Genomic DNA, 61,701 nt, shown 5'->3' with positions numbered 1-61,701 from the left:
TTGTATCTATAAAAGTAAGTTAATAGTTTTCTACCTGGATTATTACACAGATAACAGGTTTAGAATGCCAGTTCGTCAATATTGTTCTGTGCTATAAATGTTACAGTAAATAATATAGTAAATATCCAAAGGATTACTTTAATATACACAAACACATTTTTTAAATACAGGTCATAAAGACAAAGACACATGTAGGATACTGTGCTTTGTGAATTTTATTGACTAGCATCTTAAATGTAACACTATCCAAACTTTTCTATTTTAACACTGAGGTTAACAGAATTGTATGAATACAGCAGATTGCAACTTTATTTTATTTAAGAAAATGCATATGTATATAATATAAAAACACAAAAAGGCACAAACATAACAGAAATATTTTTAAGAAAAATCAAAACAAAAACACAAGCATACAACAGTAAATGATAGAGGCTTTTCTGTGGGCACGAGAATTGAAACAGTAAGACCATCCCGTTTCTTTGGCGCACAGCTTTGTGACGCAGACAGGAATTCTTTTAAACAAATATGCAACCCTGTCAAAAGAGAAGCACCTTTCCTCCCTGAACGTGTTATAAAACAAGAATGCTTAGTTGTAAACACAAAGTTTCAGAATTCCACTCAGACCCACGTTCCACTATGAAGCAAAATCGCCCTCTGTACAATTCCACACCAGCAAACAGAGCTTAGGGATAAATGCAAATACTCCTGTCCATTTAAACACTTCATTAGGAATGCCTGCTTGCCCTTTGCACAGCTCTGAGAACACGTGATCATGGCTAGTGATCCAAATAAGACAGTCGACTGGCACTTAAATAATATTATTATTACATACACAGCGGTGTGTGAAAGTAGTGGTGGCACATGATTTGTTAGCAAAGCTGGGTATGTGCTCACAGCAGTATGGCAAGCTTTTCAGACATCGCTGAAGTGGCATCCTATCTATCCCATCCACTATCTATGTGTCCGGGGCAGTGACCTATGAACCTTCACAGAGGCAGATACAGAAGCATGTTAAAGAGGTGAAACACTGGTTATCTTAAGTAAGGAAGTTCAAGACTAATGCTTATCTAGGCCTGTGAAACCAGCCATTGCAATTAAAGTGAAGTCCATCCTAAAGACTAAAGACAGGCATGGAAACTAAACTGTTCCCTCCCACAACAACAGAGTGGTTCCTCGATCAGGCCTGAGACATGGGAGAAAGCACTGCCCCTTGATCTACACAGCTCCGAGCTACTAAAGAGATCTCACGAGATTACATATTAAATGGTCATTGTTATGGAACAGTGTATGCAGTATAATACACCATCGGAGAATCTTTCACATGCAGCTTCATTGCTGATCTGTAAACGCCATTAAAGTACATTAAATATAAAAAAAATAATAATAATAGTTATAATCATTTTAAAATACTCTAATACATTTATTTTTTTTATCCCTTTTTCACAACCCTGGTGATTTTGATGCAATGAACTGATTCTGGACCTTCAGTCCTGTAATCCTGTTTAAACCAGTCGAGACCTGGCTCACTCACAGCTTTGTTTCTATGACAGCACGGCCCTGTAAAAGCTGAAAAGAAAATGACTAGTATAACAGTAGTAGTAGTAGTAACAGATATTTTCCACCCCCCATTTACAGAAACACAGCCTCTGTACAATCCAAGCATGCTCGTTCTCAAAGCTAATCAAGCGCTCTGGAGCTGTGGGGGTAGCCTTGCCCTTGAACTCACCCTTCCTAGACACATGTGTGAATACTGGAATAAACACTTGAAAAAGAATGGATATTAATTTGCAGAATGCGTGGAGCTGGAAATCTGGATTCTCCCAAATAGCTTGCCTTTATAAACTGCTGAAAAGTCAGAGCCCTTCTCATGAGAACATCCACTGGTAACAGCTGCCTACACCGCTTTCAACAGAGTTGTTTTTGTGGCTGACACCTGGAGCCCAGCATGAGTCTCACGGCTTGGGAGGGAGAGAGGGTTGAAGAAGAAAAAGGGTGTTAGTGTAGCTTTGTTTGGAATCGTGGTTTTCTTCTGTCCGGTGTTCAGCTTGAGTGTGCGTATGTATGTATGTATGTATGTATGTATAATGCAGTGGCACTGGATTATTTTAAAATGGGGTGCTGAAAGCCATTTAACAAAACTGTAACCCCTGTATATGATGGAAGGCATGCAATGCCAGGGGGTGCTACCGCACCCCCAGCACCCCTAGTTCCAGCGCCCTTGTATATATACATGTATGGGGTGTGTGTGTGTGTGTGTGTGTGTGTGTGTGTGTGTGTGTGTGTGTGTATGTATGTAAGTATGTATGTATGTATGTATGTGGGTGTGTGTGTCTCTCTCAGATCAGACATGTGAAAACGCATGGGTCTTGCACAAGGGCTTGTCCTTCTTAGAATAAAAGGTCTTCCCTTCCAAGTTAATCTGGCAGATCTGGGAAAACAAAGATGAGAGAAAAAAATAATAATAATTTCATAGCACAGGATATTTAATTACAATGCAAACCTTTAATAAAAAATACCTTATGGACTGGTCATTTGCCATAGCAACATTCATTGTAATGGGGTTCAGCAAACAGCATGAGATTGTCTCTGACCTTGAGCTTGTATCTTCCTATAGACCCTACATACACAATGAAGAGAAGCAGCCTGCAGGACTCACAGCGCAGACGAAGCAGGTATCATGCCAGCTAGTGCCCAGAGCCTCCAGGAAGCGGTCTCCAGCATCGATCTTGAAGTCACAGCCACTGCATTTAGTGCCAAACATCTTGTCATAGTCTACAAGTCAAAGGATTTTATAAAAAAAGGTACCAATTAGTCCACAATAAATACAAATATTATTTTTTCTCTCTCATATATATATATATATATATATATATATATATATATATATATATACACACGGCATTTACACAACTACAGGCATTACGAAAAGGCTAACTAAAACAAAGAAGACTGTAAGGCCACTTGGGTGATAACAGTAGCTGTCTAAAATCTTTAGATACTAGCTGGCTATGAAGTTGGGTCTATCATTACATAGAGCCTGAGCTGGCAGAAGGCTGTGACTCGCCTTTCTCACAGTAGGGCTCCCCCTCCTCCATGTAGAAGGCTTTGTTCCTGATCGGGGCCTTGCAGGCAGTGCATACAAAGCACTGCATGTGCCAGGTCATCTTCAAGGCATGCATGATCTCCTGCAAACAAGCACACGTTACAGCACAGACATGCTGGCAGAGAGATGGGGCAGTTCAGTCAATTGCAATCCCATAGATTACTGCATGTATCTAGGGTTAAAAAAGGTTCCCAACACCCCTTCTGAATTTCATATTCCCTATCTATTTTCTGGGTCCATGGCAACATGAGATGGGACATCAAGACTACCTTATAAACAGTCAACATTGATAAATAGTCACCAGGTTACCACTGAGTTTTAGTCAAGTTGGGTCTGTAACCAAAGATCTCCTGGATCAGTAGTTTTATACACACACACAGGTTGATAAATTCTTAATGAGTTGGGGCGTGCACTCACTCCAGAAATTGTCTTCTTGCACTTGGCACAGTTGGGTGCGTAGCGGCTGTCGTAGCACTTGGTGCAGTAGATGGAGCCTCTTTCCTCGAAGAAGCCTCCCTCCTCCAGCACCACCTTGCACTGGCAGCACGTGAACTCCTCAGGGTGCCAGGATCTGCCCAGTGCCACCAGGTATCGGCCTCTGCACAGGCATCCAGAGAAAACACACAGCGATAGTCAGTGGAGACTGCATGACATACATCCTGTTGAGGGATCCTGATCCTAGAACTCAGTCTGGTTACAATACAATACTGAATGGACACATACATACATACATACATACATACATACATACATACATACAAACAGTGGCTCTCAAAAGTATTCACTCCCCTTGTACTTTTCCACATTTTATTGTGTTACAACATGGAATCAAAATGGATTTAATTAGGAGTTTTTGCCACTGATCAACACAAAAAATTCCATGATGTCAAAGTGAAAAATAAAATCTACAAAGTGTTCTAAATTAATTACAAACACAAAACAGAAAATAATTGATTGCATAAGTATTCACCCTCTTTGCTATGACACACCTAAATAAGCTCTGGTGCAACCAATTGTCTTTAGAAGTCACATAATTAGTTGAATGGAGTCCCCTTGTGTGCAATTAAGGTGTTTCACATGAATTAAGGTTAAATACACCTGTCTCTGGGAGGTCCCACCGTTGGTTAGTACATTTCCTAACAAAAACCACGTCATGAAGACGACGGAACATTCAAAGCAAATCCGGAATTAGGTTCTTCAAAAACACCAATCAGGGGTAGGATACAAGAACATTTCCAAGACATTGAATATCCCCCGGAGCACAGTAAAGTCCATTATTAAGAAATGGAGAAAATATGGCACAACTGTGAATCTGTCTACTACAAGCCATCCTCAGAAACTGAGTATCCGGGTGAGCAGGGCACTAGTCAGGGAGACCACCAAGAGGCCTATGGCAACTCTAAAGGAGTCTTCCATGGCTAAGCTGGGAGACACTGTGCATACAGCAACAATAGCCTGGGTTCTTCACAAAACTGGCTTTCATTGGAGAGTGGCAAAAAGAAAGCCATTGTTGAAAAAAACTTGCATCAAATCTCAGCTAGAGTTTGCAAGAAGGCATGTGGGAGACTCTGAGACCAAGTGGAAGAAGATTCTATGGTCTGATGAGACCAATATAGAGCTTTTTGGCCTCAATGCTAAGCGCTATGTTTGGTGCAAGCCTAACACTGCACATCATCCTGAGAACACCATCCCTACTGTGAAGCATGTTGGTGGCAGCATCATGCTAGGGGATGCTTCCCTGTGTCAGAGCCTGGAAAGCTTGTGAAGATAGAGGGCAAAATGGATGCAGCAAAGTACAGAGAAATCCTGGAGTAAAACCTGCTGAAGTCTGCAAGACACCTGGGACTTGAGAGAAGATTCATCTTCCAGCAGGACAATGACCCCAAACATACAACCAAAGCCACCGTGGAGTGGCTTAAAAACAAAAAAGGTCACTGTCCTAGAGTGGTCCAGTCAAAGCCCGGACCTCAATCCAACTGAGAATATGTGGAAAGAGTTGAAAATTGCTGTTCACCAAAGGTTCCCATCCAACTTGACGGAGCTTGAGCAATTTTGCAAAAATGAGCAACAATTGCAGTGTCCAGATGTGCAAAGCTGGTAGAGACTTACCCAAACAGACTCATGGCTGGAATTGCTGCCAAAGGTGCCTCTACCAAATATTGACTCAAGGGGATGAATACTTATGCAATCAATTATTTTCTGTTTTGTATCTGTAATTAATTTAGAACAATTTGTAGATTTTATTTTTCACTTTGCCATTATGGAATTTTTTGTGTTGTTTGAGAGCCACTGTACATGCATACATACACACACACGTGTACCCTGGATCTCTACAGATCTCGACAGGCTTGTCAGAGGGCCATACCTGATGATCTTGTTGCACTGCCCACACACCGGGGTCCTTCCACTGCCCTCGGGAGCCTGCTGCGCTGCCTGCATGATGGAGCTACGGTTTTGCACTGGCGTGGGCTGGGCGGGCTGGCTGTGCTGGGTCAGCACTGTGCTGGTCTTGTCAGGACGGTATCGGTCAGCGAAGCCTGGGTCCGTTATCCAAGGAGGGCGATATGAGGGGGTTGAGGAAGGAGCAGGAGCCTTGGCTGAGGGGGGAGGGAGTGAGAGGGGCATGTATATACAGTATTAGGTAGGGCCTGGAAAGGTGTCGCCACACTGATGGTTTTAAAGGGGTTTAAATTCTATTGTTTATGCCCAGTACAAGATTTTCAGATAAACAGACAATTTTTTTTTTACATTGAAATGTCCATATAAATGGCATTAGATAACGTGTGTTACAAAAAGACTATGAGCCAGTTTCACAAACTCTGATCAGCACCAATCTGGGACTGACTAGAAGATAAAAGTGTACACATTTCTTAGAGTTTTACCTTAGTATTGTTATGGAGTTATTTCAATTTATGATATTACTTTAAGTAGGGTCGACTGCGATTAGCATCTGTGACTCTGACTCAGCTGTATGGCACAGTCAATTCACATGCACAGAGGTCTTGTGTTTTGCATTCTGCTGCTTGCAATAATTATCTAACTTCAATAAGCCCGCAAGGTGTAGCGGAGTCTTGTGCAAATAGAGTAGACATATTATTGATCTCTTGTAATGCACCTCTTGCCGTGTCTCGCTGTTCATTTCTAAAAGGAGAATATATCCGGGCGGATTTGTCTGTCAGTGCCTCTTACCCAGACCGCTATGGGGTTTCTCAACAGCTGCCACAGTGGATGCCGTCTTGGCAGCAGGCTGATTCACTTCATGGCTGTGAATAAAAACCGAAAAAAGTGTATCACTTCGCATGCCACCAATGGCTTTACATTGTACTGTAAAACACCAGGCAACATGAGCGCACTAATAATTATCATGTTCCATCATCAAGTTTCCAGTCTAGTACAGAAAAATCAAAAGACCAACACAGTGGCTGATAATTAAACACTGTCGAATCACAAATGTCAGAAATCAAATGCCACTGGAAGCCTGCACTTTGTTTCAGTTCATTAAGCGTTGGTTGGTGTAGAGCTCCCTGTTCTTGACAGACTCCCTCCTCAAAGCAAACTTTTCTTGCAGCCACCTTCTTAAACTTAACTTTATTCATTGTATGTCTGTACTTGTATAAAAATGTGCCTTGAGGTGCCAAAGCACTTACCTCACATTGACACCAGCATCCACACAATAACACAACACAGCATGTCACTTAGTCTGTGTACACAGAGCTGAGAAATATTGCTTATGTTGAACAGCTGCCATTCTTAAGAATCACGTTTCAGTCCTCACGTGTACCTGTGGCTGGTTTATTGTCAAATAAAGCCACAGAACACTACACTTCTCAGAAGCACAAACGGGCTCCTACTCGTCAGGTGATATTTCCACATTACTGCAGATTTGAAAATAATGTGGTTGGTTATGTGCAATTGCTCACATTCTCCTTCTGGCACATGGAAAGTTACAGTCTGATAGAAGGCTCTGCTTGTTTTTCAGTGCCGGTTTGAAATTGATTTGTTTCTGAAATCCACAGTAAGCCTAAACACATGCAGAGCCCTGCTTCCCCCTCCTCAACAGCAAGCAAACAAACATTCCGCACCTTGCTTTGCCAGAATGTAGGTACACAGTTACCACACTGTATTCAGTGAACCGCAAATGCAGTTTTGTGTGAAAAAAAAAAAGTGAATTGCATGCGGTTGTGTGTTTGGGAAAACCCCCATTCTATATTTCCGTAAGTTTGTCATGATGTAGCATAAATACAGCATGACAGCTTCACACGAGAGGTAAACCTGAGCTTTAACCTGGCAGACGGCTGCACTGCATTACAGTTGGCGAGACGTAGTCCACAAAACCCTCTATTCATTCCGCCTATAGTAGAGCAACCAGTGACTTCTTGGCCAACAACCATGTGGATTCTCAAATAGGACCAGTTACTACCAATGGAACCCTCCCTTACCTTAGGAGTGGGACTCCCATCCAGGGCAGGGCTGAGGCACATTGCTGGGCAGAGTGGAGAAGCTGTACCTGGTCTGTGAACTAGGCTGCTTTAGTCTCCAGGATCGCTCTCCACACCCAATTCTAAATTCTCTTGCCCACTATTTTCCAGATTGCAGCTTAAAAGATAAGGAGATTGCATGCCTGGTTCAACTCTAGTTGTACCCCCTCCTCCACCGCGACACATGCCTATTGCAGCTACATTAGCCACTGAAATGAACTAAGAGCTTCATTAACTTGCTCATTAAAGTTTTTATCCCATCTCCCACCAGGCAAAGCCACACTTAAGAGGTCTCTGGACAATACTAAATTCTGTTTCTGTGTTGTAACTTGTACTAAGCCCTTGTCGAGATTTTCAAGTGGAAAGATGCAATATTAATAAGACCAAGGACCAGAGTGCCCCATGCACGCAGAGCTGAATCATCTCAAGTAGGTAGGAAAGCGTGCGTGACTGCATCTGAAGCTACACTACCTTTAGGGAATGTAAAGCAGCCAGTGAAAGAACAGCAACTCTGGGAAAAGCTTCACCATTCAAATCAAACCGATTGTGTTTTAATTAAAATTACGAAAAGACAGTTTGCAAAGCAGGATCTCAATGGTATAATCCCAGTGCCTCTGATGAAAAGCACCAAGCTTTACAAATTAAATACGGAACTGTTTTACATTAAATCAATATTAATTTTCTTGTTGATTTGGAAGTCTGCTCTGGAAGTCAGACAACCATACCCACAACAGAGTAGGCAAATAGACAAAGTGCTGGTAGCTGCTAATGCCAGTCAAATAAGGAGACCCTTTGTTTAGTGGAAGGATACTGAGGGTCCCTTGCAAGTTGATACCTGTGATAATGCAATACTAAGAACAGCTCATTAGATCCATATTCTTTGCCCTTTTAAAAGACGTGTGTCAGCGCTGTTTTGCTACGGTGTATTTGAGGACAGGATGCCGCTGCATTTGGTTTCCACAAGCACTGTGAACACACAGGAATCTCCAGGGCTTCACCTGGCCACACGTATATTGGTAAAAATAAGCAAACAAATCAATCATAGTTTACTGTACAAGGCAAGTGTGTAGTCACAGGCATCCCAGTAAGAAATAGGACTTGAAATCACTACAGCGAATACATTAAATAAACAAACAAACAAACCTGTCAACAATCCAGGAGTTTTGTGAATAGTTCATGTATTTGTAAAAGCAGAAAAGAGCATCAAAAACAAAGTTAGTCTTCCAAAAGGAGAACACAAGGATGAAAGACCAGCAATGAAACATCAAAGCTAAACGGTTTAGAATTCAGAGAGTAAAAACAGGTAATGGCATTCAAAAAGGTATCCAGAGGAAATCAGAAGAGAAAAACAAGAGACACATAAAAAGCTCTCTCTTTATTACAGCTTACTGTGCTACAGCATTCACAGATGTGGGTTACACTGGGATGCAGATCTACTTGACAAGTGTATTCATCACATTTCTTTGCTCTTGTTTAAGAGTATTTGTCATTGGGCTCAGTATTCAGGTGTCTGCTTTGCCTGGTGAGCTAGGCCAGAGTGAAACTGCAATCCGCTCCCAGTTTATACTATGTTTTATTGTATTTAATTAGTTTTGTTAACTGTGTTTTTGTTCTGTGGTTGTCGGGTTTAGATATTGAGGGAGCGGGCAGAGCGCTCATGGTGCCAGTCACGCAGCCGGGCATAACGTGGGCTCTTGATTTCAGTGAGGAACTTTTCCCTGGAAGGCGAGCACAGAAAGAAAAAGGTCAGGAGAAAGAAAAAAGGGACAGTATTAAAAAGAAACAGAAAAGGCAGAAAGAAAAAAGTGTTACAGAAATCTGCACTTCTTTATAGGCAAGTAATGAAATCTCCAACTGGGCACACAAAGTCAGTCTACCGCACTCTAGCATGCAACTGGGTGAAAGGGTTGTTCTACCATCCACACAGAGCAGTACGCACAAATGCCCAAATCAGCTCTATTACCTCCAATAGCAACAGATGAGTTTCAGTAAAAATACAAAAGTGTTTTACGATTCACTAAACTATTGTTTTCTAGATAAAAGGTTATGATTCCACACAAACATTACACAATGTTAGTTTAATTTAACAAAAGGCTTTAGCGCACCCTTAACAGCCAAATCTATCCAAGTTACATCTTAATCTAAAGCACACTTCCAAATCGGACGGGTATTAAGGGTTGACTACAAGCACACACACACATTCGGCTTACCGGGACCTTTTTAGGTTCTCATCATCAGGATCCTGCACTGAGGGCCAAGAGAGAGGAGAGATATGCGTCAGCAACCCCCACAACACACGTTTAAATCCTCCTGACTAATCTAAATCCAGACACTGCTCCACTCCACATCACAGCACAAACGCTGTATAAACCTCAGTATCACAATTTAAAAAAAAGTGTGATCTATAGACCAAGATATTCTGGTATTGTAACAGGCCATGTCTTCATTCTTTTTTCAAGGATGTATTACAGAATGTCTAAAATTCTGTCTAAAAACATCCAGTGGAGTTAAATCCATAATGTTAATGTGCATGGAGAGTACACAGCAGTCTCCCGATGGGATTAGCACCCCAAGTTTATTTCTAATTCATCACCCCAGGCAATGAGGGGATTATTCTTGGATGTATCATTTTATAATAACTGCATAACTTTCTGTTGTCTCCTTACTACAATGAATGAATTGCCATGTTATGAAACATTGTTTTATTTTTCATACTATGGTATGCTAGTAAGGGCCAGAGCCCTGAAAAAACACCCCCAATATGCCAGACACACAGCCTGGCATTGAAATTACAGCAACCAGTTCATTATAAAACACACAAGTGCTTTATGTGGCTCTCCAAGAAAGAGGGACCGTGGATACAGTCCAGAGTGTAAGTCTCGCTCAAGCCTTTCCTCCCCACCCCCTGCCTTCACCAAAACAGCCGTGACCACCAGGGTCTCCTCTGCCTGACTTACTGAACTCTGTGCCTGTGAGCTGGGCAAGCATTCGGAAGGACCTGGACTGGGTGGTGCCAGTGCGAGGCTGCCAGTCCTGTGTGTCCTCCATCAGCCTCTTTTTGCTAGAGTCGTTGGACAAATTGCATGACACCTGGTCCATCCGCAGGGAGTGCCTTCAGGTGGATGTGTGGTGGAGAGGAGGAGGGGTAGAGGTTAGTGCTTCCATCTTTCTCTCGAATCACACACACACACACACACAAACCATGCGGAGGCCACTGCACTGGACAGCCTCTGGGTAGGGTTAACTTGATGTTACCTCCATACTGCAACAATCCAGAACAGCCTATGCAACAATTAAATAAAATGTCTAAAATGAATTTAAAAAGCAAAAAAAAAAAAAAAAAATCTGCTCGCTTCCTAAATAACTTGCTGCTGAAACTAGTTTTGAATGAGCTCCCTGTGACAGTCTGGAAGTGACACTAATATTCTGTCATTTCAGCTTGCTAATGGAAATCACATGTTCTATGTGAACCTTACAAACTGTCAAGTGCTTTTAATTTTACTTGAAAAATCCTGGGGAAAAAAAAAACAATGTTAGTGAACAGGCATAAAACACTAGGAAAAGTTCAAGCCAACGCCACATACAAAACTGTATCCACATTCTGTAAAAAGCTAAATGACCACTCCCGACAAACACACACAAAGCATGCTGCAGAAAAATCCACTGTCATTTTCCTACAATGTAGATTCCAGTGTAGCAACAGCAGAGGGTGCTGTAACGCTAATATTGCCCATGCATGACTCCTAACCAATGAGCAACATCTAAACTAGATCATGTGCTCTCCAATTAGCTGCATGCAACACACAAAGGAATGCATGTCACAGTCTCCATCAAACACAATGTGGAGGGGGGAGGAGCACTAAAACACTAAAGCTCCGGTGTTCTCCATGCCAACACTTGTTTCTTGTGAGATAAAACCTGGTCCCATTGCTCAAAGGCAGCTGCTGGAAATGAGTGCTAACTTGTCTGGGTCCATTTGTCATCACTGCACTTCCTAACCAAGTGGGGTCGAGTAGTCTGGGCTTCATTTAAAGGCACAGGGTGACTATGGGTAGCCCCTCCTGTGCCAACCAGGGGTTGCCCTCAAAGGCTGGGTGGTAAAGGACCAACCCTTGCCTATACCGAACTGCAGGACTTGGTCTGGCCCCTTGATACACTGGCTTGGTTTGCAATGTATGCACTAATGACATTCTGGAGTTCTGTACAAAGTCCAGAACAAGGTCAGAGTAGCTTTTGGTTTGAGCACAGGGAATGGGTTTGAACTTGTTAAAAATCACTTTGGTGTGATAAAATGGAAAAACAAAAACACAGCAGGAGAGAAAACTAAAAGGCTAGTCAAGAGCATCTCAGCACCATGTATTGTATCAGGTAAACCTTTCACATGCTTTCAGTTTCAAACTGTTTTGAACCATTTCAGGACTACTACAGGGCTTCTAAAGTGAGATACATGCCACCAGTCCTGCATACATGACCAGGGCCCAAGTGCTTTATAAGGGTCTCTCCTCCACAGTCAGACAACTGGGAGTTGATTCACAGAGAAATCTTCAGAAGGCACTTTTAACGGATGCTTCTGTACATGGGCTTTGAAGACAGTCAGTGAAAGCTTCAGTTATTTAAGTTTTAACACGTACAGTTAAACAGATTAACCTTGCACCCAGGAGGGAGATTAGAATGGGCGCGCAACTTCAACATCTGATCTGGTTCAGCTTTGCAAACTGAAATAAAAGCGCATTTCGAGCAGACTCAGCAAAGGCGGAGATATTCAGGAGATCCGTTAAGATTGAGTTCATTTCTGATAAATGCCCATCAGGCACTCCTCCTCATTCAAATGATGCAACCACAATCCAATTTTTCATAGAAACATCAAGACTTCTGCAGCCCACAAATCGAGTATGAATCAGAACTCATGCCTAATGCATTGGGGGCAGCGCTGTGAGCTTCAATCCACAGCTGAAAAGGGTTATTCTGAGAAAGCGGGCTATTAGCAAGACTAGAGCAGTAGCAGGCTGGCCTGGCAGATGCCTTGCTCTTACTTGGACTCTGGGTAGAGCTCATCAAAGAACGTGCCTTCAGAGAGCAGGGGGTGCTGCCCCTTGGACCTACTGATGAGGGCACTGAAGAGAGAGAGAGAGAGAGAGAGAGAGAGAGAGAGAGAGAGAGAGCGCAGGACAATGAGGAGGCTGGCACTGCAGTAGGGTTCAACCTTGCAATGGTGCTAGAAAACAAATGCTATGCTGCAGTGTGTTTAAAAGGCTATAAAAATGATCCTCTGGGGACCACTGATCCTTGGGTCACCGGAGAGTCGCCCGGTCACTCTTGATAGAGTGTTCTGGATCTACTGTGCTCTAGACATCAGACTGGGGACAACATGCTGCAGGACCCTGGACGTTCTCCGCCAATCAGATCCTACGACTGAATGTTTAAGGATTCTTTGAATCCAAGTCAACCACCAGCAAGCGGACTAAAATAATGAAGCTACACGTTTCCACCCAAGCAAGGGATTGGGAATATTTTGGAATGGATACTTAATGTGCTACCAAGTGCTGTGGAAATATATTCAAAGAAACATATACAAAAATAATTAAAAAGCACAGAGCTGGGAAGCTAAACGACCACCACCTTTCCCAATTCTGCAACAAAAACAATACTGATGCTAATGAATGGTGTAAAAATCGTCAGGTTTTACTCAACCTACAAATCAAATGAGGAAGAAGAGTGTTCGAGGCTCGCACACACTCTTGTTCTGATACAGGTGTTGCGTGAACTCCACACCAATGGGACCCATGGTTCATCATTCTTTTGTTTATTGGTGCAATAAGCCAGCATTATGACTACATTGTAAGAAACACATTTTAAAACTCTATGAAAGCACTGTACAGTAACTGTAGTTCTGCGGTAAACTGAAGTTACAGTGTAGCTTCAGTGCCGTTTTTTGTGCCCATTTTCACTGTGGCGCACAGCATACATTTCTTATATGGTCCGACAAACTATTACTGATTCGGAGCTCGAGGAATGCTCGCTGCAGTGAATTTGATTGGATAGTCTGATTTTGTGACATCGCCTTTAGATAGGGTCATCTACCTCAATTTCAGCAAAGTCGTGGGTGTTGAAGGAAAAAAATATATAGAAAAAGAATAGTAGAAAGATAGACAAACAAAATCTGAGTAAATGAAAAAGAATGATTCAGTTTTCCGGTCCTGACAGCATTGCAATAAAGGCACCCCTGCAGAAAGTGATAAACTGCAAAAGAGACAAACAACAAATTAAATTTGCTATCCCTGGAGGAGAAATGTAACCATCAACAACAAGCAGGTTTAAGTAAATAAATAAATAAATAAATTGCAAAATGACAGAAAAGGTTTACTGACTTGTCAAGAGACTCCATCTGCAGGGATATGGACAGAGAGAGAGAGAGAGAGAGAAGAAAGATCAGTTAACAAAAGAGATGTATGCATTAAACACTTCAAGACAGCAGGAAGGTTGCTTTTTTGATGCAGGAAAGCAGAGCATGCTTGAAGCAATAGGACGAGACATTAGTGGCAAGCATGGCTACTTAGTCCTGAGATTTTATTGACTGGGTTAGCTTTCATTTAGATTTAATGTGGTGAAACAGTAGCATTGATCTGCATAACTCATCCCTGTCCAAACACATGGCTTTGAAAAGGATTTAAAACTCAGTTTTCCCTCTGAAGCTTCCCTCAAATGCTTTAAATATTTTGACCATTTCACGCCAATGCCTTTGAAAGGTAACAGTAAGCTTCCAACTTGCGATATATTTTCAAAAGAAGAAACAGACACAGATCATTACATAATGAGGAGACATGGATACAGCCAGCTGCACCAGTCCATGGAAGGAATCTTATCTTAACAAATATTATCTACGGTTAAAGAATTAGATTTAACGCAGCTCAGCAAGCACAGAGAGGCTTGGAGCCGCCTTGGGAGTTGAGCACACACACACACTGCACTGGTGTACTCCAGATTAGAAACTTTTTAAAACGTCCACAAGCCCACAGAAATACAGGCAAATGAAAGACAGGGAAATATGCTTTAAATTGAAGATATAAAATCTATTCTATTTCACTTTTCACCTGTCAAGAGGACGACGCTGCCCTGCCCCCAGCCCAACCCTGATCTTCACACAGTGCAATGAGGAAGGGGGATTTTCAAGTGCCCAGATGGGAGGTTCTGTATGGCAGCAGTTTCCACCTGGCCTGAGAGGCTGTGCAACCCAGGAGCCCTGCCTGTAACTGGACCGCTCTGGACATATTTAGCTCAGGATAATTCTGCTCCTGTGTCTCCTAGTAAGGCTGTGAGGTAATCCAGCACCGTTGGCTGCAGTAAAAGCAGTCCTGAGCCGTCAGCACATTTCGAGGGGTAATGAGGAGGAAAGTGTGTGGGGGGGGGAGGGGGCGACTAAAAACAGCTTCAGCACATTGGCAGCAACCTTACCTCATGTTTAACCCTTTCCTGACGGCACCGCGCGGAGGACAGGGGATTGAAGGGTCATGCCAAACTCACCCAGCTAGGGCACTGCAGCCCTGTCTAAGGAATGCCACACGAGCAGTTCTTTGTTTATGGATTTAGAGACTGTTATAACAGCGGCACTTTCACTGGCACAGAACAGCGTTTGTGTACTGTACAGACATGACACAAACCGATACACACACCAGGAGGTGGAATAAAGAAACTCTAAAGTGAAGAGGAGGTAGAGGAGACTCAAATGTGGTATTAGATTCTACACTCTAAACAGCAATCCGCTCACTCTCTGGTGGTTGGAGAGGAACAGTGGCAAAAAAAAACAAAAACAGGATGCAGGTAGCAAAATATGGGCAGCAGCAAGTAGACATCCACCCAACACCCGCTGGTTTAACCCAGGGCACTGTAATACCCTCACAGTAGTTCCCATAAATCCTCTACCCCAAAGTAAAACTTGTGCACCTGCACCATGAGACAGGCAGGTAGGGTTATATAATTTATTTATTTTATATATATATATATATATATATATATATATATATATATATATATATATATATATATATATATAGCTTTTGTTCAGTTTTTATTAATTTCATTTTTCGGTGCTTATTTTTTTAGCTATTTTCAAGTTGTATAAATCATGTTTTTTTTTCAGGGCTTTCGCTTTTTATATACTTTATGAAATTACTGTTTTCAGTTACTTTACACAATGCTTGGGTGTTTTATTTTTTTGGTTTTTTTTGTGTATGTCAAAATATGTATAGTAATAACTCGACATCTTGCACACTTAAGTTGTACCTTTCCTTCCTCTTCCACAATGAAAACCCTCAAGGTCTCAGGCACATCGCTTTTTTGCGTTTAGGCATTTTTTTTTTACATTTTGCCACAATTTGCAATTCTTTTTTAAATCCTCTGTATCTTAACTGTAAATCCTGCTAGAAATGTAGGAATTTTCTGCCACTCAGTAGTTGGGTTGGGTTTAAACTATTCAGAACAGATCAATGATGGATACAAGTCAGGATGGAGGGACAATGCCCAGCTGCACTGGGAAATGTCGGGGTTTTTTTGGGAGGGCGGGAGGGTTTGTAGTATTTTTTTAGTCATTGTTTTAAATAGGAAAGGGTGGTTAATGTGATTTGAGTAACCATTTCTACCGTTTTTCTGGTTAAATAGGAAAGGGTGGTTAATGTGATTTGAGTAACCATTTCTACCGTTTTTCTGGTGTTTATTGGCTATACACTGATTTCATTTTTATTTTTATCTGGGGGGGGGGGGGGGGGGGGGGGGGGGGGGGGTGTTTAATGTTTATCAGTTATCAGAAGCCCTAGTTATATACCAGTCCTGCACAATGGATTCACACACGGTAACCACCGATAACAAGCAACTATGTCCATTTAGAAAGCATTTATGGACATGTGGATCACACAAGTCAAACTTAGCGCTGCAAGTAAATTTACTCTTCCAAAGATAGGTGAAAATAAAGAAGCCTGCAACACCCTTAGGAGTGTTTTGCTCTGTAAATCAATGGTGATGATTTTGCACTGCCTTACAACACTTTTCCAAGGAAATTTCCTTCTCAAATGAAACATACTGTGCTAAACAAAAGCAGTCACTGAAATAAATATACCCCCGACACATCAGTCTTCACTGTTCACAGCAACTCTCCTAAGACAGCAGCTTCCAGTGAACAAAGTGCCCATCGACCTACCCATTGTGTTGCTGCAGTACACTGACAGGACCCTGGGAGCTGTGGTTCAATTTCGCCGCCGCGGGGACATAGGACACTGGTTTGGTGACCGGCCCAGATTTCGAGTTGCCAGAGCCTTCCCTGGCACCAAAGGGACGGGCCATCTTATTAAGAGACATGCTGGGAGCAAACGAATACTTGGGCTGAGGCGAGGCAGCGGCAAGCGAGTCCTGAGTGAGAAACAAACACACAACATACAGCAAAACCAACCACAGCAAATAGCATGCAGTTAGAGACAGGAAGACCAGACATTCCGGCCCAGATACACTGCATACATCCAATTTTTACATTCGAATACACTTCAATAATGAAATGTAACTAAGGTCAGGCCCACAACAAAATAAATGAATAAACACAAAATTCATTAAAAACCCCTCTCTCACTCCCCAGTCTCCCCTGCCCCTGTGTTGTGTACACACCCAGCTGCTCTATAAATACTTAACTTGAAACGCTGCCCAATCAGGGAGTGTGTCAGTCCAGGCATGCAGACACAGGAGGGTTCTAGAACACTGCATGCCAACCTTGCAGAATCTCACTGCCACAGCAAGAGCGGACCAGTGCTTTTTTTTGAAAAACATTTAGAAAAAGGTTTTCTGGCAATAGCAGCAAATCCCCACAAGATGGAGCTCCAACACATCTGGAAATTATTTTAACTGCTGTTTCTGTGGTATATGGGAGAGTTAATGTTCTGTGACTACCGTCTGGGAAGTCATTTAATGCTTTTAAAAGTTAATGACTTGATAAATCTTTTACGCTAGGCAAACTAATGACCCCCCCCCCCCCCCCAAAAAAAAAGTGTTTTGCATTCCTGAGTGCCTGCGTGTTTATGCATGTGTGGCGAGTGAATTTCCAACGGTATGCAAATCTAATTTTAGCTTTCAGAGTCATGTTGTAAATGAAAACACACATCACCACAAAGCTACACAAGCATTGATTTATACACAGAGTGGGGAATAAAACAAAAAATAACGATGCACTTCCTAGGCTTACATTCACTGCAAAGAACAGAGCCACTATCCCACTTAAGTAATAAATAAGCAGTGCCAAAACATGCAACCATCCGTAGGCACTGCACTGTGCATAAACCAAAGCATGTGCGGCAGTTGGTTACTCTAAACTGCAAGTTGAAAAGGTCCGTTGTGTGCAGTTTTATTTTATGGAAAGTGTACAATTTAATGTTTTTACAACAACCCGTACATCGTTTCCAGAAATTGACTCATTTATTTAAGAGTAAACTGCAGAGCACCAGCTGCACAGTGTAATCTGGGACAGTCAGTCAGTCAGAATGATCCAGCCATTCCCAGTATTGTTTCTGCATTACAGTAGTAGTATTTGTAGTAGTACAGTTAAAGTAGGTTGCCATTCCCAGTACTGGTACATTTCACTTGCAACCCAACAGAGTGAACAAGGCTTGAACAACTGATGATTTTGCAGGATATTAAAGGACTAACAATATACTGGACCATCATGTCTCCTCATTTATTGAGCACGGTTAACCCGATGCCAACAATTCCTTTAAAACACATTTAATAAGACTCTTACCTTCTCCTTGCCTTTGTTGTCAACATTCAAAATGAAGCACGGGCACCAAGGCCATAGTTCCAGTGTGACTTATTGCTTACATTTCTGGGGGGGAAATATCTGAAGCATGTCCACCAGTATGGCATGCAACTATGACAGAATGCATGAAAATAAATGGATCTGCAATCCAACAGCTGTTAAAGCAGTGCTCACAAACCCTTTCAAAGCAACAACATTATTTTCTTACCTTCTGATTAGACCCAGGAGTATTGACAGTTCTGCAAGAAGAAAAAAAAAGAGCCATTATTGATACTCCAGGTGTCACAAGGGAGTCCTGCACCCCTGGGGTACTGGGTTCAAGGGTGTCACTAACCTTTGCCCAGAGTATAACAAAATCCATTTCATGATAAATCATTCATACCTGACCCGCACTACCTAAAGTAGGTTCAACATGTGTTGAAACAATGCACAACTGCTATTTACAAATATATAATTATATTTTTAATTGAGTTGGTTGTGCATTATTGAGGTAGTGTGAATAGTGTGGTAAATTGGGTGAACACTCTCCTCCAACACCTCCTAAAGATTCCACAGCTGACTGGCTGAATTAGAACCCAGGGGAGGGAGTGGGACACACACACACTGAAAACCTAAATTACATCAGAACATTCCAATGGGACGGCACAGGGAACTCCTTGGGACGAGGCAATAAGCTTTATGAAAACACATTATGTATTTACTTAGACCTAAACCAGACGGTATGAAAATGTGTCCTGTGGTGCACAGCACTCCAAATCCATGCCCTTTTTTCAAGGCTGCAATTCCACGCAGGGTCAGTCCAGACTGGCTCAAAAGCAACTCGGCTCTCAGCTTGGTGTGCTGGGAGCTATCTACACATTTTCAACCTCCTTATAGGGACACCCGTTCAAATACCAATCAATTACAGGTATATTAAACAAGACGATTTGCTTAACCAGCATTTAGCACCTCTCATTTACTACATCAACAGCAAAGTGACATGAGCCAGGCAGTTAAAATATACCACATAGCAAAGCATGTCACACATGTTCCGTCCATTTATATGACATGACTGCCTGTATAGTGTAAACTAGGACGTTGGTGAAGTCGTGACACTTTGCAAAACCGCACCAGACAGAATCAAAACTGTGCTGAGGGTTTTAAAAGGATGTACTTGTTTATCCCCCCCCCCCTTGTAGAACGTGGCAATTTTACAGCATTTTGCCAACAAATGTTCATTGGACCGAACAGCTGCAAGTTATTTAGATCTCTCGAGCCGCGTTGAACTTCACAAAATACGTCAAGCAACCAAATTCTGAAATATTTTTTCAATTACCAACATCTTTGAGCAATTAATGTCAATTTGTTTGGGGGATTATTCTGAACTCACGTTTGAGGTCCGAGGTACAGAGGAAGGCCAGCTCTCACCAACTGTCAAAAACGAGAACAAAAATAAAATAAATCCCAATCCCGTCCAGGAAGGAGTTGAGAGGCTGGTGCCCTGGGACGTTGACCTTTCACGTTGAAAAATCTATCCAGGGTACTACAGGAAACACACACAATGATTTCCATTACATGAGAGTAGATGTTGAACTTCATGCTGATTTGAACTGGGCTCTCGCCAAGATAAGCACCAAGTAAGACATAGCTTTGCAGTAAACTAGTGTGATCCATCTGCATCTCCATCCATTTGTGTGGTTTTCCATCTGATGATTTAGATATCCTTCTGATTGTGTTGATTGCTGAAGTGTAATGCTGGCTCCAGAGATCAGCTCACTTTGCCTCCCCAAAGCATCAGCACACACAACGGCTGCGATGCTGGCTCCAGGGATCAACCCAGTGCGGTCTCCCCAACGCATCAGCATGACAACCTTCTATATTGAGCTAAGTAGGGTACATCTCTGGTCTCTTCAAGTGGGCTCAGTATAAATAATATATATAATATGTATATATATATATATATATAATATATATATATATATATATATATATATATATATATATATATATTACACACACACACACACAGAACCAGTCAAAAGTTTGAGTACACTTGCTGGAAACTAGATTTTTTTTTTCATAATTGACCATGTTTTACATTTCTATAAATATACATTTCTGTAAATAGTTGAAAATTAAAACACGTTACAATATACAAAACATAAGGAATATCAAAGCAATGTTCAAGAAAAAATTCTCTCTAAATCTTGGATTCCTCAAAATAGCCACCCTTTGCCTTAATAACAGCCTCACAAACACGAGGCATTCGGTTAACAAGTTTCAGCAGGAAATCACCCAACATGTCTTCCCAGATCTTCTGCAGCAATTTCCAGAGATGTAGGGCACTTGTGGGTAGCTTTGCTTTGACTCATCTGTCTTTGCTTTGACTCTATTAGTCCCATACATGTTCTAAGGGATTGAGGTCTGGAGACTGGGCAGGCCAGATCATTAGATTGAGTTGCCCTTCACTTTCCTTCTTCGCCAGATAGTTCTTGCACAACTTTGAGGTGTGTTTCGGGTCATTATCTTGCTGAAGAATGAAGGACTGCCCAGCTAGCAGTAATCCTGATGGAATGGCATGCCTCTGAATTATGCTATGATAGCCATGCTGGTTGAGCTTGCCATGAACTTGGTAAAGATCACCAACTCTGTCACCAGCAAAGCAACCCCAGACCATGACACTGCCTCCTCCATGCTTGACAGTGGGAGCCACACATGCAGAACTCATGCGCTCACCCTCTCTGCGTCTTGCAAATACTTAGCGGGTGGACCCAAATATTTCAAATTTTGATCCATACGTGTATAGATACAAACACACACACACACACACAGGAGATAGACGAGAATGAATATGGAATCTCACACAGACTCATTGTACCATTGATGTTAAGGGTTTGTTTTTTTTCTGCCAAACAAAATATTGTTGCAGTCAAGTACAGTTTCACATCCTTCTTTGTAATTATCTTGGGTAAATGTCATTTTTTATGTCTTGTAGCTTTCTGCGGTCTAATAACTTGTTAAGAAATTGTTAAGACAGCTGTGTGTATGTCCGTTTCAAGAATCTACATACAAGGATGAGGAAGACATTTTGTTCAAGTTGCGCTTGTAAAGACAACAAACCTATGTCACTAGGAGAGGTGGAGTGACTCCAAGCTACCCGTCCAGCGCCTGTCGTGCCAGGCCAGCGAGTCGAACGCTACGCTGCAGCGGGCAGATCCTCTGGCAGCCAGCCTCTTATAAAACAGGAAGCAGACAATGGGCCGTTCATCCTGCTACAAGCTGAAATAACTCCCTACAATCTTCCATCACACTCAGGATATTAACCTCTCAACACATGCCTCAACAAGGGGGGCAGTCTGGGTGTGGTTGGGTTTAAATACTGATTCACTAGTCTAGACCAAACTGGGTTAATACATTAAAATTAGGGATCCCAGGTAACTATATAAAAATCTCAAAGGTTCAAATCTCTCTCTATTTTCTGGATAAAACCAGGCTATAAAAACTCTTGGTAACTGCTGAACACTTGCGGGAATGCTGACTTACCTTTATTTACTTTCTTCCAGTGTTGCTATAGGCTTGTGTAAAGCAGCATGACTCCTTGTATAATCAGCCACAATGGCATCCCTGCACTGTTAAAATGAACCTGTCCTTTCCAGATTTCTGTGTGCTCGTTGGCCTTGTTATCGACATTGATTCCTGCCTACAGAATTTTCAATGTTGGCATTTCATCAAAAAAAAAACTATTTGATTGGATGGAAATTCGTTGCCACTTCACGAACTCTGGTGGATATAATGTACGCCATCACTGAAGTCTACATGCTGCTAACGTTATTTCAGTAGAAGTGCGGTGCTAAGCCAATCCATGTCAGAGACGAGATTGAAGATTATTTTACGAATGCTTCCAAATAGTTTTGCCAGTGCAAACCGATAGTGTGTCCCATAACCGTCTACGTACTTGGCATGCATCTGTGCATGTCTTCATTGCTAGGGTTACCTCACATGCAGGACTCTGAACTGGACTTGAGTATGCCGCAGGACTTTGCATGTTTAAGAGAATGTGGTGATGTCATAATCAGCATGTGGAATACTCTGTATATGCTTCAGTTACACATTTCTGAAGATCAGCTTTTTGGAGCAGTGTCATAATACAGCATCTCAAACTCTAGGACAAGAAGCATCTGAAAGATATGGAGAAACTCCGAGCTAGCCAAAGGTTACTTTGCTATTCCAGCATGTTACTCTGACACAATTACTGTTTAGAGGTTTCAGTTTTATCATGCGATCTCACTGGTCCTCCAGAGAGGCTGCGGCTCCATCCGCCCAGACAGATATCGAATCTTTGAGCTGGCTTCCAGGGAACAAGCTCAGACCCTACCACCCAGATCTGCGCGGGCTCTCGGCTCCAGCCCTTTCTTCACATTCTGCAGCCTTTTCAGTCTCCCTACCAATTGTTGTGCAAGCGCACAGTCCCATTCATACTCAAGAAACACAACAGCAATTGACCTTTTGTTACTTCTTTTAAATTTTGTATTTTAAAACTTCCAGTGTTATGCTCAGTTGTCAGTCTCTGTCCTCATGCAGATGCTGTCTCTGAGCTCGCAAGCCCTTGGATGCAGTGCAAAGCCCATAGATGTTAATAAAGAACACCTTTGATCCCTTAACCATTCTAAACCCAGAAAGGTTTCCGAGGAGACAGCCCTGCATTTCAGCCTTTTGAAGTCTTGTTATTTTATTAGCTTCTACTGGTCTTCACCATCCGCAAGTTCAACTGAACTATACATAGAACTGGAGCCGCCTCGCTTTAGAACATTTGAAAAAAGACACAGATACATATCCTACAAACTGACAGTCTTCCAGGGGTACCAAGCTGCTGCGCTGGGTAAGAAGTGCTGGCTGTGTGTTTGACATGCTGGCAGTTGTCACCGAGCACCATTATCTAAAGAGAACAGTCTTTAACAGAGGATAGTTATCACAGAGAGACTTGCCATCTACAAAACGGCAAGATAGGGATGCAAATGGTAGTTTGATTTTGGCTTCTTCCCTTTATATCTCTCTCTCTCTCTCTCTCTCTCTCTCTCTCTCTCTCTCTCTATATATATAGATAGATAGATAGATAGATAGATAGATAGATAGATAGATAGATAGATAGATAGATAGATAGATAGATAGATAGATAGACAGATAGATAGATAGATAGACACCCACACACTTCTAAAAACTGTTCACCTGGAAGAGAAGTCCACTATCGAATCTCCATTTATAACATCTGATGGAAATAACCACCACCAAGTTATTTCAAGGTTCACTGTTTTGGCCATGTTAATGGTAAATTGCACTTCACGGTGCATGGATCCCCCCTCTCCCCTCTCTCCCCCACACACACTGCATCATCTCTTACTGGAAACATCCCCTCAGTTAGATGACATCATCATCCAGGACTGTATTAGTGTCTGGGTCCTGGTTAGTCAGATAGCCAAACCGCATTCCTTTCATAGGATGTGGTGCCCCAACATTGTCAAGGAAAATTTAATAAACCGCTTTTAAAAGTAATGAAGGGAGGGGCTGGCATTACATCCCCTTTAAAATGACTATTCCTGACATGCAGTTATTCTCTACTGCACATTTTTAAAAAAATGTCATCTTGGAGTACCTTACCAAAGGAAGCAATAACTAGATTAGTAGTAAATCAGAGCTTGTGAAATCAGCCATTATCATGGAAATTTCAGGCATCTTTTACAGTGCTGGCTCTGGACAAAAGCAGAGAAAGCGGCTAAAACACTTATATGAAAAAATAGCAAATCTTGACTGTGTAGTTTGATGCGAGGGAGGGACAGGGTCCATTACATTCCAACAGATGGCATGATTTTATTTCTCGTTCATCTCTGATTTAAAAAGAGGTTTAAGTCCTCCAACAGTTAAAGTCCATATGGGACAGGTGAACCACTGTTCACTGCAGAGTACTTTTCAAGAAGGTCTCTCTCTCTCCCTCACGCTTGCCAAAACAGTCAGGAGTTTCACAGACCTGCCCACCCCCTCCCCTCCCCTTTCCTTGTCTACATTTATTTTAAGTCTGTACACTATGGTCTTTTAGTGAATAAATTCAGCAAATCTTTTACACTTCCCCAAATTCATCCCACTCCCCTCCATATCTGCACTCCAAGGGAGGGCCAGCACTTCACCATTCCACACATGGGTTTTAAGCTTCAAACACACCTCAGATTCAAATCTCTCTGCAACTTAGAGTGCTAACCAAGGCTTTCAAACCAATGTCCAAAGCCAGCTCTTCCACTCCTGGTCTTTGTTCCAACTATGTTCTCGATTGATTTCATTGAACCAATTAAAATTCTATCCACACACCTTATCTCATTTTACCTGTTAAAGCTGGAGTGGAATGGCCCTCCAGGACCGTGATTGAACCTCTCTGATTTAAAATCTATTTGACAACATCTTTTCAGCGCCAAGGCGGCGATCGCTGGCACCCCTCTTGTGTTCTTTGACTTAGAGCTTTGGTTATCACTCATTTATGGAGCATAATGGGCAGACAGAAAGAAGGGGGAGAAGAAAGAAACCATGAAGGTCGTAAGTTGGGATGAAGCGACAGAGACAGTCGGGTGAATGTACAGTACCTGCTTAGGGACAGTGTCAGGTTGCCGGTGCATGCTCGGATCTTGTTCTGTGCCTCCACATGGGTCATGCTCTCTGTATTGGTACCGTCGATGGACACCACCCAGTCTCCCACGCCAATGTTAGCCTGCACGGCCTTCCCGCCGGGGGTCAGCTGCAACACACAACACAGGGTACCCGGTCAGTGAGCAGACTGCAGCATACTATACACATGTCTTGGAATGCATTTTGAACAGCTTATGGTTTATAGAGTCCATCTGCACGTATGTATGTACGTATGTATACTGTACTCTGCTCAGCATCTAACCTGATTCTCGTTATACATGTCCCATGCCCTCCAGTAGTCACTGCAAATAAAGGGTTCTTTTGGCCCATTTTTGCAGTCTTTAGTTTTTGGTACATTTCCCCTCCCCTTTTCCTTCAGTCATTAATGCTAGTTTTTGTCCCATTCTCTCACACTCTCCACTGTGACTTCCCTGTAGCTCCAGTTTCTTGGCCAGTAAAAATATTAACAATATTAACCTTTTTATTGCATTTTCTGCCACAACAGCCTTAAAATGATCCCAGAAGACACATGCAAAACTAATTTACATCATAAAAACTTAAGCCTTGCAGTATCAATGAAAATGCCATATTTAATCTTCAGAGGGTGCATTCTGCCTGCCCCACCCTGTACTGTCTTCAAAGAATGCCTGAGAACTTGAAGCGACACACCACCTCAATCACACTAAGGGTGTAATGATTTGTCACGTACCCATGAATCAGGATACTTTCATTATATTACGTTTGTTTATTTAGCAGACGCCTTTATCCAAGGCGACTTACAGAGATTGGGGTGTGTGAACTATGCATCAGAGTCACTTACAATGTCTCACCTGAAAGACTGAGCACAAGGAGGTTAAGTGACTGGGTCAGGATCACACAGAGTCAGCGGCTGAGCCAGGATTTGATTTGATTTCCTAACAGATGTGTGTGTAATGTGTGCAGTCCAGCAAACTGTTCATGAATGATGAATAATGGCATTTAGAGTTGTCTCATTTAAAGTTTGCCTATAACCATTGCCCATCAGTTTCTAGATACTACATCTTATACTACACATGGCATGTTAAAAAAATGGAATTGCAGGAAGGTTCAAAAGTTGTATCCTAATTTAAACTATGCATGGACCCTGTATCCTGCACTGTGTCAGGGCTGATTCAGCCTTGACTGGAAACTGAACAGAGAACCCTCTGATCCCCCTGACCCTGCAGCTGGTCTTGGCTGAAGTGTCTGTAGTAGCAAGCAGGCTCTCTGCTTTGAGTTTCACTTCTCTTAGACGTTCTCTCATCGTAGCTCGGTGACTGGACTCTTCCAAAGAGGGTGTACGAGCCTGGATATGCCAGTGACCTGCAACCACTCTCGTCTCGGGAGCCCAATTTGGATTGCTTCATGAGCCTGTTAAAGAGTTGCTTCACCGCAGTGGTGAACAGTAGGAAAGCAACCACTACAGTCAAGAAAACGCTAAAAAAAAATTACCAAACCTAGTTAATGCTTCCCTAGAGCTGTATAAAACGAAGCACAGCGGCTTCAGTTTTCAAAAATAACAATTCAAATATATTTAAACATTGCTTTTCCATATTGGTCAGTCTTACGCTACAGATCCAGCGGCAGCACTGCCAGCTGATCATGTGATCCTAGTCACATGTCCACTAGCTGTGTAAGAGGCGCCAAGCCAGCATGACGTTCCTTGTCGAGTTACTGCGGACCCAGCAGCACAGTAGTTTTACAGCACTTCATATATTGTTTACCAAGCTGTTGCTGCTGACTGTTTTGGGAGTTGTTTTTACAGCTGGTGGTTTTGAAAAGAAATGTCTTTTAACCATGCTAGTAATTTGTTGAAATGTATTGCTTACAAACAAATAGTTTTAGTTTTGCTTATTTTATTTGCCATTCCTAGTAAAGTCAGCCAATGACTGCTAGTTAAGGCATGAACTTGACAATTTACAAATATTTTAAGGTTGCTGCTGTTAATTATTTATAAATTAAAAAATACATCATGTTCTATTTTAAATTAGATCAATTTAAAAACGTTTTTAGAAAGCTGTAACCTTGCGTTTTTAAAAATGCATTTTGGGAGCCCTTAATAGAGGAGAAGATTACTAGAACAACAACAAAACACGCATTATCTGGAACTGTGAACTCATTGGGTCTGCCCCCACAATGTACAATGAACATACAAGTTGAGCAAGCCTAGAGCTACAGTATACAGCAGTTCTATAATATCTGCAGCCGTATCTGTGTGCCAATCTGTCATATTAGTCTGTTACTAAAACACATATCTTTGATTATGGCTGCAGTCACTCTCAGTGAATGGCAGGTGCTGTACAAGATCTCCGCTAATGCAGCTAAAAACCTGCCCTGACAGACCTGCATCAACCTTTCCTGTTATTCAGCCCAGTCTGTCTATATATCATGGGAGTCCTCTTTTAAATCCAATGAGAATGTTTTTTGTTAGCTTTTACAAGCTAGTTAGCTCTGACTGAACTCTTCCCTCAGGAACAAGCCGTTCAATGTCCTAGTGGTTTTGGAGATTGAGACACTTATGGGGATGGAGGTCTGTTGTGTTGTTTCTGTTGATCAAGAGGTAATGCTGTAGTGAAAGGCACTATAAAAAGCTGATGCCGTGTTGTGGTGTTTTGAGCAGAGTACAGGGTATGGAACCTTCCAGTGTGAGAGACGGGAACACCTGAGCCCAATCCATGTTGCGCCTCACAGCTGTTCCATTGCTCGGGTACATAGCATCGAAGTGCTGAGGTCAGGGCTTCAAGAGGATAGAAATAAGTGCTAGGGACGATCAACAAATGACAAAGCAGCCAGGTCTCATGCCAATTGGTTAGGGACCATCATCAAATGACAACAGCAATGTCAAATACTGATGAACTAGGAATACAACAACAGATAATTTAATACTACCACGTCAATGTATTCTTGTATTAAACAGCAGTGTGTATCTTTAGTGACCTGCACAGCAAACCTTGCAGTTTGAGAAACTACTACTAAGTAACCAAGACCGGGATTATCAATAAATAAAACCAGCAGAATCCATTTGCAATAGATCTCTTAGGATAGCTTTGTAAAGGCCTGAAGGTGCACTAGAACATTACAAAACCATCACCTCAAAAATAAGGGATTGATTAAATACTGTACTTTAGTAACTGGCAGGACACTGCGAGAGAAAACAAAAACAAACTGGGACTAGGAAAGTAAAGAAACATATTCCTTTGTGGAATGAGGACATAGAAGATAACAGCAATATTCTGCATGCACATTGTCTGTTACTACACCGTGCCTTTCGGAGATAAATGTTAATAAAAAGCAAGTGCCAGCAACAGCGTAAAAACAGCTTAAACACGCTCTCAACTGATCAGGTTTACTGCAGGAGTTATCCAGCCAGCAATTAGCCCCACATTAAATTACCCACTGGAAGAAATACAGGAATCATTTCAGATTAAAAACAACAGCTAACCATATTTAGCATGGGCCCAAATCAAATCTCGGGACTGGATGGAGGACTAGTGGATAGTCCATCACTGAACTGTTGAAATTAAGGTCCAACAGTAGTAACTAAAGGGTGCTTTCTCACCATCCCCTCAAATCTGGAGTTTGAACCTGCAACAGAATACCGTGCACCCCCTGGAGGTGCCTCCCAGGTTCTGGCACAGCAGTGAGGTACTGCAAGTACGTTTCAGCGCATGCTCAAACTCCAAGGGAACAGGTTTGCAAACAGCAGCTCAGTTTCTTATTTCTCTACAACCGACGCAAAAGGCAATAAATCCTAAATCGGGGGGAAATGTGACAGAGTTCTGATACAGGGACAGGCAGTCTAATCCGATAGCCCGCGTCCTGCCAAGTCAGCGAACACCAGCAAAGGACTGCTGGCAAGAAGCACACCTGCAGTGAGAGAGAATGTTAGCAGTCACCTGACAGCGGTGTAACAACATTCCTCTGTCAGGTACAAGCTTACACTGCATGACAGCAACTAATTCAGTTGACTGAAGTCATTGCTGACACTGCACACACAGGTACAACATTACACGCCCTCAGCGTGTACACAAACACATGGGTCAAGCCTTTTACACGTGCATGCATACACTTACAGACAAAGCCCATAACATTTCTATAAATAAACATAAAAACTGTGTGCAGATACACTTGGGGGACAGAAGGAACAGTAGTGGTAATACAGCAAGGTCATATTCAAATGCTAGTGCAAAGATGATTTCACCTTATTTGCAATCCAACCACACACCGTACTAGGTCACAAGAAGACACCCTGAGCTTGAATGGAACATGTACAGAGTCTCAAGGTCAGAAACCTGGGCTTTTGGTAATGATCTAAAACCCCACTCACCACAACCAGCATGTAACCGAAAACACTGCAGATCTGTAACCTGAGAAATATTGGATGGATGATCCAGAACGCTGCTTCTTTGCCTAGACGATGTGTTATGTAGCAGATTAACAGTTTGCAGGTGTGGAAATTGGTAGACGGTGTTCCCTGATTTGGAGAAATTTTCAGGGACCACTTGGGATATGTTCACGGACCATTGCCTGGAACCCCTTCTCACTCTTTGGGGGGTGGGAGATAAATTAGATACACTCAAAACCTAAGCCGCTCATATATGCACACAAGCGGTTTCCGTTTCAATTCTTAATTCAGCACCACGCATGTTTAACAGTTGCGGATCATAATGTACAAGTTGATCTATGAGCTGAAGAGCTGGAAAAAATACTCTTTCCTAGAGAGACAGCAGCTGAAGAGGATGCAATCTGAGGAATGATCACTTTAAACCAGGAGGAGGGCGCTTCCTGCTCAAACACGCCCCCTGGCCCCCACACACCTCGCCCGTCAGGCAGCCTCTCGGCAGCTCAGCTTGAGGAACTGTGCCAGGACAGTGCTTAATCCCAGGAGGAATCTCATGTACAAACCAGGAATCCAGCTGATGAGGATCCAAGGGAACATATTGTTTATATAACACTGTACAAAATACTACACAAGGTTACCCTATTGACCAGAAATGCACCACGCTATCTGCACTGGCTGAATGAGATACAAGTGCTAAACTGAAAGACCCCTTATACAGTTACTTTTGCAGTAGTCAAACGAGCAGGCGCTCATTTGGGTGGAGAGTTCATTAACTCACAGATGATTGGACTCCCCTCTGCCTGGTAAAGACTCAAATCTGACACACAGTTGCTCCATTTTGGGATGGCTGCCAAGTCCCCCGTTTGCTTTTCTAGCAAGGATCAAAAAGTAGTTTGTGGGGTTGCATCTGGACATGTTAACACAAACCTTCGCCTACCTGCTGTTACTCTGGGAATCTTTGGTGCAGTCACTCACACAGAGTTACTGGGTACTTGTGCAGTACCTGAGTGGTTCAATTACACAACGCTTCAGTGCCAGCAACGAAACTGCTAGTACTGCACACTTCCTTTCCCAGACAGGTCTGAGCAGCTACTATAATCTGTTTGGCTTTCTATTTCTTCGAAGGATGTACAGCACACCACTATTCTGCAACATCAGCCTGTGTGACTCAAGTGTGAACAGCTCTCAGTCGTGGGAAAAACATTATAAAAATCCCATCAAATAATTCAACTTGACAGAATCCCAGATCTGTCATTGTTCCAGACAGACCTGGGATTATCAACGGCCCAATTTGTTGGTTGTTTGCTTAATAACAGCAGCGTTACCTACTGTTTGGCTGGGCACTTCCTTAGCACCTATTATCCGTTTATGTACTGCAAGGAGCAAAAGACACACACGATCTAAGTTTTTAAGGTCGAGTAAAAGCTGCCGAAGATTGTAACTGGGCTACATTGTAAGTATGTAAGTGACAGTTAACTGATCAGGGGTCACAATCCTCACAACATGCCTATCGGTATTGCGCTGAGATTATATATTCATATGAGCTTAACATGCAGCCTACAGCACTCAGTATACCCAGGTGGTCTCCCATCCAAGTACTAACCAAGCCCAACATTGCTTTGCTTAAGCATTGCATGATAAGTTCGATTTGAAGAGCTTTTTGCCGTCAGAGACGTTGCCCAGGGGTCACTACAAGGAAGTAGCTCTTCTTGACCCCCGCGCTGAGATTGATAGATTACTACAATACCAGCAGCATGGCCATGCATTCCCACTGGGGGTCATCCTGTGAGTAAGGTAGTCAAAACCAAGGTTAGCGCCCTAAAGCTAGGGTTAGCTCATCTGTAAATGAATTAAGTTTTCTAGTGCACATATGGTGTAATAATAATAATATAATAATAATAATAATAATAATAATAATAATAATAATAATAATAAATAGTGGTGATGCAACAACTGTGTTGATCCAAGTGCAATGAATAGGGCTCAGCTGATCTCATCCCTGAATAAGTATCCTATACTGCCAAATGCGAAGTGATCTCATTGCACCTCCTTCTCTCCAATCTGAGTTTCACCAGATCTCTGCCAAACAAGCTGAGTCTTGCTTCGCGCCAGCAGGGCATCTGTTTGCATTTATTTTACTTCATTTGTGCAAACATGGAATTGAATTAGCCCTCACCCCCATTCTCTTGTACTTTACATGAAACTAAAACTGCTTTGGGAGGTCCCTACATAGAAATACAGACCATGAAACAGGGCCTGGCTCAGTGGGTACGCCAGCAGACTGGGAGACGGTGTGACCTAGTGTTTGAAGCGAGGGACTGGGAAGCGGTGGGACCCAGTGGTTTAAAGAAATAAATAAATAAAAACAACATTTACCTATATACAAATATCCCCCCCCCCCCACACACACACCTTGAAAGGTTAAAATAAATTGTGCTTTGGTATCAGCTTTATCATAATATTTACAGACAAGCCCATATACTGCAGGCATGCAGAGTGCAACAACTCCTTTATCAAGTTCATGATTTATTAAGACATGCTGAGGCACACCTAACTGCTGTCAGCTCCCCTTGGATGTTGCGGCCATGCACCCTAACAGTTGGAAAGCCATACAAATAAGGGCAGGAAAGTGCCAAGTGGGGGAGGGCGGGTGATGCAGGCATTCATAGCAATTCCTTCAGCTATGCTTTCAAACTAAAGTCCTGGAGCAGAATGTAGCGCAGCATTTCCTTTTGAGATCTGTTGCCTGTGAAACTGTACAACTCTGCAGCAGCAGGGGGAGGGGGACGGTAGGGATGAGTAGAGTTAGATCTGAAACAGACAGGGCTTTCCAGAAATCTGTGTGACCCCGGATTTCCAGGCAGGCAAGGGAATCGTATGGATATTATTAAGCTTTCTTCAGATTCCCTGGATTTGTGCCCCCCCCCCCCCCTTTTATCAAGCACGCACGTTTCATAATGTGAATGCATCCAGCCCCCCTTCTCAATACCAAAAAACATTAACCTGGCACACCTATTGCAGATAGGGGTCCTAACACTTGTACGTTGCTCCCGAATACAGCATTAAGATAACCGAAGGCTACTTTACAGGTAGTCATGGAAACAGCCTAATCCAGGATGAGGGATCATAAATCCTCCCTGCTGCCCCCTCTAAATCTCAGCAGGGCCTCTCTTGCAGGCTTGTTAACATCAGTCAAACTGCAGCAATAATGAATGGAGGATAAAGGCAGGAGAGCCTGAATTCCAGCAAGCTCCAGGTGAAATGAACAGAGCTAAAGGAGTGTTGCTATGACGACTATCTGGGGACAAACAGAATCCAGGCACCAAACAATGGTTTATTTGCACAGCATGACCTCTCTGTTTTGGAAAAGAGTTTAATTTCCCTGTGATGGCTCAAACTATGTTTACAAATCACTTACTACCTAAAAAAGGTTGGAGCGGCATGCTGGGTGGGAGGTTGTGGCCCAGGCACAGATGAACAGCTAGCAGCCCAGACTGTGAACTGCAAGCCCCATCCTGCTGTAGCGCTGGGACAGACATTGCAATATTCCAATAAACATGGCTTGAAATGTCTTCAGTGGTAAAAATCACCATGCTTGTATTCATTCTCATAACAGAATTTATAAACCACTGTACGAAAAAGAAACACAGACACATTAACTCTACATTCTTATTCACTATTTTCTTTAATAGGTATTTTATTTACTTCATTATACCTGTTAAACCTATGACTGGTCCTCCATTATCGGAGTTGCCTGTCGTCAGTCTAGAGGCATCAGTCTGGTCTTGTGCAAGTATGCACACCCTCCTACCTTTTCAGTACAATATGCTTCATTGCACACTGATATTATAGCTGTAGTTTTCAGTTACGCCAAAAACTATTGCACACAAATTGAAATATGGATTTAAAAAAATAACTTTTGAAAACAAGTTGTTATAAACTATGTTCTTTCATTTTTTGGTTAATTAAAAAAATAAAAAATAAATAAGGCTGCTGAGTGAGTGTGTAATCTCTAAAATGTTTCCACCCTGGGTATTCAAAGGCTAACATAACAGATTTACAAAATACATTTCTAGATGAGCTAGATTACGGGTGTATTAAGATTTTGTTTTCTTCAATTGTTTTCTGTAACATGCCTCTGTCAACCAAACCCATTCAATGCTTATCCACATAAATATGTTTTAAAAATTAAAAGGAGTGCCTGTGAACAGTTGCCAAGACTCAACACATTTTATAAACTGATCAGAAACCTCGACCCGCGTTTCTGCCAAGCAAATGCAGCAATAAAGGCGAAACGGCTGGCTGGCTCAAGAGTCCATGTTTAACTCTGGGATTTTCCATAGCGCTGCAGGTAGCTCTGCTGCGGTGTGCCCTCTTACCCGCGAGACTGTGAGTGGCATGCTGAAATCCTTCCCTCCTTGCAGTCTGAATCCCCAGGGAGCCGGTCCCTCAAGAGTCACCGAGTAGACATCCATGCTGCTGCTTCTGCACAACAAAGCACACACAAAACAGACATTGAATCACTTGTCACTATTATTAGTATTGTTCACAGTCCGGTAGCTGGTTTCGCACCAATCTTGAACGAAGCAACGTCATCCAAGATTAATCTAGGTCCATGAAACCGTCCTCGTCAGAAGATTACTGGCCATTTCATTTCGACGGGGAGGAAACTCAATCTTACTGAACACAGCCCACACACCCCCACCCCCCAAAAAAACCACACAAACAAATATCTTCGGGTTAAAGGAAATGTTTTGGTAAGTTCTGGTGTCAACATTGGAGTAGCTGGTATAATTATATCTGTTTACAGCCAAGGAATGTGTTTTTCAAAATCGTACAAGCTATCTGGGAGGACTCAGAACCCAGTTTAAAGAAAGGAAACCCAGAGACTTGGTCCCCATCTGTAGCCACATCGGGCATCCAGAATAGCATGTATCCACTGCATGTGTCCGAGGAGCTCAGAGCTCACTGAGGATTCGTATTTCACGTGATGGTTTAACCCTAACAAGGGTCACTTACAATAATAAATTAATTCATACTAATTATCATGCAGTCAATGTTCTTTCTGCCAGTCAGAACTGCAGCTCAGCTGAGAATGTGGATCTGCTTGTCACATATTTCTAAAAATCAGCAGGAACACAGTTTTCTATATTTCTCACGCCAGAGAAAACTGCGTCTTCATTAATACATTACATTAAAGCAAAATGCTATTTTACGAGCACAGCTGTAGCTTTCCAAAGCAAAATCGGTTACATTAGCTTTCCCCAAGAAGAATTCAGATTTGCCTTTAACATTTGGTTTGGTTTCTTATGACAACAAAAAGTGCAGAGCGAAAATCTCCAAGGACGCCCTGCAACACCCTTGAATACACTTGCATGTATGATTATTGTAGCTCACGGCACAAATCAAACCTAAGGAGATGTAGAGTCTGTTTTAACCCTGCTGAAACCCAACACCTCACTTCGTCGCAGATTTCATAGCTGAGCCCAAGGTCACAGATCAAGACTGCTAAGCTAGTGGCAGAGCTTGAAACTGAAACCAGGATCTTCTGAATGCGATAGAGAAACCATTCATTCACATTGCTGGCATTCTTCAGGTGTGAATGGAAGCTACAGGAAGAATGCAAATTCCATCCGTCTTCAGAAAGGCATGATGGACCATACAACATGACTGTCTATAGGCGGGCCACACATGACTGATTAACACATGGGCTTGCACCTGAAAACTCCTTGTACTGGGTACACTCAAAATTAATAGAGTCAGTTAGAGGAGACAGAGGCATGTAGTTTTCCACACCAACATGTCTAAAAAAAGTAATTTCTCTAGTATTCTTGCCAATCCCTAATTTTCTTTTTTACACTGTATAAAGGGTTCTCTCCAAACTGGGATTCAGAAACTGTTAATACCTCAAATGTCAGAGAGAGAGAGAGAGAGAGAGAGAGAGAGAGGAGAAATGCAACCTGTGTTCTGAAAGATGAAGGAAAAATGTTATATGTAAACAGTTATTTGTTATTTAAACAAAAATGCAAATATATATTTTGACAGTTTCCAAATACTTTGTTTATAATGCGGCATAACCCCCCACCCCCCATCAAACTATTCACAATACAGTCATTAAAACAAGAGCAGTGAAAAGCCAAAAAAGACCATAAAGAATAAAGAGAATAAGTTATCAGAACAATTCCAGCTTTAATAAGAGTCACTTGTTCAGTGTTTTTCCTCTGCCCAGTACTGTTGTGGTGTGCAGTATACAGGAAGTTTGAGAGGACACAGCAAGGTGAAGTCTCACAAGCTATTTACTGTAAACCAAAACAACAGTTAATTCATGTCTTATGTTCCAAGTCATAGCCGTGTCTACTAAGTGGATGAAATATAAAACTTAAGGATCGACTTAAAATTGTAAGTGAATTTACTTCCAAGCTCTGTCCCATTTTGCCCTTGTTGAATGCCAGAGAGTACCTAAAGCAGTGTAGTGTGAACGTGAAATGAGTTTCGTCATGCTATATGATCGAAGCGTACAAACGTTTTGTCGGTAAACGAATGAGCAGAGCAGACTACAGTGTCGCACGATTCCAAACCAAAACTCAGCTCAAACGTTCCCGGAGTCTGACAATCAGATGCACCTCCAGCAAACAGAAAAGCTGAACAAAAGTTGATGCAAATGAACTTCAGCATGAACAATGTTTGTATTTGAATGCAGTGCTGTGCAGAGAGAATGCTGTCAATGCGGGTTTGTAATAAGTTCAGCAACTCTAGGACAATTCCCAAATTGGCTTCCCCAGGTATTACAAACTGAACCAGTGCTAAGTGCCTTGAACACCCTCTTCCATACCCCTCAAAAACAACCCCCCAAAACCCCATCCAGACCTACCAGTTCTCCAATGGGCGAGTCTGAAACCTGAGCCTGTTAAACCAGTTTGAGGGGGTCTGCAGTGAGCCTCCGCTTCCTCACCACAAGCAGTCTCTCCTCAGCTCTGGCGACAGCACAAGCACTCCGCTTCTCTCCCGGCTCTGCTAAGAGGCTATATAAGGAATGTAAAACTACACCGAACTATTTCAGCACAGCACCCTGTGAGTCATGACTCAGTGAGGGGACGTCAGCCGCCCTGGTTTCCTGGCTCTGCCACTCACATTCTAACCAATAATGTTGGAGTAAAAAAAGAAGACAGAAAAAGCAAACAAAAAAACAACAATCATGGATAAAAGTCAACATTCTTTCCTGCTCAAATAACATGCATTCTACACACAGCTGGTAATTAGAGGGTGAAACTAGCAGTTTAAAGTGTGTGTGTGTGTGTGTGTGTGTGTGTGTTCTCATTCTCTTATTCACTTATTTTATTTATTTATTTATTTATTTATTTATTTATTTTAAAGTAAAATAATTAAAATAAATAAAAGGCTATATTTGATTAAAAGGTTTAGGCCTCTGGAGGTTTTTATAAAAATAAGACACATGAGCGGTTAACTATTAGATATATTGGTTTTCATAAAAAGGCACTTTTTAAAAATCTGGCAGTGTTCTACAGATAGGGAAACAACACTAAGGTCAGTTGAATTGACTTGCATATCTTGATCCAGCTGGGTAAAAGCAGGACTTCTCTGTACACACTTCAGGTCACACACTCAGAGCTCTTTACTCAAAACACTATTACACACACAGCAGCTGGAACGTGTTACAAAGAACTAACCACTTCAGTAATGCAGCCTCTGGCAGTCTTCTATAATTCTCGGGGGGGAGGGGGGGGCAGAAATCCCACAAGGAAGACATTCTTGAAGACAATCAAAGCCTCAGTTTAGCATCTCATCTGAAAGGCTGAGCTGCAGAAGTTCTGAATAGCATGTTGATCCCAGAAACACATCCAGACAGATCCCAAGAACATCGGCAGCAACGACAATGACTTAACAACCTGTTCCATACGCCCACCGCTGTCTGAGTGCAAAAGTTCTGCACGACCCTCCATCTCTAATCTGTTACCACAAGTGTCCTCTGGTCCTTGTGCTACAGTAACATTAAAAGAGTGACTGGGGTTGACATATTGCAAAATTCACAATTTAGCCTGGCTAACTCTGGCTGGCATTCAGTGATACATGGAGGGAGAAGCACATCTCACATATTGGATCAGCGCTATCAGAGAGCATGTTGCCATGCAAAGCTGAGGAAGTGATGTATAAGGCTTCAGGCCTCCAAAGAGGACCTGTTCCCAAGCCATGAGAAGATTAGTGAAGATATCAACACAGGTCTGGCAGAGCAGGGCAAGACTAGACACAGGCTGAACCTGGTCTTGGAAAAACAGCTTGAACGATTGGGTTCCAATTAGGTTCATTAATGTGAAAGACAGAACACAACAGCTACACTATCTTACCAGCAAACAGAACAAGGGTTCAGTCCCTGTGATGGAACTTGCCAACAACATTGTTATGAGTTAATGACAGGGTCAAAATGTGAAAGTACAGTATATAGAGGCTGCATTTCACCCTTCTTGAAGTTACTATACTGTGCTGTGCTTGGCCTCTAAAGTTCTGTTCCACTACAATGGTTTCAGGAGGGGCCAAGCTGATAAACGTACACACGAGAGCCAACCAACGATACATTCCCTAAACCCCAGTCCTTCACCACACAGTCCAAACTGGGTACCGCTCATAAACCAATTAGCTTATGAATGCACGAACGAGCCAAAGCACTGCTTCATCTAGGCAATGGCCTTGTGTGCAAATTACAAGGTGCAGTAGGCCTTAGTATGTGCTCAACACAGTGCACAAGAGACCTGCCATCCCCTTTTGTTCACCGAGACTCCTTTGAATGGGCATGAGCCTTTCCTGTTCAGTAAAACATCAATCCTGGGTGACTATTCAATAAGCCTACAGTACATTCTTCCACAGTTTACACCTTTGTTCACCTTGCTTTGCTTACCTTGCTTGTTTTCATTGCCTACAGTTACAGTTACAACATGCAGCAGATGGAGGTTATGGAGTGTGATCTGCTAGATCCACAGTAGCTGCAAGGTTTTATTTCTATAAGAGAACTTCACAGAGATTATATTTTCAACACAGGCTTACAAGGCAACAAGCTTAAAGCATGTCAAATCTATTTATAAAACCCTATGGGCACCTTTAACATCTAGGTTCAGCTTCGAACACTGGCTGGCTGGGATTTTCTTCGCATTCCCAAGACCTCCCAGCACCAAGATTGTTTCTATGTTTTCATCTGCCACCGAGGTGGAACTGAAAGCCATTTGACGGTACAGTTCAGACTCTGACTGCCCAGGTTATGACCTCTCCAACATGCGCTGATAGAGGAAGCTACACAGCGATTGGATAACGCAACTTTTGACTGCAGAGCAGAACAAAAACAATTATATATTATCAGGGAAATACTGTACGCAGCTGAATTCATTTGTAAAATGGCAAATATACTACAATGTGGCACATACAGCACAGACGATCTTTGGCCTGGCTGCTCCACTTTGATTTTGCAGCAAGATGAAAGTGAGTTGTACAGACTGGTTTCATAGTGAAGATGGAAAAAGGACATAAATTAGGCTTGGGCCAAACACCTGGGATTTTCCTACCGATCCTTCATGCTGAGAAGGAGTAAACTGGCCTACAGAACAGGTCAAATTACAATCCTTTTCATTTTGCTGCCAAGTCTAAATTTTGTTCCCACAGGCTCCACATTCAAAGTTAATTTATTAAAAATAAATCTGTGTTATACAGTAATGTCCTTTCTCAAAAATATACTAGTTTATTATTAATAATAATAATAATTAGTTATAATAATAATAATAAGTAGTAGTAGTTTATTCCATTTAGTTAAATATCATACAGGCACAATGGGTATTTCAGTCAGCCAAAGGTTTATTCCATAATTCCAAATAAGGTATGTACAATGTAAAATGTTTATGTTATCTGTATTAATTATTATTATTCTTCATATTATGTATAAATAATAATAATAATAATAATAATAATAATAATATTTCTCTCTTCCTTCAGCCGTGATGTTAAACTACTGGGTAGACTTTTTGTAGTCAAGTTATAAAACATTATGTCATACACAGGATTATATCTCTGTAAAAACGCCGACGGCACAAATATGTTCCAATCTATGTCAAGAGCGAATGTTGTTCATGTCCTCAGTAACCGATTCCCACCACTTTGTAACTTCCCAAACGACTGCCGGACATTCCTCTGAAACACAGAACCAGCTGGGACTGGCGATTTAGGTCGAATTACTACAAATCTAGTATAACAGCTACAGTTTACTTTTCGCTTACCCGCAAGTTACAACAAAAATGCGTCTCCTGTCCCTTGCAGAATTGAAAAGGTTAATTTAATTACAGAAAAAGCTTTCCAGTCTAGTCCGCCACTCCCTTCTTCGCATTTTCGTGTTGAAAGCACTAAACAAAATATCCATTAAACAACATATTTATTTCTTGCCAAGACCCGAGGCGACTTATGCTTCACCAGAAAATAAGAATAATGCTTTCTGCAACTAGCTAGACAGTAAAAAGTGAATGAACTGGTGTGTGTAGTTACCTCAATTTTCATAGGACGTGTGTCGTTGTTTGTAGGCAGCTACGGACTTCGTTAAAACTTTTATTTGCTTTTTGTTTTTTTTCTTTACCCCCTCCCAAAAAAAAAAAAAAAAACTGCAAAGTTTTTCCTGCAACTGTACGCCGAGCAGAACCTCGTCTTCTCGTTCCTTTATAGATATGGACGGCTGCGGGCTGGATGACGTGATCGGGAGTTGAGAGAGGACTCTTGCACTTTCATCTTCAGGTAGAAAGCTAGCGTAATCGCGCCTGTTGCCAACCCTACTTGCAAACTGCTCCCAGCCTCTTCCTCCCCAGTCCCAGGCGATTCTTGAGCGCCGCCCTAGGTTACAGTAGGATTTGACACAGCTTTGGCTGAGCTTTCTGATAATTAAAGCAATTACCAGGCACATACGCATGGCGTGTTGATATTTTTTATTTAGTCGCAGTGCTACCTTTTTACCTTACATATTCATATTTCTAATATGCCCAGTAGACTAGTTTTGAACATTGCAATTCTAATGTGGGTTTGAGTAGCTCAGTGGTTAGAGAAAGTGCTGGGCTACAGTGTGGAAGGCAATGGGTTTGAGTAGCTCAGCGGTTACAGTGCTGGGCTGCAGTGTGTTTGAGTAGCTCAGCGGTCAGAGAAAGTGCCAGGTTGCAGTGTGGAAGGCAATGTGCTTGAGTAGCTCAGCGGTTAGAGTAAGTGACAGGCTGCAGTGTAAAAAGGTAGTGGGTTTCTCATTTTAAATCAGGGGAGTTTAATGTAGTTAATAATCCCTGCCAGAACTCTTTGTTCAGCAAGGGCGTCCCTATATGGAGATTACTGCTGTTGCAAAAAAAATGATCCCAAACCTGGACTGGATTCCCAAAAGGGAATGTTTATATAGAGCTCAATGTTACTGCCGGAAAGCTAACACAAGGACCAAAGTGAAGTATTCTGAAGATCTATTGAAATGCATATATGTGATAATCGACGTGCGCATGTCATTCCCTTAGTTACTAAATAAACATACTCTATCAGTGCTGTACAGTTAGCATAGGGTTTGGGGTTTACCATTGTTTTTTGCTAGCTTAATGCTATACATTTTTGTCGTCCTTTTGCGTAGGCTATTTATTAATTAATTAATTCTTCATGTTTACATTAATGTTACTGTAATAATAGAAAAAAAACTTGCAAACACGTTTGAATTAATAAAATATCAACCAACTTCAGATAAACACCAGTTAATGAACAGCATTTGCACTTTGCAGAATTTACACTCTATACTTTTTTTCTTTTCTTTTTTTTTTAACTCAGCCTTTAGTATTCTCCTTCACACTTGCTTCAGAACAGAGCCCAATGAAGAGTTAGCAACGATGTCAGTCCCTGCTGTACTGCTTCCTCGGCTCAGTATCGCTGAAGACAGTGGTAGGAATCATTACTGTTACAGGCGCTGAAGAATGAGACCTGTGATCGGCGATGGGTTTGTCATTGCTGGAGATTCTAGCACAGCTGTACACGCTTATTAAAAAACTCCGACATCCATAAAAAAATCTTGTCTGAGATCGCGTTAAGCATGTATCAGGCAAGAAATATGTTTCCTGCAAGGATACTGAATTCCTCGATTTAAGTAGAGACAGATAGAAATCACCCTTTATGGAATTCACAAATATCGCTGAGGAGTGCCCCCTGGTGGTAAGAGTGCGTACAGCCGTGCGCTAATTAGAGAGAGAGAGAGAGAGAGAGAGAGAGAGAGAGAGAGAGAGATGGGTCTCAGCCAGGTATCAGCTTTTCCACTGACGAGACTGTGAACTAATGAGTGGCAGAATGGGGGTCTGATCGAAACCCATCACAGCCTCTGTTTGTACACGAGGACACTTTCATTACTTAATCCTGCTGTGATGGTTCATGCTTTAAAAAGGAAGATTTTGTGTAGAAATAATGGCAAAGGCCAGTTGAAATATGACATTCTGATTGTGTGAATCAGATTGCAAATAAGGTGCTTAGATTGAATACCGGGTCTGTGACTGAAATCGGTTCTGAATAGTAGCTCGGAGAATAAGGCACTGCCTGTCCATTGGTTATGCTTTTGAGAACCTGTAGATCAGTTATCAGTTCAAATAATAATAAAAAAAAAAACATAAATTGCTGTCAAGAGCTGCAATATATGTGTCTGTCAAAAGTTTTGTGTGTTGAAAGTAATCAGGAGAACCACGTGTGCGTATATCATACGTTTGAAAATAGCTGGTCGTAAATTGCTCGGTTGCAGGGTTTGTGTCAGCTGTTCAGGTCACTTATTTAAAAAGTACAGGTGTTGTGTGCATAAGAGAGAGAGAGAGAGAGAGAGAGAGAGAGAGAGAGAGAGAGAGAGAGAGAGAGAGAGAGAGAGAGAGAGAGAGAGAGATATATATATATATATATATATATATATATATATATATATATATATATATATATATATATATATTTTTTTTCACATTGACATTAAGAATAACTGTATTAAAAAAAAAAAAAGAATGGCAAGCACTTCACATTAAAGACAATATCCTTTAATTTTCAGATACATATTCATTTTAATAAACTGCAGTGAAATATATCAGTAGGGAATTCTTTTCTTGCAGATGGAGTATCCCATCAGAATGGGATACAGCCTGGAAGGAGAGGACGTATAAGAAGTTGCTGTGTCTCCCGAGCTCGGCCAGGTTCACAGCACTGCAGGTGGCCCAGGTGGTGAAGCAGATCAGTATGTTGAAGGTGATGCCCTTGGCCTCGTTGAACGTGGGCTGGAGTCTGGAGCTCTCCAGGACGGAGTGGTGGTCATAACCATGGCCAGGGCTATAGCCACAGCACAGGGCAGCCTCTGCATAGAAGTAATACACCAACAGGTCGGGCTGCCGTTCAGACAGGCTAGCCCCATCACCACTTTTCTCGCCCCGCAGGTGAAAGGGAGCAGGGATAGGCTTGGGACCACCTGGATGTGTGACAGTGTGTGCAAGATCTGCACCACATGAAAGGGAAGGAAGCTTATGGTCAGCACGCCAATCACCACAAGGATAGTTCTCAGTGACTTCTTCTTTACATGCTAACCGGTTTGCTTTCCCTGAGTCATGCCGACAATACGTAAGTCAAAACCACAACTCCTATAACTAGCCAAACGAAACAGGAGACTAGAGCTCGGTACACTGGCCTCTGCATCTTCAGGTACTTGATGGGATGCACCACAGTGATGTAGCGCTCCATGCAAATGCAGGTCAGGAACATGGTGCAGCCGTATATATTGGCAAAGAAGAGGGAACTGGTTATCTTGCACAAGAACTCCCCGAAAATCCAGTTGTCGCCGTTGGCATAGCAATAGATTTGAGGTGGCAGAGATAAAGTGAATAGAACGTCGATGATGATCAGGTTGAGGGTGAAAGCTGCGGCTTGGGAGGAGGACCTCCAGTTTTTCAAAAGGGCCCTCAGTGCTGTGAAGCTTCCAAGCAGGCTCAAGACAAAGAGCAGGCTGTAGATCATGGGGAGGAGGGTGGACTGAAAGCTGACCCTGCATTCATAGGCTTCCTGATGCCCACTAGAATTGGTCGAGGCATTCCCCGAATCATGCAGGGTAATTCCCAGGGAGGATCTCATGAGCTGATCACTCGTAGTTTCAAAACTCATTCCTGCTATTGCTGTTGTCATCGCCAAGTGGGTTTCAGACTTTATGACTGCAAAAAAAAAAAAAAAAGCTGTGTTAAATAGGGTGTGCCACCACAATATTGGTAACCTGTGACCAATAAAGGCATCCAAACCGTGCAAAAATATTCCCCAGAGACGACTTCCAGAGACATGTTACACACACATTTTGCCATCAGTCAGAAGATTCTTTGATCATGTGATTGTCATTCTATTTAGATATATGCAGACATAAATTGTCTGTATAACAATAAAGATATAATAATGCAATCCTCCACATCTGGAGTCATGTGACTGTGCCAGTTCATATCATCTGTTTTCTTAATATTCAGCTTCATGCCAGTTTAACGTCCTATTATTAAGCATCATTAAGATTAACCCTGATCACAGATGGAATGTTTCTCTCACATCCCTTTATGAAAATAGATCTCCATTTGAAAAGCTGCCCAGATGTCCTTTTTTTTATTTATTTATTTATTTAAATGTTATCTATTTATTGGAGTTAATTAGTTCATTCTTAGCTGTTCTAATACTACAACCTTTACATCATTTATGTCATGTCCTTGACTGGTGAAGTGCTGTACTATTGGTTCATTCATTTTTTATATTTCTAATTAATGAAAGGTGGTTCTGAATTATTTTATATAAAGTTGTTCCAGTCTCTCTAACATATTTTATTTCATCACATTTTTTACAGGCTATTTCATAAAAAACATTGCTATTTTTAAAGTAGGTATTAGTTTTTAGTGAATATGTGTTGTTCTTATGTTTAATTATATTTTTTTACTTTTGTCCATGTATTTACACACTTTACATGTACTAGTGCAAGTATTTGTAGAACCTATTCTGTCAAGTCTTCTTTTGTTTACTGTTATTGTATATTACATATATATATATATATATATATATATATATATATATATATATATATATATATATATATATATATATATATATATAAACATGTATTTGTAGAGTTTAAGAAGAAAATAAAAATATCATCATTATTACCTTGTAGAAGTATAGTAAATAATAATGTTGGCTGCGGTTTCTTTCCTGGTTGAGAAGTTAGTGATTATGCCAAGTACTGTTTTCTTTACTTTTCGGAATAACGCTACCAGTAAGGGTTACAGCGATGAGTTTACTGATTTGTAGAAGTACCTCTTGTGTATTGTTGGAATCCGGGGGAAAAAAATGCTTAGGTCATGTTTTTAATAGCACACAAACTTTCTCTCTCATGATTGCTCCACCTTGTTTTAAGTGATTTAGTTATATTGATTTAGAGGTATTTAAAGCACGTGTCGTACGAGAATTGGTATCTATGTACAGTACACAGTTCAAAATGCCAGTTGAAACAAACCAGCTGAAGGAGATCTGGAACGAGAAATCAAGGTTTAGGTTTCCGACAGCAGTGATCTCAGACTCAATTAAATGATAATAATATATCACTTCACCTTTTCTCTTTCTCATTATTTTTATCCGAAAAGAATGCTAAAAGTTACTTAATAGATTGCCCCGGGATTCTGACAGAATCAACCACCTGAATTAAATCAATGTTGTCATACTTTTGGCTGGTTCACAGAACCTGATTATGTCTAATTGTGGACACTACCTTACCTAAATTAACATTAAGTAGTCCAACATTGGCATAGTATTAAATACATGTAATTAAAATAGATATTTTCATTACATTTGTATTTTGTAATTTGTAATGCAATTGCCAATTTAGAAGTATTTTGTATCAAAAATACATTTCCTGAGTATTTTGTAATTTCAAAATACTCCAGAATACATGGTCAGTAATAGTTTAAATATTTTAACCTGCAGCTGTATGAAATTTAATTATGCATTCGCATATTCGATTGGGAGTAACGCAACAAGACAGTCTAGCAAAATTGCAGATGTTGGCGAAAGTTTGAGAGACGGGTTATTATTATTTAGATAGATTAGATATAGTACAGACCAGGGGTTCTCAAACATTTTTTTTGCTGGGCCCCCCTTTGGAAATGTTTCAAACTGAGACGACCACCCACCCCACTCCGCAGTGCAATATCATATGAAATTACTGTACATCACTGATCCCCAACCTTTGCTGGCCCATGGGCAACAACACTGAACAAGTAACGCACCGCGATCAGCAGCACGGACCGCTTTGACTGAGGTAAAGGGAAAAAGGGTAGCGTCTTAGTATGATAAGTACCTAGGTCCATAGGTAGGGTAAACACGGGGAGAATGAGGTAAACACTCAAGGTGAGCATCTTAGAACGTTAAGTACATCAGATAAATAGGCAGATGCCTTGTCTTGCTCCACTAACTTGTTTCCTGCTAGATTTATCACTAAAGCAATAGTCCTATTGAGCGCATTCCGAAATAAAAGCACGATTTTCGGTCAGTTAAAAATAGAAATTTATACTGCTGCGGAGATTTGGGACCCGGCGACATTTATTCGGGAATACGAATTACAAAATCCAATTTAGTTAAAATGCCTGTGTGACAGGGCGAGGAACCCTGTACATAAAAGGGGGCAGAGCAAAGCTCTGCTGTAAAAGTACTGTTTTGTTTTTATTGTATGGTATTTAAAACAAATGTATTGTAGCTTGTAAGGGGAGCGGAGATCGCTGGACTATTGTGTATTTATTTTAGAACGGGGTACCCTCAGCCCCTGTGTTCTGTGTATATTATTTCGTATCTGTTTTGTTTCGTTTTTGTATTATATATAAAAAAATATACAGGACGGCGTAGCCGTATGTTTTTATGGTTTTACAGTGTGGATGGTCACCTGCGTAAAAGCCTGCATCTCTCTGCAAGGGAGTTCGAGAGGAGAAAGAAATAGATTAAAATAAACAGTATCAAAGAAAGCAGTCTACCCAGCCTGACCTGTGTTTTGTGATCGTAATTTGTTTTTTTTAAAGCCTGTATTTTGCTCTGTGAGCAAGTGGTTTTTTTTTTTTTTTTTTTTTTTTTTTGTTAAAATATGTTCTTTTCTTAATAAACGACACCGCAACTGTCTGTGTGTCTCTCTGGCCTGACGTCACCACTCAGCCAGCCCTGTCACTGCCTGTCCCTGATTTATAAGAGGATCTAAATAAATTGTTCAAATACATAGTTTTAAATACATTACTTTATTAATAGGCCTGATTGTACATGTAAATACACGCGGGCGTGACCACTGTACTGCCTAGTCTGTTGGTGTGTGTATTCTCTGATTGGTTGTTTGTTAGTTGAAAAGGACGCTCACAAAACTTAACTTCAAGCGCATCTGAGAGGAGGCTAAAGATTGCCTGAGGGCCAACCACGATACCACTTGGAAACTACAGTTTGAGCAATAACCATATCCCCTCCTGTACTGGAAAATAAAACAAAAAACTCGACGCTGGTGTACATCTTTTACAGCACAAAGACACATTTATCAAAAGTAAATTTAACTACTTGTAATTGTCGTCACTTAACACAATAATTAACTATTTGTTAATAGTTATACTTTTTTTTTTTAACCACTTAAATTACACAATATATTCTTACTTTGAAAAGTATCACGTGAAGTACATCAATATCTGTGTTCTATCTCGTTTATTTTGCCTCAGTCAAATTAATAAATAAACAATTAATCAATGACAAAAAAATATTAATAAATACATGAAAAATAAATACTATGTATGTCTATCTAAATTTGTCTCTGCAGCTATCTGTCTATACTATATCTAACCCGTCTCTCTCAAACTTTCGCTAACTTCTGCGATTTCTGCGAAAATATCAAATACTTCTAAATTGGCATTTGCATTACAAATTACAAAATACAAATGTAATGAAAATATGTATTTTAATTACAGGAATTTTCGATACTGCTCAACTATGCATGGCATTTACAAATACAGGTGTTACGTAGAATTCAGTGCACCATGGAAATCAGGTGTCTGTCGATTCGTCTTCCGCACTTTCGCCAAGGTTTCTTTTGGCCGAATCCCGAAGTGACCACTTTTTTTACAAAGTTAAGAGTGAGGGTTTGTCTATATTCGCCGGATTACGTGACTTGTTTTCCAGACGAAATGAAACTGTTTTCCACGGGGAACAGAATTCTTCGTAACACCGCTACTTGTACTAGTCTTGATGTTACAGATCTAACGTACATACCACGCCCTCTCGGATAATCTGACCAATCCACTCAGTCGGTTTGTTCCTATCACGAAACGTCAAACCATTATATCTCTGCCTAGTTAACCTTCATTACGTGGCACTGCGTCACTCATTTTCCTAAAGCGCTTCTCTTGTTATCAAACATGGATGCGGCTTCTACTTCTGTTGGACACGACCCGTCAAGCGACCCGAACCAAACAGCGGCGTTTGACTTGAGCAGACCCCCCGTGATCGATGGGTTCACGCCTCTGCCGAGGTCCAAGGACGAAGGATTTAACGACAAGTTTATCAGAAAGACGAAAGAAAACCCTTTCGTGCCGATAGGTGAGCCTTGCGTCAGGTGCAGTTCGTATGATGAATAATATACAACATCGCACGACTGCACCACAGTTTGTGATTCCTGATGTTTCAGTGGTCTGTTAGTGTTAACGCAGTTAAATTATATCCCATTTATGGCATGTCGTTAAGACATTTATGGCGTGCTTTTCGTTAAGAACAGTGTGTCACTTTGATGTATTTGCCCTAGCTCTTGTTAGGGATAAATAGTTTTTAAAACACTGAATCCTAGCATTATTCTGCAAAGGTTTATCGTGATATAGAGCTTCTCACCCACACATCTTAATGCATATCCTTGAAGATACTGTAGATAACTTTTCCCCAATGTGACAAAGGCTTGTGAATGCGCAGATGGGGTGTGAACGTACCTGACCCATCAAATTCTAATGTGACATACCCGAAATCAGCAGTTTAACTAGCCGGGTATGTTTGGAGGCTGGTTTCACACAGACCCTGGTTAGTCTTTGACTGCCCGATGTTACTGTATTGTTAATCATTGTCTGTGCTGTACCAAAGACACGGAAAGTGTTGATGTTCCTCATAAGCAGGACCAGAGCTTTTTTCCCTGTCATTGCATCACTGCCCTATCAAAGGAACGCTATTTTACAGATGATCCAATTGCAATTTAGATGTAGCAAATGACTATCTAAGCAAATTTAGAACACGCTTTTCTCTTTTATATATGACTGTTTTTGTGTTGCTGTTTGTTTTTGCCCAGAATTTACCCAATTGAGGCTGTGTCTCCATTTACAGTTGAGGAAAGGGGTTGGTTTTTACAAGCTATGCAATGCCCTCTTTATTTACTGCAGCTCCTGTTTTGCAGTCCTTTCTCACTGAATGCACCTTTGCCGTGCTTGTCTCTGGCCAGGTTGCTTTGGCACGGCGTGTGCCCTCACTTACGGACTCATCGCCTTCAGGCGCGGCAAGACCCAGCAGTCCCAGATGATGATGCGAGCCCGTATTTTCGCTCAGGGATTCACAGTGTTCGCTCTCCTGTTTGGTGTGGCATCGACTGCCTTGAAACCCAAACAGTGAAGGGGAGGACCGAGTCACAGTGGAGTAGTGAAGAAGGGTGCCCTGGAGGGGAACAGCGCTGTGGTTTAATTACATTTTTTGGTTGACACTGTTTTTTGTTAGAGTGTTTAATTTAATCCCCAAAGCTAGTTTTTTTTAATGATTTTAACACAGCAAAAATTGTTGTTTTGGACTGTCTCGGAGGTTGAAACCACCTTTTAAAAGTAAACCATATCTCCTTGTGGATTGCCTGTGCAGAATGACAAAACCAAGGTGTGTTCAGTAGTCTTTCAGTATGACAAGAACACAAATGCAAGTGTCAGGTATCAAGGGAACCTAAATGTTAGATTCCTCATTTCCCTCAGATACTGACCCTGGTGTTACTGTGTATATATACGACAAGCTATTTAATGCAACAGGTACAGTTGTCATAATATTTCAGCTTTAGTCTCTTGTCCATTTAGCAGCCTGTTTAATTTAGCAGGTGTTATTTCACAGGTAGAATAGATCTGGTGTATTGTTATGCATTTGCAAGGTAAAAATCAGTGTTTTTAAAGCATCTCAACAAATTGCATTAATGGCTTCACACTGTGTTGCTGGTAAATAAATATTATGCCAAAAAAGGATTTGTTCTGAGGTAACAGAACTTGTGTATAAATCGGCATGCCTAGCAGCCACCGCAACCACATTCCCCTTAAAATTGAAGTCGTTCATAAATTGTATTGATGGTCACTTGGGTGTAAGTTTTACAGAATACTTGCACCCAGGTCATCATTAAGTTTGCTGTGATCTTTTTATTTTAGGCAGCAATGATTGTTAAAGCACCTTACTGTAACACATGTGTACAAAGATGTCTATTAAAACATAAAACGTGGCCTTAGGTTTGGTTCTTACTTGGTATGCCATTATCCTGCACCAATATGAAAAATCCCAAATAAGAGATCTAGTCTGGGCTGATTGAATTATTTGATGTTTCAGTTTGAGGCAGTCCTAGACTGGGTGGGAAGATAACGGGTCCAAGGTAAAGCCAAGGCTGTATGCTGTTATGATGAAAAGTTTCATGGAGTGTGAAAAGAAACATTAACAGGATGCATGCACAACACTAACTGGCGCCCGTGTGCTTTATTTCTAAACCACTGGCATTTTTATAAGGTTGTCAGTTTGGCAGCTGAATTGGTAACTGGTGGAATGATCTGTCAGCCTGAACTAACTCCAAGTCTCATTCTCTAATCAAACATGTCTGTTTGCAAAAATAAAAGTTTTAAGCCAGTTTTATTTTTATTGCGAAGGCAAGAACACGTCATAAAAATGATACTCGATTTTAATCTACACCAAATATAACCAAGCACAAATACACTGTTGTGCATTAACAGAATAACACAAGCCAAGATACATAGAAACGGCTGTAAATTCCAGAACAGGAGTTCTCTCTCAAAAGTAACTCTCAGGGACAGGACTGAGTAGTTCAAAAGTGTCTCCTCTTAATTCTTCTTGAAATAGCCACTATTGCTCAGTTCTGAAATGGTTCTTTGAACTGGGGAGGAATACACTATATTCTTTTTAACTAACCCATTTACAACAATCGACAAACTGAACACAAGCTACAAAAGTGTTAAAGCTACGAGGAAGGAGCTTTTCTCTTTAACTGGGGTCTTCATTTTCTGTTCTCCTTGCAAAGCTGAATTTGAATGTGCACATGAACAAGTCACAGTAAGTACACTCACTCATAAGTAAATATCCTCACCAGTTTTGAAATTGGTGTAAAACTGCAAATACAGGTTAATAAATTGTGAGGGAACCTTGTTAAGACAGTCGCACACATCAGCCTGGGAGGCAAAAAGGTCTGGTGGCTGAGGACGAACGGTTATTGCGAAGAAAAAATAGCACTGATCTTCTGATCTAGAGCTGTTTCTACAATACTGTTAACAAGACTGATAGTCCTGTAAAACATCCTCTTTAAAAAATAAACATGATTTACCAGACAAGGAGACTGGAATTGGAATATTAGACCCTATTTTAGGTCACAATATGTTCACAAATATCATTACAGTAGTAAAGATTTAGGCAACAACCCAGTTTTACATTTTCTTTATTCAATTTCCAGGACTACACAATTACTGGAATATATATATATATATATATATATATATATATATATATATATATATATATATATATATATATATATATATAAAACAAATGTGTAACTCTCACAATCTGCTTTTACATTTACACAGGCATATGAAGTAAATGGTGTGGCTGCTTCTGCCCAGAGATCTGCTTGACTTTGCAACACTGGTCAATGATAAGAACAGAAAAAGAAGCTGCTTTTGAGCAGGAGCCCAGTTCCAGAAACTGCAATAGCATGTGGGTACGGACCAAGGTGTAGTACCACCGAGGAGACTAGCCATGCCCCAGCTGCGAGAGCCTAGCCAGAGTGTGCAGCGGTGATCCATGCTCTTCATGCATGCAGACAAACAGACCCTGCAGAACAGAGTGTCAATTCCACAAGAGACAAACAGGTCTTGCTAATGAATTACAGCAGCCCGAACAAGGTTGCAGTGTGTAACTAATTACAGCAGTGCCTATGTGATTGCATTAGTAAAGTAAGAGCTATAAACAAGGACCACCTTTTGAGCCCAGGGCATTACAACAGGCTGTGTTGATATCAAGAATGCGCTACAACATAGGGCAAGCAACAGATTTTCATGTTACCCTTCAGTTACTTTTATGAGATTTCACCCGGACTCGGCCAACACAAGGTAAAGGGGATCCAGACATTGACACAATAGATTCTGTAGTACATGGCTGTATTTTTCACCAGTTTCTTTTATAAAACGTGATCACAGACCTGTTAAAGTCAATCAAGAAAAGAGATACTGGGCTTTGTTCAACTTTAGCCTTATTATTATACAGTGAAGGAAATGGCTTCAGAAACTCTGATTTTAATTTATTTACAAATTTCAAGGCAAGCTATACTAATTGTACACACACATTTATTTATATATATATATATATATATATATATATATATATATATATATATATATATATATATATATATATATATTTCCAAGCACTATTTTAGAAATGCTACATTCAAGATTTTCAATACATTTCTCGCTAGTTTAAACAGAAGCAGACACACCTCACTGGGCCACATTGTAAACTGTTCTAAAGCATTGACCTATCCCACCAAAAACAAAGACTTTAAAAGATCTACAGCAGCTTATGGCACTGGTGAATGTACAGATGAGAACAGCGCATTAAGAAAAAGAAAAAAAAAAACAAGAATCAACAATTATAAAATGCAGTATCCCAGTAACTGTTACTTGATTTTTTATTTATTTTTAAGCAAGTGCCAAGAATGTATTTCCCAATATTGAGAATCAGATGGATTCAGTACGTTGTTTGAACGATGCCCAAATGTGACTTTGATCTTTGAAACTGAATTCCTCATGCAATAGCACCCTCTTATGGATTTAAAAATATTACAGCAGAAGGTATAATAAAAACACACAGCCAAAGCCAAGGAAGACACTAGTGGCTGATCAATGCCTTCAGTGTACTGAACTGTCTTCATATCCACGAAAGAGCAGACTGCAGCGTGACATTACAGCAAGCACTGCTGGTATGACATTTTAAAGGGATACTGCATCTATAATCACAGACTATGAACAGTGATTTGGAAGAAACACTTGTAACATATAATCTCAACTATCCTCTGTCCAGGCAACAAAGACAAGGCAGTTTAGCTACTACTATTGAACAACATGGAGAGTGCGATTGTGGGAGTGGGGGCTCCAGCCCTCCCCTACACCAGCCTAGCGGACCAGGGGTGCCTGTTTGAGGGCGATGAGTACGGAGCGCATGCGCGACACGTCCTTGGACTGCTTGTTGGTTTTGGGGTTGAAATCGCAGAGCCGTGCCACCCTCTCCCACTCAGAACCAGGAGTGTCCTCGTCGCACTCCTTCAGGAAGGCTTCTTCAGATGCCCTGCGGGAACGGGAGGCAAGAAAACACACCGCTTAGAAGAGAACGCAAGGAGCTTCAACAATACACTGGACAGCAAAGACAACAGATTATAAAAAACAGCATTCTGATGCTTTGAGGTTTTCAGACATCATTTTAATAAACAAAATATTTGACTATCTTTAGCTATATGGGAGGATGGTGGAACAAAAGGGAAATAGGCACCTACAGGAATACTAACACAAAATAGCTTTCTATTATGGCAGATCTGAGTAACCAGAACACATAAGAGTGACTAACTGACAAACACACACACACCTTCATCAAAAAGTAAGTAGAACAGAAGGACAACATTTAAGACACATGATTTTTGCAGACAGTACCTGAACACGAAGTAAAGACTTTTTATATCCAGAAATGTTAAGTTTCATATTTAGGAATATCAGGCTTAAATATCGCTAACTGATCACGACTGTTTCATCAGGGATAAGAAGTTTATTTGCATCGTCCCAGTACAACTGACTGTCTTCAACTGTAAGAATATACAGAATGTCTTTGGTCAGCCTGCCTAGTGCTTTTACATAACTGTACTAAACCACCACACCTTCCCATTCAGCAGAGCCCCCTGAAATCACAATACATTTCTGTATATAAGCCCTCTGATGCATGCCCTGCTATCTCCCATGCCCGTTTTACTGATTCTCAAGCGATAAATAAATACAAAATGCAAGTTAGAAATATGACCCACTGTATTTGAAGGGACCAGCTATTAATACTGATTTCTCAAATTGTTAAATTAAAAAAATGACAAAAAACGCAGGTAGCACTCGTGATTTCTCTATTGCTCCAGAGGCTACACTAAAACACTTAAATAAATAAAATAGCACCACTATGCTACAAGGTAGAACTTGGTAACCAGTCCCTTTTCATACAGCAGGTCTCAATGAAGACAGGTGCAATGCAGATTCCAGGAACAGGAACACATGAACAGCATACAAACAAATACCAAACTCTGAGCAGCCACATGAAGTTACATGGAAACATGGGAGCTGTGTTAGACAGGCACAGATGGAAAATGGTATTAAAACAAGTGCCTTTTCTTTATATATAAACAAAGGCAAGTAGAAAAGATGTGTTTCATTGTAAGGAGTATGGAAGGGGGTGTAATTCGGGGATAGTAGTACGTGAGAGGCTGTGAAGTTAACTAACACACCAGATTAACTCGAGTCACAAGTACAGAGGATGAATTATTGTATTGCAGACAGCACTGCAAATCAAAAGCAGACATGCAGTAACAAAGACTGGGTTCATGCAAGGCTGAGACACACACACAAAAAAAGGGGGATGCAATTCAGCTGTAAGGGAAGGAACAAGACATCACAAGATGGATCGATGTTGATTCAAAAGAACTCAGCAACTTGAGTGTTTTTTCATTCTGAATCATTTCCAAGTGATACATAACCAGGACGGTCTGAGAAATCATGTAGCCATGTGTCAAATCAAGAGAGAATGTACAGAGGTGCAGGAAATAAAACAAGTTTTATTCTACCCTAACTGCTTAACGTTCCTCTATCTACCCCTTCAATTTAGAATCAATCACACATTTCTTCCTTTTGCAGAGAAGGGTGAATACTGCAAGAATTATCAGCCTATGTAACTGATCAGAGCTTTAAAGCAGAAAGACAGAAAAGGTTTTGCAACGTACACGTAGCCTATCACATCAGCGTTGGGCTGCTCGTAGAAAGCCTTATCAGCGATCCTAGTGTGCATGCATGTTAGTCCACAGAGAGAGAGAGAGAGAGAGAGAGAGGAGAGAAGCAGGAGAGAAGCAAGGAGACAAGACACAAATAAGTCAGAGTTTCACACAGCAGGCAGTTCACAGGTTAAAGTCAGAGAAAACAAAAAGGAAGAAACACTGTTAATGCATCCAGTAGTAAATATAGATTTATAGTTACAAACAGATACCGTGCATGAGTTGGAGAGAGTCTGCTGAAAAACATTAAAAAAAGGCCTTGGTTAGTACAGGGCTTGTGGATCTCAGCTCTAACGTGTTGCATGGCGCTCCTGCATTTACCAGTGCAGAACACCTTGGTACAGTTCAAGCTTGCTTCGAGTTCATTAACGAAGTGTCCCATTATCTGACAGCACAATATTTGATGAAAATGTTAGTCAAAATGTAAAGCATTTAGTACAATGCTTACAATGTCATATCAGATCAGTCTTATTTGTGAAGATCATTGATTCTCGTATTGACCGTTTTCACAGAATGTTGATTATGTACTGCAAGGGCAATAAAAACAGGTCATGCAAGCCAGTGATGCATTGGAAGTGGCACTGCCATATCCTAGAGGATTCCTGATTGATTTATTAGTGATGCCACAGCCTAATACTCTGGGTGCCATCACAATCTAGCGGAGCACAGTAACAAAGCTACAATGTGTATTCTAAAACAAACTGCCAGGCGTAATCTAGGCTTGAACACTCTGTGACCGCACTGGATATGCTCTTCTGTCTGCACTGGATTTGGGGAGGCAGAGCTGCATCAACAGCTGCCATCTACACCTCTTGCTGAGCAGCCAAAGATTGCAAACTGGCATGATCACAAAGACTGGAATCCTCTGGGTTGTGTACAGGACAATGTGGAAGAGAACAGTACAGCCTAAAATGCCTTGCACAGAAAGGTCTAAAAAAAACAAAAAATAGGTTCTTTATATAGAATTGCATAATACAAAAATAATAATTAAGTTAGCACTGATCCCAATCCTTCCTTTAAACATGTACAGCGTTCATGCAGACCTACTTGTTAAAGAGTTTGTGGATTATATTGCAACGTCGTATCAATCTCCACCATCAAGGTGTAGGTTAACTTGCATTACACCCCTCCCCCCATCCATCAGCACTTAATTTGCTTGAATAATTGTTTATGTGGTTCCTTCTATTGTGCTTTTGCACAGACCCGCTCATACTGCAAAATTCTGATGTGTAGGAAACAAGAACATCCATTACGAAGGAAACAAAACACTACTTGTCTCCCTGCGTCTGCTTTTTTTGGCCAGTACATACTTCAGAGCTAAAGCCTTGCCAAAACTGGAGGCCCCAGAAGCTCTCGCTGTGATACATTACACTGTGGGCTTGATGGTTAGGCATGTAAGCAACCAGCTGTTGGGGTAGTTGCAGAGGTATGGAGCTGCAAAACCCAACACAAAAACAGTCATATTATTAACTGATGTTGTGCAGCCACTGTCAGGATTTGCATAAACAGTGTGGCTCTTCCAGTCTTATCCTTTGCTTCTTGGTCTGTGGTTCCAGGCTTCTCAAACACCATACTATTCTCTAGAGCAGGGGTGTCCAATCAGTCCTGGAGGGCCATTCCACACCAGGTTTAAACAGGTAAAATGAGGTCATTAACTACTTCAGGGTCTGGTGGAGGTTTAATTAAACAATTTAGAACAGGGTTGGAACAAAGATCAAGACTGGAAGTGCCACCCCTACTCTTGAGAAACACTGGGAGCCCTAAGGCTACAACGATCCTGCTATACCTGTTGTTGGCTTTGTTCTTCTCCATTTGCTCGTTCTGACGTACGTGCCATTCATCCAGCTCCTTCTTCGCCTTCTCTTTCCACTCCATTTCTGCCGCCCTGGACGCAGCATCTGCAGAACAAGACAATCTCAACGGGGCACCCACAATCAGTCCCCAAACACCAGATCTTTTTAGGTACATATTTTGCAAACGTTGGTTTGTGTTGTGATGCTGGCTACAGTCCAGTGAATTAAGTCACATTAGACCTTAGAGACAGCAACGTGTGCCGTTGGGTTTCTCACTGCTTACCTAGTTCCTCCAGCCTGGCTTTCTGCTCCTCCCGCCACAGGCGCAGGCTCTCGGGCTCCTGTCTGATCTGGTCGACACGTGATATAGCAGCGTAGCCATCAGTGGGGCCATTGGACTCCTAGAGAGGAAACAGTCAATATTCACACCCAATCAACGACAATACAGTTACAACATCCTTGTAACAAACAAACATTCTGGACAGTAGCAAGCACAACTAGAAGATGGTACAGCTAATGTGACGACAGTAAATTAGGTCTCACCAGTCGAGCAAAGAATCTGAATCCTCTCCAGGAGCAAGAATCGAATCTACACTACAAGACAAAACTGTCCAAGTGCTGCTGTATTTTGTTTAGTTAAGAGAAATCTGGCAGGATTAATAAAGAGATCTTCTTAACTGGTGTAATGCATGCTTTGGCAGGACACATTGTCTGAAAAAACTAGACCATTTGTGACCTTGGGAGTGAGGCACTTCCTATTCTTGTAACAGCACAACTGAGAAGAGGAGTAACAGCAAAACTGAGCAGAAGAAAAACAACTCCCTGGAGATGCAGAATCTCTCGCCAGGGGGAAGAGAATTGTGAAACTACAAAGCTTGCTTACAAGTTGTGTTTCTCTCTCTTTCTAAGCATATATTCTTCAGGGTCAGGTTGAGATGCAAACGCTGGTCTCCCGATAAGAGCTGGCTGAGTGTTTTGTCAATAAATTTTGAACCAGTACATCAGCAGATGGAACAGGCCTCTTATTTTTCAGATCAGGTTTGGACCTGTATGAAATAGCCAATCCACATTTTTGCAACAACTGAAATGTGAATGGGAAAAAAGAAGCCCTTTGAGAGTTCAACTGAACTCAAAAATACTGCTCTGTAGTCACTGTCTCGTCCGTAACAAGAAGACAACACCACCTCACAGCAGTAACCAGACACCCTCACAATACTAACCTGATAGACATCTCCATTTACTGTGGCCAACCCTCCTCCAAAATCATCTGCAAGAGGGAAACACAAAGATGTAGTGCTTTACCATAGGAGCCAATGTGTTTATTAGCTTTGCTGGCAAGGTCCAAACCTGCTCAACAGCTCATTATCTATACATCAAATTATTTATTTCTGCGGGTTTTACTGTAAACTATCACTTAAGTTAAACCTCAAATGAGAAGTATTAATAAATGTTACACTATGCAGTAACTGCTGTAGACAGGGAGTTTTTATTATAAAAATAAAAAAAATAAACTACTGATACAAAAAGGTCTTTGTCAAACAATACACAATAGAGGCTGACATTTTTAGATGCAACAGACACTACTATTAAAAAATGATGTACTTGACTATTTTAATCTCCATAGTATTCACTGAAACCACACCAAACTCCCCAGACCCTAGGTACTCCCCTGTAGCAGGACCTGGCCATGATACATTGATAGGCATTAGAACATATATCCCTGTTTTAATTTCGAGACTATGTTAATTATGGTTTCGTTTCTGTGACGATACTGTAACAGAACGCTAGTGGACTGTGTAAAATAAACAATTGTAGTGGACGGAAATCAGATAAAATAAGTGTCGCTACCGAGAACCTCATCTGCACATTTGCACCCCCGGTGGTGACACACTAATTAAAAAAGCGCCCACAATAAATTAGACCACCATGACCCACACCCTCTGCTTTCACACAAGTATCTATTTTGACTCATGGAAACCAACTATTAAATTAAACCTGACGCTGCTCTGTAGAGACTGCGTCATTCTGGTGTTCGGCTTTGACAGAGTGACTGTTTTTTTTTTTGTTTGTTTGTTTTGTTTTTATCAATCCAAACACAGCCCAATAACAAGAACCACGGGACTACTAACGTGTTTTTAAAATGTGTATCATTAAAAAATAAATGTGTTTTGAAATCGACATGTTTAAAATCCACTTAATACGAGAACACAGGTAATCTGCACTTGTTTGTTCAGAATGATAGTTTTTTCGAATGAGATTGATGTGCTGCTAATTATTTAAGTACGGCGCGGCCTTCGGTGTTGGGTTAGCCAATGCCATCAACGGTGTTTTAATTTTAGAAATTGAAGCGTTGTATTGTTAACACAGGGGCCTACAGTAATGCATATCCTGCTGCCCCGTAGTAGCAATGCTGTCCTTTAACGATTACTCACCATAATTTGGCTCAGACTGTGGCTGCTGCTGCCCAGACCCAGCCCCTTCTAGCGCTCCGAACCCTTCGTCGTTTTCAATCCCGGCGATCTCGCTTTCCTGCTGGGCTAGAAACGCGGCTGCGGGGTCCTCCTCCGCCTGCGCTCCGTTGTCGGAGGATGAAAAGAAACCGAAGTCATCAGCCATATTCTAACTACTGTACAGACAAGCCGATATTTTGCCCTGTTTGTTTTGCTGAAACACAGTGACACCTAAGCTAAGCACTCCCCTGCTACGGACTGGCTAGGCTGGAACACTTCCCTCGTCAGTAATACAGGAAGCGGAATCTCAACTGACAGGACCAACAAGGAGGAGTAATGTGGAATGCAATCATAAGAACTAAAAACGAACCTATAATGTATAGAATTGTATTCAGATTCCAATGTATTTATTTATTTTAAAGGCAACGTTTATATATTACAGATATAATGCATTTTAAAGTTGCCTGGACATGTAATGGTTTCCCATATTAACATTCCCATCTGGTATCATAACTCTCAAAGTCCACACCAGAAATATATAACAATTTATTAAACGCTCATAATTTAAATTATAAGTACTGCTCTACGGGCAGAAACTGCACGTCACGCAATACGGACAAGAGGATGACGAGTCCGCCACACAGGGGCGGGACTAGACGAGAGTAGAGACGTTACGCACGCGTGACCGAACCGAATGTTTTCTTGTCGTTCTTTGCTTTTGTATTTTTATTTAACTTGAGACAGCAGCCGTGGAGAAGTAAAACCTTATCCATTTAAGCAAGACAAAACGCGCTAAGTTTGTTTATTTATTTATTTAATTAATCTACTCTACTCATTTTGTTCACCGCAGATATAAGAAGTCAGTATGGTCGAGGCGGTATTTGTTTTTGACTCGACTTGTTTAAATTATTCCCTCGAAGAAAAGTGAATCAAATCCTCTTGTCTCCCCCCCAGCACCCCACCATTGTCAGAGTGCTGCGTCAGTTCCGGTGTGTTCAGTGCGGGGTTTGGTGAGGCAAGATGGCGGCCCCTAATGAGCAGGAATTATCACAGGAGCAGACTGAGAAACTCCTCCAGTTTCAGGTAATCTAGAAACAAAATGTACAGTTTATCACTAGGAAGAGATTCAGGTCATCCCTGTCCAATATATAATCAGCCAAATTGAAATTTGTACACCTGATTGATTGGGAGAGACCCGAGGATTGGATAGGAGCTGGGTGAAAAACTTGCAGTTTTATCCATGCAATAGATTTTACAAGTCATACTGTATATCATACTGTAAACACGCATTTCTATCAGTGGTCACGTTTCAGTATCAAAGTGAGCTGAGACTTATTGAGAATTAGGCGTACCAGTTCTAGAGATCCGTTGTTTGTCTGAATTTAACGATTAAATCTCCGTGTCACACAGGGAGTTATCATAATTAGTGTAACTAGAGTAGAGAGATTTTAATACTTTTAACGAGTTTGCCAAAAACTGTGACTTTAAAGGAGTACAAAACAAATTGGAGTTGAAACGTATCGACTATGCTAATTACGTACTATTACTAGTTACCACAGCAGTGTCATGTTATTGTATGATCGCGCGCCTACCTAGTTGTTTAGCATTTTTATCGAAATGATACGAAGTGATATACATTTTTTTTAAGTTAGTAGTTGGGGACTTTTGCATCTATAAATGCAAGTATGACACGAGTGAAGAAGGTGCTGTTGTATCATTGGGCACATCCTGAATAAGTAACTGAGAATTTAATGAAGATCTCTTGCTTGCATCACCCTTGGCTAGTTTTCACGTTACATGCTGTAATACTACAGTCTTGTGCATGCACTACTGCTACTTAAACACACGCTGTCAATTACTGTTCGGAAAATGGAGGAAAGGCAGACTGTGAAGCATCCGGATAGGATGTCATTTCTTAGCTTGACAGTCCTGCCATTGAGAGTATGTCATACTGAGTTGATTTCGATTAACCAGATTGTCATTTAAACGGACGATTAACTGCTCCCAATAAATGTATTTGTGCTATTTTAAAACATTTACAACGTGTCTTTGTCAGTAATTTGGGTTTTGTAGTTTACAGAGGTTCACAGCAGGCAGTGTTGTGTGCTCAGCCTAGATTAGCATACAGTTGTTGAATTGGATCCTCTCAGTAAGACCATTGAAAGGGGTTATGTATTATTATATAGGTGTTTTAAGTGTAACCGCTCCAAACTGTTATGCAATTAATGTAGATACATTTTGCATTTATGTGGCTGTCATTGACAAAACTTATTTGTTGATAGTTTGCAGGTAATTTAAATAAATATGAATCTCAAGAGCATTGCTTTCAGCACAAAATATGAAATGAGTGCAAGACCTATGTGGCACAGCAGCTGCAATTTAAATGACTTCATGTTTCAGGTTGGTGGTTTCAATCCTTCAAAAGAGCTAAAATTGCTTCCATTGATGATTTGTGTTGTCTTCAGCTTTGCAGACATTAACATGTTTTTGCAACAAAGGATGTTGTACATGGGCATTTCAAGCTTATAGTTTTATTTAAGTCATTGAATTTTGTGGTTTACATTTCTTCACTTTTGCAGGACTTGACTGGGATAGACTCCATGGATCAATGTCGTCGCACCTTAGAGCAACACAATTGGAACATTGAGGTATGGATTTGGAAGTAGTTTATCTGTGAACTCAAA

At 41.2% G+C, this 61,701-nt stretch overlaps 4 protein-coding genes across 8 annotated transcripts in view; 2 read left to right on the top strand and 2 right to left on the bottom strand.

Moving 5' to 3' along the window:
• Nucleotides 1–2,264: 2,264 nt before the first annotated feature.
• Nucleotides 2,265–40,225, bottom strand: LOC121324164 (PDZ and LIM domain protein 7-like). Of its 2 annotated transcripts, XM_041265704.1 has the most exons (12): nt 39,915–40,224; nt 36,250–36,400; nt 33,758–33,863; nt 24,976–25,127; nt 18,579–18,609; nt 16,772–16,980; nt 6,293–6,366; nt 5,469–5,700; nt 3,521–3,701; nt 3,065–3,185; nt 2,657–2,772; nt 2,265–2,428 (listed from the first exon to the last, which is right to left on the bottom strand). In XM_041265704.1, the coding sequence occupies exons 3-12, from the start codon at nt 33,851–33,853 to the stop codon at nt 2,342–2,344; spliced, it is 1,299 nt and encodes a 432-aa protein (XP_041121638.1). In that variant the 5' UTR covers nt 33,854–33,863; nt 36,250–36,400; nt 39,915–40,224; the 3' UTR covers nt 2,265–2,341. The 2 variants fall into 2 exon arrangements, with proteins under 2 accessions (XP_041121638.1, XP_041121639.1); XM_041265705.1 differs by lacking the exon at nt 36,250–36,400 and having other exon boundaries at nt 39,915–40,225.
• A 7,507-nt stretch (nt 40,226–47,732) lies between these two features.
• Nucleotides 47,733–51,214, top strand: LOC121325023 (HIG1 domain family member 2A-like). Its single transcript, XM_041267315.1, has 2 exons — nt 47,733–48,023; nt 48,904–51,214. The coding sequence occupies exons 1-2, from the start codon at nt 47,843–47,845 to the stop codon at nt 49,068–49,070; spliced, it is 348 nt and encodes a 115-aa protein (XP_041123249.1). The 5' UTR covers nt 47,733–47,842; the 3' UTR covers nt 49,071–51,214.
• Nucleotides 51,215–52,118: 904 nt separating this feature from the next.
• On the bottom strand, nt 52,119–59,286 carry LOC121325021 (clathrin light chain B-like). 4 transcript variants are annotated; one of them, XM_041267312.1, is made up of 6 exons: nt 59,000–59,286; nt 57,788–57,834; nt 56,851–56,968; nt 56,561–56,672; nt 54,987–55,010; nt 52,119–53,045 (listed from the first exon to the last, which is right to left on the bottom strand). In XM_041267312.1, exons 1-6 carry the CDS (start codon nt 59,181–59,183, stop codon nt 52,874–52,876), a joined length of 657 nt encoding a protein of 218 aa, XP_041123246.1. In that variant the 5' UTR covers nt 59,184–59,286; the 3' UTR covers nt 52,119–52,873. The 4 variants fall into 4 exon arrangements, with proteins under 4 accessions (XP_041123246.1, XP_041123245.1, XP_041123247.1 ...); XM_041267311.1 differs by lacking the exon at nt 54,987–55,010 and adding an exon at nt 54,727–54,780; XM_041267313.1 differs by having other exon boundaries at nt 54,987–55,007; nt 59,000–59,285.
• Nucleotides 59,287–59,496: 210 nt separating this feature from the next.
• The window catches only part of LOC121325020 (FAS-associated factor 2), an 8,580-nt gene continuing 6,375 nt past the window's right edge, over nt 59,497–61,701 (top strand). The window contains exons 1-2 of the mRNA XM_041267310.1: nt 59,497–60,100; nt 61,597–61,665. Of these exons, the coding sequence (XP_041123244.1) occupies nt 60,038–60,100; nt 61,597–61,665 (132 nt within the window). The 5' untranslated portion in view covers nt 59,497–60,037. The remainder of the gene's footprint in view (nt 60,101–61,596; nt 61,666–61,701) is intronic.

The sequence above is a fragment of the Polyodon spathula genome, chromosome 12 (assembly GCF_017654505.1).
Source record: "Polyodon spathula isolate WHYD16114869_AA chromosome 12, ASM1765450v1, whole genome shotgun sequence".
NCBI lineage: Eukaryota > Metazoa > Chordata > Actinopteri > Acipenseriformes > Polyodontidae > Polyodon > Polyodon spathula.
Note: the sequence above shows the minus strand (reverse complement) of the source record. Positions and strands in the feature narration are given on the sequence as shown.

What these genes read in the sequence shown, in the direction of transcription:
- LOC121325023 (XM_041267315.1), top strand. Translation starts at nt 47,843, where the DNA reads ATGGATGCGGCTTCTACTTCTGTTGGACACGACCCGTCAAGCGACCCG. An exon ending in AAACCCTTTCGTGCCGATAG is followed by an intron (nt 48,024 to 48,903) that starts GTGAGCCTTGCG and finishes GTCTCTGGCCAG; the next exon opens with GTTGCTTTGGCACGGCGTGT.
- LOC121325021 (XM_041267311.1), bottom strand. Translation starts at nt 59,183, where the DNA reads ATGGCTGATGACTTCGGTTTCTTTTCATCCTCCGACAACGGAGCGCAG. An exon ending in TAAATGGAGATGTCTATCAG is followed by an intron (nt 56,969 to 57,787) that starts GTTAGTATTGTG and finishes TTTCCTCTCTAG; the next exon opens with GAGTCCAATGGCCCCACTGA. An exon ending in AGCCAGGCTGGAGGAACTAG is followed by an intron (nt 56,673 to 56,850) that starts GTAAGCAGTGAG and finishes CTTGTTCTGCAG; the next exon opens with ATGCTGCGTCCAGGGCGGCA.
- LOC121324164 (XM_041265705.1), bottom strand. Translation starts at nt 33,853, where the DNA reads ATGGATGTCTACTCGGTGACTCTTGAGGGACCGGCTCCCTGGGGATTC. An exon ending in CTGACACTGTCCCTAAGCAG is followed by an intron (nt 18,610 to 24,975) that starts GTACTGTACATT and finishes TTCTTCTTGCAG; the next exon opens with AACTGTCAATACTCCTGGGT. An exon ending in CTCCTGGGTCTAATCAGAAG is followed by an intron (nt 16,981 to 18,578) that starts GTAAGAAAATAA and finishes TTTCTCACTCAG; the next exon opens with GACTCGCTTGCCGCTGCCTC.